The 69784-nt window shown below is 48.7% G+C and overlaps 15 protein-coding genes across 15 annotated transcripts, besides 1 other annotated feature; 5 read left to right on the forward strand and 10 right to left on the reverse strand.

Moving 5' to 3' along the window:
- Positions 1-9024: 9024 nt before the first annotated feature.
- Positions 9025-9111: a sequence feature (Short protein (CTRU02_215736, KAL0929283.1) was converted to a misc_feature.).
- Positions 9112-11575: 2464 nt separating this feature from the next.
- On the reverse strand, positions 11576-13409 carry CTRU02_215737 (ulp1 protease family protein; the record flags this gene model as incomplete). Its single annotated transcript, XM_036733433.2, has 3 exons — positions 11576-12355; positions 12642-13119; positions 13237-13409. The coding sequence occupies 3 exons, from the start codon at positions 13407-13409 to the stop codon at positions 11576-11578; spliced, it is 1431 nt and encodes a 476-aa protein (XP_036574836.2).
- A 3688-nt stretch (positions 13410-17097) lies between these two features.
- On the reverse strand, positions 17098-17508 carry CTRU02_215738 (uncharacterized protein; the record flags this gene model as incomplete). The annotated part of the gene is made up of 1 exon (XM_036733434.1): positions 17098-17508. The coding sequence occupies one exon, from the start codon at positions 17506-17508 to the stop codon at positions 17098-17100; it is 411 nt and encodes a 136-aa protein (XP_036574837.1).
- Positions 17509-18468: 960 nt separating this feature from the next.
- CTRU02_215739 (uncharacterized protein) lies at positions 18469-20072 on the forward strand (the record flags this gene model as incomplete). Its single annotated transcript, XM_070206548.1, has 3 exons — positions 18469-18537; positions 18985-19390; positions 19963-20072. The coding sequence occupies 3 exons, from the start codon at positions 18469-18471 to the stop codon at positions 20070-20072; spliced, it is 585 nt and encodes a 194-aa protein (XP_070059757.1).
- Positions 20073-23387: 3315 nt separating this feature from the next.
- Positions 23388-25988, forward strand: CTRU02_215740 (mule transposase domain protein; the record flags this gene model as incomplete). Its single annotated transcript, XM_070206549.1, has 1 exon — positions 23388-25988. One exon carries the CDS (start codon positions 23388-23390, stop codon positions 25986-25988), a length of 2601 nt encoding a protein of 866 aa, XP_070059758.1.
- Positions 25796-25972, reverse strand: CTRU02_215741 (uncharacterized protein; the record flags this gene model as incomplete). Its single annotated transcript, XM_070206550.1, has 1 exon — positions 25796-25972. One exon carries the CDS (start codon positions 25970-25972, stop codon positions 25796-25798), a length of 177 nt encoding a protein of 58 aa, XP_070059759.1.
- A 120-nt stretch (positions 25989-26108) lies between the features above and the next one.
- CTRU02_215742 (uncharacterized protein) lies at positions 26109-26432 on the reverse strand (the record flags this gene model as incomplete). Its single annotated transcript, XM_036733436.1, has 1 exon — positions 26109-26432. The coding sequence occupies one exon, from the start codon at positions 26430-26432 to the stop codon at positions 26109-26111; it is 324 nt and encodes a 107-aa protein (XP_036574839.1).
- A 63-nt stretch (positions 26433-26495) lies between these two features.
- CTRU02_215743 (uncharacterized protein) lies at positions 26496-26864 on the reverse strand (the record flags this gene model as incomplete). Its single annotated transcript, XM_036733437.1, has 1 exon — positions 26496-26864. The coding sequence occupies one exon, from the start codon at positions 26862-26864 to the stop codon at positions 26496-26498; it is 369 nt and encodes a 122-aa protein (XP_036574840.1).
- A 917-nt stretch (positions 26865-27781) lies between these two features.
- CTRU02_215744 (uncharacterized protein) lies at positions 27782-29979 on the forward strand (the record flags this gene model as incomplete). Its single annotated transcript, XM_036733438.2, has 4 exons — positions 27782-27909; positions 27998-28377; positions 28457-29196; positions 29266-29979. The coding sequence occupies 4 exons, from the start codon at positions 27782-27784 to the stop codon at positions 29977-29979; spliced, it is 1962 nt and encodes a 653-aa protein (XP_036574841.2).
- Positions 29980-38881: 8902 nt separating this feature from the next.
- CTRU02_215745 (uncharacterized protein) lies at positions 38882-39757 on the reverse strand (the record flags this gene model as incomplete). The annotated part of the gene is made up of 3 exons (XM_070206551.1): positions 38882-38970; positions 39062-39650; positions 39707-39757. The coding sequence occupies 3 exons, from the start codon at positions 39755-39757 to the stop codon at positions 38882-38884; spliced, it is 729 nt and encodes a 242-aa protein (XP_070059760.1).
- Positions 39758-40613: 856 nt separating this feature from the next.
- Positions 40614-41645, reverse strand: CTRU02_215746 (uncharacterized protein; the record flags this gene model as incomplete). The annotated part of the gene is made up of 1 exon (XM_036733440.1): positions 40614-41645. One exon carries the CDS (start codon positions 41643-41645, stop codon positions 40614-40616), a length of 1032 nt encoding a protein of 343 aa, XP_036574843.1.
- A 1780-nt stretch (positions 41646-43425) lies between these two features.
- On the reverse strand, positions 43426-45477 carry CTRU02_215747 (uncharacterized protein; the record flags this gene model as incomplete). The annotated part of the gene is made up of 1 exon (XM_036733441.1): positions 43426-45477. The coding sequence occupies one exon, from the start codon at positions 45475-45477 to the stop codon at positions 43426-43428; it is 2052 nt and encodes a 683-aa protein (XP_036574844.1).
- A 265-nt stretch (positions 45478-45742) lies between these two features.
- CTRU02_215748 (uncharacterized protein) lies at positions 45743-47428 on the reverse strand (the record flags this gene model as incomplete). The annotated part of the gene is made up of 1 exon (XM_036733442.1): positions 45743-47428. The coding sequence occupies one exon, from the start codon at positions 47426-47428 to the stop codon at positions 45743-45745; it is 1686 nt and encodes a 561-aa protein (XP_036574845.1).
- A 450-nt stretch (positions 47429-47878) lies between these two features.
- On the forward strand, positions 47879-48487 carry CTRU02_215749 (uncharacterized protein; the record flags this gene model as incomplete). The annotated part of the gene is made up of 1 exon (XM_036733443.2): positions 47879-48487. The coding sequence occupies one exon, from the start codon at positions 47879-47881 to the stop codon at positions 48485-48487; it is 609 nt and encodes a 202-aa protein (XP_036574846.2).
- Positions 48488-49114: 627 nt separating this feature from the next.
- On the forward strand, positions 49115-50867 carry CTRU02_215750 (uncharacterized protein; the record flags this gene model as incomplete). The annotated part of the gene is made up of 3 exons (XM_070206552.1): positions 49115-49432; positions 49489-49674; positions 50286-50867. 3 exons carry the CDS (start codon positions 49115-49117, stop codon positions 50865-50867), a joined length of 1086 nt encoding a protein of 361 aa, XP_070059761.1.
- On the reverse strand, positions 50481-50879 carry CTRU02_215751 (uncharacterized protein; the record flags this gene model as incomplete). Its single annotated transcript, XM_036733445.1, has 1 exon — positions 50481-50879. The coding sequence occupies one exon, from the start codon at positions 50877-50879 to the stop codon at positions 50481-50483; it is 399 nt and encodes a 132-aa protein (XP_036574848.1).
- Between the last annotated feature and the right edge of the window lie 18905 nt (positions 50880-69784).

Consider the following 69784-nt stretch of genomic DNA (forward strand, 5'->3'; position numbering starts at 1 on the left):
AAGACAGAACCGTCAACTCCAGGCGGCTATTTTCTTTCTGTACCTTCAAGATGAAGAAGTCTGCTGAAATTGTTATTATGATACAGTCCCAGAGTGATTGCTAGGGACTTGAGAGATGAAGGCTCTGAAAAACCAGGATATGTAGCAAATAGTGGCATCAATGCACCTAAAGTAGATGGTAGAGTTCCAAGCCGTAAAAGTTGGTGTTCTGGTGGAGGAGATGAGGCATCTTCTGGTGTTTATTAGTCAAACGTCAGGTGTTAGGAATTTGGCCTACCACACTTTGCACATCAGCCAGAAGCTATGTTACCCGCTATAATGCACCATCAGCAAAGCCGTGAGTTAATACGACCAGCGGCGCCGCAAGTGCGATAGGGTTTGTTGTTCCGTTGTTGTACCTCTGAAGGCAATTATTAAATCTTATGGCGGCGAGGCTCGCGAGTCGACCGAGATAGACTACTCGCTCACATTCTTGATCTTAAGGCATGAGAGGCAAAGAGTTGTCCACCGGCTGGGCGCTCGAGCCGGATACTTGGGGTCGTCCGCCCAGGCCTTTCGCGAAACAAATGTCAAGCTTCCCATTGAGGCCGAAGACTTATTGCTGCATCCAGCTGAAGAAAGAATGATCGTATCAGCCGGAAGACGATACATATTGTGGTGGTAAAGGGGCAGGGACTGTGTTCCGTTCGTGTGGCAGCTAGCGATTACGCCTTTCTAGCATTTAGTAGAGAAATAGATACAGTATTACACGGCGCACATATAATTTACCATCTAGCTTTTGGGAGAGGTTGTAAGCTAACGACACGAAAGGCCACGCCCTAAACTATGAGCCATTGGGTTTAGTCGACACGTTGATCCGCCAGATCCATAAGCTGAGACAAGTATTTATAATCTAGCACTTTCAAGTTGAGCCACTCAAGTTGTCTTCTGACTGGAGCCACCACAATTTCTCAACTAGAAGCAGCTTCCTCCGCAAACCTTGAAGCAATAGGAGCCCCAATTGCACTCCGCGTGATTCCGCAGTTACTGAGGCAATTTTCAAGCTTCAAAAGCAATCTGGTATGATGTCAACAGGTATAAGATCTGAGATGAAGGTTTCTGAATTGAAAACACCGCCTTCATGGGTCTATCGCTTTTTAACTGTACCGCACATCTTGAGAACTCGGAGTTCCATGAGTTCTTAATAGATGCCTCAAGTCGTGGCGGTGCTCTGAATTTAATGCCGAGAGATATCGTTCCAAATCACCAGGCATCATGTTAACAACTCATTGCATAACCACAGCAGCTTCACGAAACATCGAACTGCCTGTTGAAATGCATTACTTTCTACCACTCTTCTATTCCAGGCTGTCTACCATCAGTCTTTACGATAGTGATTCAACGGAGTGCAGTTAAGATAGCAGCCAGTTCCCGTATGCTATTCGCTCGTAATATTAATAATCCAACAATTTTGAGTACATCAAGTACTTAGACCATCAATGGAAAAGTCTGCATCGCATCTTTCAATTTCAGCCACTCGCAGGCATGACGAATGTGATGCTACCGTGAAGATACACCGGACATTCAGTGAAACTAAAAAGAATCTAACACCACACATACATTACAATTTTCCGCGGTGTTCATAGTTAATATCTACTCAGCTCCTGTATGGATACATATAGGGAGTAAGTGACCAGCCTAATTGCACTCTGTTTACGATCTTTTTTCGGGCTTAGAGGGTTCCGGTGTTAGTATTTGGAGAAATGTAGGCTGTGCTGGGTTGGGTTATACATGGTACCCTATGGCGGTCAATGGGATAGGTTACAATGACGCAAGGAAGCAGCCTTGGTGATTTCTGATTCTCAAAGTCCTAATGAGCAGTCCGAATAGATGTTGATAAGGCTCCGACCAAGCTGGCGCAGGTCGGCTACCTCGCGAGTCATTTGGCGACTCGGAAGACTCGCTATAGACCTGCTTGGGCGACTACTTAAAATACTATCATCACCTTTCATCACTCCATCTCGTAGATCATAATCAGTCTGGCGTCCCCTTCTCACCACATATCAATCGCAAACTCGCAATACGTTCGGGGAAGCATTGCTGATATGTGTAAAGAACATGAGCGCTATCTTTTCTGATAGAATTCGAATGCATGCAATTGTTGAGTCGGCTCTAGTTGTGATGTTCATGAAGTACGTTAGAGGAAGCAGAATTCGCATCGTTAGACGTAGTGAAGGTGTAAAACGTCCCTTCCGGTGTTTTTTCCGATATAATAGTAGATAGGAAACACATCCTTGAACGGTGGTCTCATCTACAAGATGAATGGGATGTTTGCAAGATTAGATGATCATTGGGATCAGAGCATGTTTGAAAAATTACGCTATGCCAACTCCCGAAGCGGCAGACGGGCGCTTGCTCAATGGCAGGCTATACCTTTTGACTCGAGACAAGTCATGATAAGCCTATCGTTCTCCAATGACAAAGCATCGCGCCATCCATTATGTCAAATGTATGAGTTTAGCCTATAGGAGGATTGTCCCCGGGATAGAAGAGCTGGTAAGTGTAGGGCACATTGAAAGATGCTAGCATGTTGATTGGGGCAGTCTTGTCAGTCATATGCAGCTTCACGTAAACAGAAGCAAGTATAATATAAGATACTTAGAACGTCAGGACAGGTAACCTATGGCCAACTCCGCACCGTATAAGTGTTGGTTGATTTCCAGCCCAATCAAAGAAGGCCCAACAAATCGCGGAACACAACAACACCAGAATCCATTTTGACATTTCTCTACCAACGCCATTCCCTTTCTTCAATGTTTTCTTCGAGATCACTCTACGGATAAAGAATGCTTCGTGATATTAACGAGCGCAGGGATTCCGATGTCACAACGGACGAAGACCCTGGCATCGGACACCACATCATTCTATCTAAAAAGCTAGTCCAGTTGAATCCTCGGTTTCGTCCTCCATCATTTGGCGAGTTACATCCTACAGCCAGTCAATTTCACCGACCTTCGGTAAGTAGCCTACTAGTCACATCCAGGGAACAGCCGCGCGAAACGCTCGGTTTAGGATAGAGAGGCGGCAGGCGGTGTAGTCTGCGATTATAGGCAAAGCATAGTACGGCCGGAATAGAGAAAATATGGTAAGCCTTTGGCCGTGGTTCTGAAGATGAGATCATCGCTGAGTGCAAGTAGGGCGCCCTCGACACTAAAGGCACCACAGCCAAACGCAGCAACGCAGCAAGTTTATAAGAAAACAGGCATATTAACAAATGTGTTTTACTAACTAGACACAGGGTATCGCGACTAAATGCGCTATAAGCTTCTTTGTAACGACCGACGCCGCGTCAGGACTCTCGGTCTCTATTGGAAGTTGAAAATTCCCATCCTCGACAGCCAGGCATATTAGGTGCCGCGACTTCGGAAGGAGCCTCGGCTTTGCAACGAGACTCGAGTCGCGCAAGAACCATCAGCTGACTCAGTCGTTCAGTCATCGCCTGTCTGAAGCGAAGCCCAGATAATAACGAGAGGTTTGCCATCGTCCCAAGACGCGGCGGTACGCAATCGTGTATACAAGGCAGCGGCTGGGAAGCCGTACTAATCTGAGGATGAAAGCGCACCAATGATTCTGATTGTGGCGAGAAGGTTTTGTTAATGTCGATTGATTAATTGCCAAATCAGCCTTCAGTCCTGGAGATTGTCTTCGCAAATTTCGGAAACCTGCATCAGAGCACGTTGGCCGTATATATCCAAAGGCTTTAGCGTTAACGAGCAGCCAAAGGTTATGAAAACATTACTTGAAGTAATCACCTGCTCTTTTCAAATAAGGCGGAGTCCAAAGGTTCCCGCTCGCATTCCAGCTCTTAGATTCTTCCAGCCTCCATGTAACAGTTGCTCCTTTTTTATCAAACATCCATTCGAAATGCCCACTAGAGAATGTAACATTTCACTAAGACGGAAGTCTTACTTGACGATAGACAATAAAATATAGCAATCCCATCATACCCTCTTATGAAAGGTTTGGAGCCGTCCATAAGTTTTCCTTATACTAAATTTCTCTTACAATCTCCCCGTAAGGTCTAGCTCCAAGGTTCCACGCAGATCAACAAAGACCCAGAAGTATGTTCTTTACCCTCGGAGTAATAATACTAATGTGGCTCTCTGCAAGTTGTAATATATTGCCTTTTCTTCTTTCCTGATGAACTGCTAACGGTTCCGCTTTCTTGAGCAGCTGCACATATAGATGTCCTAATTCCATGGTAGTCTTTGTGTCCAATTGCTCTGAAAACCCATGGTCGCGGGCTGTTTGGGCAATCACGGATAAGGCGGACTCCAAAGATACATTTTCCATGGTAAGAAAGTGACGAAGCCTCCAGATGGACGGACGGGGTGTCTCTGCGTCTAGGAACTTCTTCAAGCGAGGAATAATGCAGTCTTGTGGCAACGTGAAGAAGGACTTTTTCGGCGAGTCTGGCCAGCGTTTGTCGAACATGGTCATGATTTCTCCTATTTCCCAAGCCTTCCAGAACTCGTCGAAGCTGCAGGCTGGACTACTCTTGTTTATCCATTCCACCATTGTCGAGGAACCCAGACCCCGTTCGTAGTTCTCATGGGACATAGATCCGAAGAGCATAGCGTTATACCATGATCCAAGCTCTCTTTCCTCATATCCATTATGAGTGACAACGAAACCGAAATCGAACCAAAGGCAGTGTTCCCTGTTTGTAGGCGGCGGGTAGAGTAGCTCTAAGATCATAGAATAAAACATGAAGCTATGCATCTTGGAAAAAGGCGTCAAGTCCTCGACGTCTTTGCCTCGGTCTTCGGGGGCTAAATATTTACGGGCTTTAGCTAACATGCTTTGAACCTTCGCCGCAGGGCTTGATGTTCGGGAAACTGAAAGAGGACAAGATAGTTGTTCAAAGCGGGCGCGGTGTCTCAGAAACCAAGGAAAATATCCTCCTCTACTATTAATAGATAGCTCTTCGAACTTCTCAACTATCTTTACGACTAGGTATGGGTTCCCTTTCTAGTGTAATCGCCATTAATGAAGTTCCTCGCGTATAACTTGGTTAGGATGGTAGTAGACCAGCTGATGAAGACCCCAAGTAAGTACGACCCTTCGTTTTTGTTCTGGCATAGGTCGAACTAGTAATCCTTTCGCACCTGGGGGTCTGTTGGAAGTTCATCCTCGAGGACGTCCTGGTAAAGGTAGTCTGCCGATGTGACCTTTCGCATGCTGCATTTGAGAACGTGTGATAAAGCCATTGCCAGTCCACAGGTTTTGCTACAGAACAGAGCTCCTCCCGCAATCAGAGCATCGCCGAGTGGTTTCTACTTCGCCGCATTCAGTGCAGAGGTTCAAACTATCATTTGAGAGCGTCTCGTGTCGATTTTGAACTCCCGAAGGTTCTATGTTGCCGCTGAGTTCCGGCAAACTAATCGACGTCATCATGAGCACACAACGTTAATAAAAGCATTACCAAAAGATACGCACCTTTTCTTATTGAAATGCACGTTGGATATTTCCACCCGTTGTCGATGGATGTGCTCGACTGCAGCGTGCCTTTGCTGGCGATTCTCTTGGCTATTCCCCGGCATGACGATTGAACCGCCGCCAATTGTGGATTCCTTAACTTCCAACTTCCTCTGAGCTGATGATACTGTCGTGGTAGTAAGCTGCTTTCGCATCCATTGAATGACCCCCGTTACAGCCTTCAACAGCATATGCTGCTCGCCTATCTCCATGTTATCTCCAAGCGGCAAAGTCCAGCTACGGTTGTAAAGCTTTCCATGACAACCGCGAGTTTCCAGGCGGAAGTTGTGAAGAAATCGAAAGCACAACGCGCAGCTATACCTGCTACAGCCGATGTAGTCAACTCTCCTTCCGTTGACAACTTTTCCAGGGTGACTGAGAATGAATACCACGAACTGGATCTCAGCGTGCACTTCCCAGGTCGGGGACTTTAATCGGGAAAACTTACTGAGTAGTTTATTCCGCGTCCACCTGACCTTCGACCTTGACGGCTCCATAAGTTGGCCGACCAATGCATCGCTGAGATGAAGGTTGAGTGCTTGAAATGTCTTTCCCAGACTCCATTCCTGGGTAAGCGGTTTCCTCCGAGTCTTCAAACTAATGACAGGGATTAAAGACAGGTCATCGAACCCGGATATTTGCCTCGCAGCCGCGACAAGAACGCGAAATGAAGTTTCAAGGCGGCCCAGGAAGCCAATCGCTTGGTGTAGCTTGTTACCTGCGCGGCCATAAACCTGAAATGCTTGGCTGGGAACGTTCGGTAGATAGCATGGCTGAAACTTACAAGTTTATCGTGTCTTTCGAAATCTGATTTGCCATTACAAAAAAGCCACCCGGCCAATAGTTTCAGACAAGCCTCGAAATCGAGTAGAACTCCGTCTATATTTGGACAAATATCGTCGTTCGTTGGCTCTAGAGCGGAGTGCTGCGGAAGGAGGTGCTGGAAGTTTTACATGATTTGCCGCAGATTAACCATGAGAGCATTCAGTCTCGGGACCTGGTGGCAAAGCAACATATCCCAAAGAGCGTTCGTATGCTTCGCTATCTGATTGTCTGCCAAGGTAAATGTTAGTGGCAACAGATTGAAGAGCGTGTAAACCGTGCAAGCGAACCTGGAGCGGTAGCGACACCCTTCAGTATTATACACAAGTCTCTGAGGAACTCAGACAGTCCATCACCTTCGGCGAATCCGAGGTTTATTGCAACAAAAACCTTAATTTTATCAGGTCAGCAGAACATTTGGCTGGCAACCACATGTTGGCCTCCTTTCGCCACAGAAACCGTCTCAGACAGCCTGTCTAGAAATTCACAACGCAAGTTTCCAAATCGGCCACACAATAGCCAGGATTCGGTCCATTTCAGGGTCATCAAAGTGAGTATTCTTGCAAGAATCAATGTCACCACTGGACTCGTCTGGCGATACCTCGCATTTGAGCTCTGTACAGGTCTTGTCTTCAAATTGGCGACCACTTCGGAGAAAGAGTAGCTTGAAAACTTTTAAGCTAGAATCCTTTCTATAGTTAATAAGAATATAGAAGAGATATAACTAGAATCTATTTATAAAGTAATTTAATTATAATTCGGACTTATTTTAAGAAAAATTTTAATACCTTTTTTATAATTCTATAGTATTTTAGTCGATACTTATTAATCTATTTCAAGTTATTCTTAATAGTTAGCCTACCCCCCTCGATATAGTATAGTATCCTAGAGAAGTTTCTTAATATAGCCTAGCATAGTAGAGGGGGGTAAGCTGAGATGTTGCAGAGGGGGCTGTTGAGGTGTGAGCCGTTGTTATGACCTAAATAAACCTATTTATCTAACTCAAGTAGATCTCCCGCATCGGGTCCGAGGTGTTACGAGCAGGTCAGGGCAACCAACTGTGGCACAAAGCAAAAGCTTCGGTAATGATGACTCCGGCATCATTATCCCCTGTTCTGCACTATATAGCTACGCCGGCCAGGCACCAACTGGTTAGGCCGTAACACGAGGGCCTACTTAGGCGGGATAGATGTGGTTGGCTCTGAGAAAAAGCATCTTGGCTGTTGTTATGCCCGATGCTGATGTGTATTCTCGCAGTTACAAGGTTCCTAACAGCGATCTAATACTATAGTTATGCCTTCACGCTTACTGTTAGGCCAGACAAGCGTCAGATTTCCAGTCCAGCTTCCAAACCATTAGACCAAGTCGGGTAAGGGCCGCGCTCGACTCCATCCGAACGCCCCCATCACTAAATAGCCTGAATAGCCTTACTGTTTAAGCCAAGAAGGATCACGAACGAAGAATTCAGCGGCGGGACGAGATAATGCCTGTAAGCAGTGGGAGTCCGACAAACTCGGCTAAGACAACTAAACGTTAAAGCAACCGAATACGGGGAGGAGACTTGATTGGGATTCTACAACAAGCGAATAATCATTTCTAGATAGTTGTTTAATTACACTGCAATCGTGAATGAAGACCTGTTTACCGATGTTGCCTATTATCCAACCTATTTTCCTCGATTTATAAATACTCTTTTCGACTAGCTCGTGGTTTCTGCACCGTGCCGTATCGGTGCATGAATGGATCTGCAATCTGGGCAACGACAGCCAGCCATAAACATATCTTTACTGTCAAATGGAGGACATGCTGTGGCTCTATGCTTTTCAGGCCATTTGTTTTGCATCTGTAACAGAATGTTCTATGCTAATAGCACAAATTAAACATGCTTCCAAATCGCTAGGCTTCGCGGGCATTTCTAAATCAGCCGATCTCGATATGAATGAATTGTGACAAAACTTTAGAGTGTATTAAACTACATTATAACAGGATATGTTAGTGCTAGGTATACTAGGGACACTAAATAATTGATATTGAATTAGCTATTAAGTTCTAGCCCCTCCTATGTCCCTTTTGCAGCTTGCATAATGATATAATAATAGGCTTGAATGGTAAGAAGACATGCGAAATGCGAACCCTGGTTAGCCTTACGAGAATCGCAGAAATACTCTGTGAGCTATACTACGACTAATGGCTTCTTCCGACTACTTATAGTATATAAGCCTGAACGATAATCCGATGGTAGCCTTAGTATATCTTTGGAGTCTCTGGTAGTCTACGTTCGGTCCCTGATTCTATAACCTTGAAAACGAGATACGATAATACTACCTCTTGAGGGTAGAGAAGATGAATCCATAGTAGCGGGTATCGGTAATGTATCTAGGTCGATAATACTAAAGTTTGTAAAAGGTTAGGAAATAGTTACTGAAGATGATAACCTATGTATTGGCCTACTGACCCTAAGGGTGCGAAGGCGTCGGCTTGTTACCATATCCTATAAAGTGATGAGTTTATCCGATGCGATGGCTACTTGTTTATGGTTACCTGAAAATGCGATTAAATATACGTTAACGAAGGGATTCAGCTTCTGGCGGCATGCTGCTGTCGCTACGTCCTATACCTGATAACCGTCTACTGCGGTTGCATCTAAGGCCGCAAGATAGGGCAAGTAGCTTCGCGCTTTGTCTTCTAGCAATATAAGTAGCTATAGTAGGATTCGCCTAACACATACGACCATACCCACTGGAGAACTCGGGATCCCGTCCGCTCTCCCATAGATAAGCCAGTGAGGGCCGGATTAGTAGTTGGGTCGGTGACGACCAGCGAATACCTGGTGTTGTATGTTTTTGTTTTTGCGTATATTTTGGTGGGCGACAGTATACTTACTCTTAGGAGAAGCGAAAAGTTTCACACCTCAGCAGCCAGACTAAGCTTTGTTTAACCGATACCTTTACGCAAGGGTTAATAGTCGTCTAACTTGCTACTATACTTTTAATAACTTTAGAGATCTGATAGGTTTTTTATATGAAGGATAATCTATAGACTCTTTCTAGGCGTATTCTTAAGATCAAAGCAAACGCTAGAAACTTTGTCTCTCGCTAGCAACTCCGTGTGACGGCTTCTTATATACTACACGAGATATTAGCGAGCATTTTTAATTTGCATCTTAGCCGAGACTAGCAAGTCGCGGCCCACTATCGAGGTTTATAACTTACTGCCCCTGAACCAAGGTAGCAAATATATCGTTTAACTCAACGACGTCGACCGGCAACGCATGACTGATGGCGATCGGCTGGAATGAGAGCCTGGTAAACGGTAATCCATACCCTTAGATGAGGTCTTGGGGCATGGTTGGGCGGCTCTACACACGGACCAAGATAAATCTAGGAAGGTGAAGAAACGAATGAGCTATTTCGGGTTCGCCCGTGCTGAAACAGACTCCTAGCACCGGAGTGATTGGAACCAAGACGTCTGGAGGAGATTGAGAAAGGAAATGAAGTACTGCCTCTAGCCCTGGTTCCGGCTCTGGCTTGGGCCAGCTTGGCGTGCACAAAGCACGCATGGGTGTAGATAGACAGTGAGATACATCAATATCCTCTTGGCGTTTAATTCGTACATGAGCGTGGCTGATTGCTGTTCCTGGACAGGGGTTCTGTATCGATGGCCATGCCATGGAGACCTGAGAACGTTCCATGGGATGTCAATATTTTGTGTGCATTCGTATTTTAGCAAATGTTCTGTTACCCTTCTTCTGGTCGCAGATATTTTGGGCTTCTTCGTTGGTAAGGTCGATTGCCGAATTCTCTTCCATGCCTTGGCTCAATGTATGCCTGCCGTTGCTCACTGGTCACCTAAAACATAAAGATATTATTCAGGTAAATAATATTGATATTATTAATAAAGCCTATTAAAACCTTATTAATATATATCTAGAACATAGATAGTAAATTAATAAGGCTGAATAATAGGATTATATACTTAAAATATCTATATTGTATTTAAAATATTATCTTCTATATTCAGCAACGCTATCCTACATTTTAATCCGCGCAAGACTTCTTCTACAGACCTACTGCTCTCCAACCTTCTCATCACAGGACTTACCATAGTAACCATATTCATGGACTAAAACCTGCTTTTAGGATGCTTAGCAGGTGGATCACTGCCAGGTGTTAGTTCTGAAAAGCTAGCTTCACATGCATTGTCCGTGACCACAGATGCTCCGGAGAGAGGACTTTATATAGGCCTTCTACTACTTCCACGCCTATTAAATCTGAGTATAAAAGGTAAGGTCGATGGAGTATCCCCGCTAGACGCCACTAAACCAGTCTCTGCCTTACTTGCTAAACCATGCTTACCATTAGGCGGTGCAGGTAGAGGAGGGGCATAGACCCCGATACGGGAGGAAAGCGGTTTGCTAGTCCAGACGTATTATCTCTTTTCTTCCTGAAAAAGAAGATAACAGGAGCAGCGGGCACGGAAGTCGATGTTCCCGCTATCTTCCCTGCATGACTATCTATGGCTGCCTGGGAGGGCATTATTTCCTCAAGCGAATGCCCTAGCTTGGAGACATGACCTGAAGCTCCACCTGGCAACTAGTTAGCATTAGAAGCTACAGCACCTATGATAGCCAGCCTTGTAGCTCCTCTCTACGCAGTGGACTTAGCTCTACACAGTATGTCCTTGTATTCTCGGTCGTCTATCAAGCTCTTCATTTCTATTGCCTCAACTGCCCTAGCAAACCATTTAACGACCTCACCTAAAGGAGGAACTCCTTTCTGATATTATCAATTACATAGAGCGGCTATCGCGAAACACACCCTTAATAAATGGCAGGTACTCGAAGCGATCTCCTCCAGCGTCGTTCTCATCACGCAATATTAAGTAGGCCTACATCCACTGCCAGGCGACCTGGTGGCGTTGGAAAAATTCATTTACTGCCCAACTAACTTATTAACTCAGTCTTTGGAAGAAGCCATCACGACATTAATTACAGTTGAACAGCTTAAAACTTTTGACAAGTGCGTATCATTTTGCGTATAAGTAGGCTACCTGGATATTCAGCGGTTGTGTTAAATCTAGCTCGCCCATCCGCCTATTAGTAACCTCCGCAATGTTATGTTAAACAACCTTCTGCTTCTGAATCTCGGCCATGCTAAAATACTTCGAAGCACTCAAACCATACTTCTGCCTCGATGGTCTCCATGGCAGGCCGAACAAAGGTAATATCCGATCTACATCAAAACCCCCCCGGCTGAGCCTTTGCCAAAGCCCGAAATTTCTGTACGGCCTTGTGAAGCAGCACGATGTGCATGGCACAGGCCCCAAATGCGGTTTGCACGGCTGCTCTCTGTGCCAAGAACCCATCATCCTGCCTCTTTCCATCCCAGCACTCCTTCGCAACGGTGGCTGTGTTCTTCGTGGCGTCGATCAGTCGAGCGAACTGATTTTCGGAACCCCACGGATGCGGCCCCAAGGAGCCTTTGGCATTGGAGTACGCGTTGAGGAATATATCAATACCTTGTAACATCTGGCGTGTGAACTGTAATTTGTAGTCGATTCCTCGCCGCAGTTCATTAGCCATTTCGCAAGCATGTTGGAGCGTTGCCTTGTGTGTGGCATGATGTTCGTCGATAAAGTCTGAGAGCACTTGCAGCTGGTGCCAGCACGTCTCTTTGTGGACGAGCCGTTTTAGTTCTACTGCTGAACACTCGGTGGCATGACCTCGTTGCGGGCGAGACATCAGATGGCGATAGTGAGACATGCTGGTCATGAAGTCGAGCAGTCGGCCAGCACGATCGCCGGGGGTGCTAGTTGCTGACACATCATCAGACGTGCCACCCCATTCGTCAGGTCGTAAGACGGCGTTCCATGATGACAGGAGCGCCCGGCCGAGGGCGCATCTATCGGCGAGGCCGCCTCGGGGAAGACTCTGCGGCAGCGGGGCCCGTGTCCCAATGTGGTCGGCAAATTTGAGGGCGTACACTCCACAATCGTGGCTATTGGTTTGTTGAACGCACTAGGTATTGCGTCAGTCTAGCACGAACAAGGGTGCTTGCTTGCTTCCTTTATGGGTAGAATGAGACTGGAAGACATTTTACCTTGATATAATGACGTTGAATTGTCATGTCCCCAAAGTCATGAACCCATCTCAGAAAGTCTACGACGCGGTTGACCGGATCTCGCTTTGGCCGAAGACTCCGCAATGAATCAAACACCTCAAGTACCCCGTCTTGTTTGCACCACCGACAAACGAGCCAATGGCCTTCGTGGTGGACAGGAATGAGAACAACAGGTTTGCATACGGTCTCCTGAAGTCGGACACGGAGAGAATCCGTTCGCTGGCAGCAGATCTGAAAAGTGTTGAGGACGCCAACTTGAGCACTGGCGAGTCTCTGGATGAGGGTGTTGATGACCATGTCATTAAGCTTAACGCCGGGATTTAAGCTTTCAAATCCGTGAAGCAAGAGGTCAAGGTCGACGAGCGCCCGTCGTTGTTTTGGAGGGGCATCGCAAGGAAGTTTGTCAGGCAAATCAGAGACTCGGGTGTTGGTGGAGGCAATATCGACAAGTGTATGAGCATTTGAAGCGGTTGAGCTGCCGGTCACTGCCGCCGCATGGGGACGAGGGCTATGACTGGAGACCAAAGGAGATGGAGGAGACATGTTACTACTCAAAAGTGACGAATCGTCAAAGTCGGACAGCGGCCCCGACCTCAGACGTTTGGCTGACAGGCTGCCCATGTTAGTTGTTGCGGTGGGCAGCAGGTCGGAACAGGAACTCCTGCGTTTTCGTGTCCATCGGATAGAAACGTGCTCGCCTAGGTCGGCTGGTGGTGATCTGGCAAGTGAGAGGCTGCATTGGGAGGGTGACAATATTTTTTGGTCCTCCAGAACCAACCTGTCGCTGAGAGCTGTGTCTTGAGCTACAAGGCCTCTTGCTAACTCGGGGGAAGACGCACGTGAAGGAGCGGACCCTGATGTTGTGTTGGCATGCGGGCTGACCCGAGGACGTTCAAACTCCTCTTCGGCATTCTGTTTCAAAGAATTATCGTCCATATCGTCGGCATCCATAGCAACGAAGCCAACGCTACCGTCGTCGTCATATTCATCGGCGTCATCGGGTTCGGGTTCAGGTTCTGGAGAGGGTTTGTCGTAGACGTTGGCATGTGTTCCTTTCTTACTGCGCTTTCGAATGCTGGGGTCGACTGTTGCTCATAATAGGTATAAGTCAGTCAAATGGTCCCCGCCAATGGGAGTAGATGCAGATGGGAGAGGCTGCCAAGCAAGGATGACTACTTACAGTGGTCAACTGTCTTCTTGAGGATGGCGAGAATGGACTGGCCAGATGCAGTATTAACAGACGCAGCGAATTTCGCCATATTTTCGTTAAATAAAGACGACGGCGCTTGGGCAGAAAAGTAGTGGTAGAAGGTGATAATACTGAGAGAGGGGTTTGCCTTGGAAAGCGTGCGCAGTAAATCGAGACATGCGCGCGACCTGGCGACGTTTGGGGTGAAGAGGAAGCAGAAGGAGCTGGGGGAGATAGTGAGGCTGGTACAAAGCGTTCGCAAACGGCTGCGGCGATCTGGGAGAAAAGTGTCGAAAACGGAGGCGAAGTCAGCGTCGCAGGCAATATTGAAGATGTCGCGATTAACGTTGACGAGAGCCCAGTAACGAAAGTTGGTGGAGGACGACAACAATGTGTAAGCTTGAAACTCGTCGCGCAACTGGTTCCAGTGCATCTTTATGCTAGTGCCGGAGTCGAGGTTGTTGAGGGCGTTGAGGGCAGCCTCGAGTTGGACGGAGGCTGTCATGGTGATGCTTTGGATGGTGCCACATGAGAAGGAGACAACTAGGTGATGGCGAAGACAGGCCAGAAGACGGAGAGTACAAGGTTGAAAGTGAATTCAAAGAGGAGACGTGAGAGGCAAAAAGCCTCGGTAGGAGGGTGACAAAACACCATAGCTGTACGGTTGTAGCATTTGAGGCAGGAGGAAGTCGAATTGAAGTTGCCAAAACAGAACAAGAAAACAAGAAGTCTATAGAAGGACAGCAGGAAGCAAAGACAGGAAAGACCCGAGCGCTATCGTGTGGTTCTGGCTGATTCCCCTGAAATCCGGCCAGAAACCTGGCCGCTAAATGAGTTTTTCGGCCACAAGGTGAGTCCACGCAATTGGCTGTTCTTACCTAAGCTGCCTCGGTCGTTGTTATTAGAAGGTACATTTTACACTGGATCCACAATTTAAACAATGAAAGAAGAACCTTATTGTCGTTTGGCTTTTTGTACCTTACCTAACTGAGGTACTATTCCCACTCCGGTGGCACACTCCCACCTCTCAAATCACCTCGTCCATTGTCACGCAGCCCAAGGCCCACCGCTTATGGAGTGTAACGTGTGTTTTAATTAAGAAAATACTGTCTACATGTCTGCTGGGCATTTACATAACCACCGATTCGGACTTCCCATGGGTAAAGTGCCGACCCCGTTGGTTTTATATGGGAAATAATAACCGAGCGCATGGGTTGAATGCAAGTCCCGATGTATGCGATGGTCAGTGTGACATTCATCTTAAAATACAGAGACCTAAACTCAATGCGTCAACAAGTGAAAGTAATAAACAGTGATTCTGTAGTCTCTGTTGTTTTCTTCTCAACCGAGCCCTCGCTCGCAGGGGCGTCGCGTCCATGGTTAGCTACAGTAGAAACGTATCCTCCGGGTCTCGAGCCTTTGTGTCTCTATTTACAAATTGTTCCTCCCTGACTTGATCAACTATTGTGATGGCTTCGTGTCTAGCCAAGCTGCCACAAGCGTCGAGTGACGTCCTTGCCCTGGGCTTAAGTTACATAAGCGAGCTCGATCCCTGATTACACTCTCAAGCGAGTCACACACTCCTACTTAAAGAATATAAGCTACTTTCTTCCACCGAAAGGTAACGAAACTGCTGCCTTCGCTACTTTAATGACAATGTTATCATCTTTATATCTTTCCCGGCCACCTTTGATCCTTCTGGAAGATTCTCACCCGCGATCGGTCATCCACCGTTGTTTGCCCTCCGCAAATCCGTCCTTGATCAAAGAACGGATCAATACGGATTCCAGCGGGAGTATTGGCAAACGTGGACATTGCACAGGCTCGCTCGACATATCTGATCTGGTTGTAGCTAACGTACGGGCCGGAATATTAGCCGTTGAAGAGTGCGACAGACCTCCATTTCAAATTATAGTTTGATTTTGTGACCTATGAACAGCAACATCCAGTGGTAGCCGCAGAGCGATGTAGCAATGCAGCATAAGGGCGGGCTCCAACCAGACCTACCGTAGGAGGATTCCTCCGAATGACTGACGTGTGGGCCTTATGGACGAACATGTCACGGTGGGCTGACCCATCCGAACGGACTCACAAGTTCTAAACAAGGGTAAATAAGTATGAGTAGCACCAAAACTCACCCAGACCCCAAACTCTGGACCCGGGCTTAGAAGGTAGCTTTTGAAACTAATAACTAGATCAAGGCAACCTATCTGTATTAAGCCTTCCCCCTAAATCACGAGCAGCACCGCCAATCATACTGTAGTACAGACATCCCTCCTGTATGCTTCAGTCATCAGCTCGGGCCTGCATGGATCTATGGATTGCCAAGGCTTGCTATGAAAGTCGCCCCATCTAACGTATTCTACCTCGACTCTTTCCCGAGGTAGATTGCAACCATTCTCTTCTATGCACCGCTCTTCGTCCACTCTAGCTAAGCATGTCGCCTCATCCCGTAGCGGTATTCCCACGGTTCGATCACTGAGCTGCGTAAAGAAGAACTGCTATCTTGGACGAAAATAGTAGCGTATCGTATCTTGACTATATGGATTAAACTTGCCTTGACTAGTTGAGTCGCAGATAGTATTTGCGGTTTGAAAGAGGCCTAGAGTATGACCGTATAGAGTGTGACTCCCTCATGAAGCTTGATCTGTCATGTCCTGATGCTTCGTTCGCTTTGATCGGGCACCTTTGCGGATCCTGGGCTTGCGCTTCTTGCTACTCTTTCTGCTCTTGAGGACGAGTTTTGCATCTCTGTCGACGATGGCTAATTGTACAGCTGCCTGGAGCTGGGTAATAACGTCTGTGAAGGCGATACGGATCACGGCGTGAGAGTCGTCATATTTGGCTGGCCCAGGCCTGCGAAAGGCATTTGATGAGTCTCATAATTCTGCAGATTACGATGCCATCCACGAGCAGGAGGGAGATCAAGAATGGGAAGAGAAGACTATTAGCGAAGGGGAAGTGAACTTACTTATTTTGAGCCTGACGCTTTTTATGCGAGGGCCTCTTTTGCGTAGCCGTCTGGTCACCAAAATCAGATGGGTAGAGGTCGAGGTAGGCCTCTGGTTCGTTCAGAGGGGTCCATTCCATTTCGCGCACGAGCTTTTTGCCTCGCCTCACCTAGAGGCTGATATTACATTCGCCGAGATGCTGGGGAATAGCTTCGTACGCGGTTGGTGCGTTTTTATTGTAGAAAATCTTGAGGCCGATAGCAGCACACACAAACTTCCCGGATCTGACGTAGCGGTAGCACTTTCTCAAGACGTCTTCGACACTCCGAGATACTGCGACCTCGAGCACGAGACGGGGCCAAGGATCATCGGTACTTGTAGACCAGCGCTCGTCGGGAAAGAGTTCTCCCGCGCTGCCATTGCTGCCTTGCAGAAGAGAGGCCGCGCCGGATAGTTCTTCAAGAAAGCAAAGCTTACCCTAGGTTACGCTACGGACGAGCTAGTTGAACTTGCGGTGGAGTGTGGTATGCACTACAGACTCGGGCATCTTAAATCGAACATAGCCTTCATCGGGGTAGTATTCGACTTTGAGCCTCGAGGATTCGACGCTATTAGACCGCAGGGTACCGTGAATAAGTTCAAGAGCTTCTGGATAATGAAGAGAGATCACACGGCTGTGTGCGTTGGCAATCTGGGAGGGTGAAGTAAAATTGTTGCTAAAAGTAGAGGGGGTGAGAGTATAGATGGTTTCGAGGATCTCCTTTAGACTTGAGGGCATTTCGGTCCTATTTGTGCTATTGTGAGGGAAATCACTGGTCTCGTAAGCGCGATCGTAGGCTTGAACATGATCGCGCTTGTTATCGGGGGCCTCTCGGTCGTCTGTACCAACCGCCAAAAGGGAAGCCTGCATCGCGAGTATGTTGGGGTGGAAGGGAGCGTTTCTTTGTGTAGGGTTCGCGGTTAGAATTAGAGTAAGTGAACTGGGGTCAGTCAAGAAAACACTTACCATGCTGATAATGTTTGTCTTCGCTAAGCGGAACGCGTGAGTACATTGTTTTCTTCACGATCAAAGATTCACGGCGTAGAAACCTGTAATGAAGAGAGGCGAAAGTGAATGCTTTTGCTTACCTAAGGAGGCCTTAGGTTCATATTTAGGACGGGAGGCACCAAGGAAGGTCTTTATTAGTTACCAAAAGATAAGCGATAGGTATCAGATTAGCAAGGAAAAGCCAACACTAGTACGTAGTATCTCCGGCTCCACCAAATAAAGACGTTTCTCCACAACGGATGAACCTTGCAATGCTCTACAGCCTCAGCACGCGGTTGCGCAGAGCGCTGTCTAGAAAGTAAGACAAGATGACGTACCAAGCTTATCGGTGGAGGATAAGACAAGCAGGGTAGAGGTGGGTAGGCTAGTTCCCCCTCCTCTCGTACTCGAATAGGGAAGGGTTACACAACAATACCCCATCCCCATCAACACATCCCCGTCAACACATCTTCAGCTGCATCTCGTTCACTGTGTCTCATCGACTTCATGTTCTCGATTGCATCTTTCGACTTCGTTTCCTCGATATCCTCTCTCTAACGTCCGCTACTCATCGCATCGATTTCGCGCTGCCAATAACATCTCTTGTCATCTTCTATCTCCGCTGTGTGGGGCTTTTTGTCTGGGGCGCCACTTTCAGCCACAATCCTGACCTCAGCCACAGCACCAGCCACAAGCTCAGGCCAGCTCCTTCCGCATCCCGCATCGCGCGTCGCGCTCCTGCTCCAGGAGCAGCGCTCCGGATCACCTACCTGGAGTAGCTAGTCTGTTGATGCTTATACTGAGGGGGTGTCAAAATTTGACCCTCCCTTCAACAGATGCATAATGTCAGACCTTGGAAGCGGCTGCTTCCACACAACTCTTGCTAAGAAGCAACTCTCTCGGAGCTTCATCGTTAATCGTGGCGTTACCCTCCTCTCTCTCGTCGTCTTCGCTCCGCTGCTGTGTGGCCAGAAGACAAAAGACTTGAAGAAAAGATAATGAAAGTCAGGTTTGCACGGGTTGACTTATTTACCAAGGAAAGCCCAATGCAATAGAGGGATAGGGATCTTCAGTTCACGGACACAAACTGCAGCCCACCATCTTCAGACTGATTGCGCTTCCGCTTGTGTTGAGATATCGAGGAAAGCTCTCCAGCTTAATCTTCTTGGCGGCCTAATTTTGGTGGGCCTCTACCCTTGCGCTTACGCTTCAGAGCGAGAGCGACCGCGATCTTCTTCTTCTTCTTCTTCTTCTTCTTCTTCTTCACAAGCGAAACAGCCCTGTCGCGTCCGAGCTGCTCCAATCTCTCTGTTCGAAGACATCATCAACCTTTCGCAACGCTACGTCGAGACTCTCTAGCCCTTCTTTGTCGGCGTCCAAGACCTCATCGACCGCAACTCCTTCAAAGACGACAACGTTCCTCGCCGGGGCGCCAACATCACGACACGCTTCTTCCTCAGCCACGTCTACACCGTAAGCACCCAGCTTTGCGACGCCGCCCCAGACGGGCTATCCCTGTCTCTAGCAGAGCTCCCGGAGGACATCGCGCTCCTTTGCCACGGGCTCTACGATGCAGTGGCCAATCTTTTCTCTCTCTGGGCAGCGGCTTCGGCGACGCTGGCCATCTCGTGGCTGTCGAGCTTCGAACTCACAATCTGTTACCTCCGTGAGGCGATTCGGACGTCACCACCACCACTCGACATTGATGCCGATGCTTTCCCCAATGAAGACCATGTGTTTCTAGAACCAGACCTCATACTCTTTTGTTCGTCAAGTCCACGCACACCTCCTCCCTGCCAGGATTCAAAAACAGTCTCCTATCAACATCTTTATATGACGCCGCTGGGCAGGTGGCAGAGTTTTCCGACACTCTGCTAGCCGCCATGTCCAGAGGGAATTCTCTGCTGCGGATCCTTAGCGAAGGTGATATCTTTGTTCGGTCTCGCCGACACCAAAAGGCGACGGGAATGGGAGACTATGCTCGTCCCTGGCTCGCCAGCTGGTCACCACCACCACCACCATCAAGCAGCAGATCCTCTGTCGAAAAAGCCACCGCCAGCATCGCCCCGGCGTGTGACGAAGCGGCCCCATTGTGCGCACTGCGATTTCAGTGACGTGGGTCATCAGCGTGACGCAAGTGAGGCTGCACGGCTTGACCGACGCATTCGAGGGAGGAGCTGGGGAACCGCACCGGGGCTCTCTGCAGCGGTCCCATCCCTATGGCATGCCATATAGAAGACGGCGGCGGCGAGTGGCGGCGTGGGCTGCCTTGAGTTACCGAGACGACGAGTGATGACGGCCTCCTGCTGACACGGACATTCTGGTATCTCTCCCAAGTCCAAAACTGGGATCGTGCTGCCAAGGCCATTTCATGGTGGGGACGAGCCCAGCTGCGCCGGACGCAGATGGAACGGAACCTGGCAAACTCGGAGATTGAGAAGTACTAGCATCAGAAGCCGTGAGGCGAATCATTTGGGACACTAGACTCGCAAAGGGGCGCATTTAGATGCACCGGGGACACCTTATAGGCTACAGCTGGTGATGAAGCTAATTCTTGCCATCTCAGAAAGAGTGTCGGCCTCCTGGCCATAGACCGAGAGACAGAGAAAAGAGAAAAGCTGCACTTAAACACGCCCAAGGAAGGATGTAACGTTTGCCTACCTAGATGCAAAAGCACGACACACTCATGCTCTGGTTAACTGAGAACCAGCAATCTGTTTTTCATCGGCTTGCTGTTTACAATCAGCTCCATCTAAGACTTCCACCATCCACACCATGGTATAAATAGTTTGCTTTGAGGGAACTGCTTGCCCAGATAAGAAACATGCATATATTTTTTTTTCAAAATCCCGAAACAGGTGCGTAGCTGAACAAATAACCCCGTCGAACCGAAAGTCTTATAGTCATGCTCCGCTATGATACCCATTATCTCATCCTGGATAAGCATATCAGCCCAAACAATACACTATCTCCCTGATACTTAAGTCCAAGCTACCCCCACACAAAGACGACTAAGCTAAAACCCTAATCACCGGACGAACAGACTCAGGCACTACCTATTCCACACAGACACTTGATGTTCATGGAACGTGAAGAAGCTATGACTGGACCGCAACGAGGAGTTTTGAATGAGGCTAAACACCAGAACACTTGGCAATCCTACATCTCTATCTGTGCTTTCTTACTTGTACTGCTCTATGTCAGCCGGCGGCAACAAGATCGATTTCAACAGGACTTGGCCGGGGCCACTAAGGCCTAACTTCGTCTTCATAAAAAATGCGAAGCGCGGCTGAATTGGACTTTGAAAAAGCCATTGAGACTTAACGCTCTGTTAGATTTATGATAATGTTGACTAAATCCATAGTTGATATATATGGTTCGTTCTCTAATAAAGAGTAGAGAGGGCAGACTAAGCAAGAGGTTTGGCTTAAGTTTTAATACGCAAGGCAACTCTCATCCTAGCTTATCAAGTTGGTCAGCTTATGTCAATAGAGAAGAGGGATATACAACAAGCAGAGATTTCAGGAGAAGCGTGCCTAGCGCGCTCAGCCAACCTTGGGAACCCTAATGGCGTCAATTCACTTCTTGCGATTTGCCATTGACGGAATGGAAATGGTTTCGGAGATGAGGGGATCAACTTTTTGGGGTGACGAACTGGGTTACGCGTTAGACAAGACAGCCACAACTGCCGTGTAACCAAGGGGGTGTTGAAAATGACAGAGAGGGCTAGCATTAACGGTGTCAACTTCCAGTACTTTGTTATTGCAGCCAGTACCGCCGCCGGCAGCAGACTATTTACTTATCCAAGTGCAAGACGGCTGAAAACCCTAAAGTTTAGCAGACGTTGCGATTATTGATGTGTTGTTCGACCAAAAATGAGACGGATGGCATGGATTTGCACGGAATAGAAGATGGTAAAGGCTAAATATACCTGTGCGAGTCGACTTGCATCCTTCAAAGCCCATTAGATTCGCGTTTTGGGTTTTCAGTGTGACGCTTGAGGCATATTGGAGATGACATACTCAGCTCGGTCTAGCATCACTCCCCTGGCCTCTCGCAAATCAACCTCTTCTATGATCTGCGCTTCCGATGCCCGGCGCCAACCCTTAACAATAACATAGCCTAATCTCGGCACTTATACAAGCTCATGGCAAGGGAGATCAGCTTTATCCTCACTTCCAGCAGATCTTGAAGCATCATTCGGACATAACTCGCTTGAACTTTGAAACTACTACTCTGTATATGTTCATTACTAACAAAGTTTTTCGTGTCCTACTCGATAATATTCCAAACCAGAAATTCACCGTCGAAAAATATTGCTACATGACCATATTGGAAGAGACGTGCAATTACTTAGAGGCCTCTCCAAAACTGATGCACTTCCCCAGACCGCTACTAACAAGTCAACACTCCTTCTCTCATCTTTCTCGAAAACAACCCGCACATATAATAGTCCGTAATCAACCATCAGCAAGAAAGAATCCCAGTTCCACCAGAAGCGCAACACACAGGTTGATCAGGCCTAACATACCACACCTATGAGAGACTGACGGCAGCTAGGCTCATCTTCTCAGTCCATACTGTCACTAAAACTTGCTGCCCTGGATATTTCACCTCTGAAGCCCCTTTTCTCCCGCTTCTTACCCCTTGAGGTTAAAAAATACTAGAGATGAGATTGTCCAGGCATGAGAGGTTACTAACGCACTCTGGGCTGGAGTAGACCACGTTCAGATGACGCGAAAACTCTCGATAGACATAAGTAGCCAAATGATAGAGATTCAAGCTGGAGGCTTAATCATGTAATATACATGTGTGAGAAACTTCTGCAACGGCCTGTTAGTGCTCCTGTGGGTTAGATTAGTGCTGTTGGGGTTGTCGGCCAACGGCAACCAACTTTGCCACCACTTACATTAAGGGATCAGAGTTCTCTTACGTCCTATAGATTGTGTTAAAAGCACTAGTGTAATAGCCAGACTGGGGTGATATGTTTTTACTGATCCCCTGCCATTCGCCTTTGTGAAGCCCTTCGGAAACCCCCAGACTGCCGTCGCACCCAACTGTTGCTTGAGTTCTACTTTTTAAACCCAGCCAGTCGAGGAGGGAGTCCCCATATCAACTCTTGGGGCGTCAATATTTAGCGAAACTGGGGGACATGAATGCAATTCTATGCGTCTTTTACAGACAAGTTTAAGAGGGGTATTTATCCGAAGGTTGCTCGTGATATCAAACATGCCGGACGTGGCACAGGTGCTGACTTGAGCAGCGGAGAAAACATATCAGATTTAACGGCGAGAGGCTAGCGATGCTTGTGTAGTAAGGAAAAGTATTGGCTACCTCGTTTGTTTTTAATGACTAGCATCCCAGACCGCCTAACCTCTACGTGTCGGCCACTACCATCTCTTCCTCTAGGATGGCTCCGAAATTGCCCAAAGGTGAGGACAGCTTGTCAGGCCCGTTGAAGATGTGCTCGCTCTCCCTATTCACGGCCTTGGGGCTCCGAAGCTGGAAACCCGTTTGAGACGAAATGACATGTGCGTGTTGGTGTTCTTCAGTTTGGCTGAGGTACTCCGCGTGTTGCTACCACTCGCCCTCCTCCATGCCTCTCCCGCATTCCTTTTTCCCGATGTTAACGAATGCCTCCAGGTAAACGAAGGAGACAATGGACTTGACCTGGTGCATGGCTCCCAATAGGTTCACGGGTACCCGTGCGTGTAAAATTTCACGGGTACCCGTGGAAATGACTAAGCAACCTGCCCACGTCAATGAACGCGTCTTGTGTCATACACCTTTCACGCGTTATTTGCATCCAGCACTTCAGTCATATATTCTTAAAAATGGAAATAGCTCTCAAAGACTCAATACTCACATTCCCAGACGACAGTCTCCCCCCTGAAAGCGATCATAAATCTCGCGATGAGCTTTTTATGTCAATCAACAACTGGGCGGCGACAAAGGGATACGCATTCACTACCGGGAGATCAACAAAGGAGAAAAGCGGACGACGGACGATTACATATTCATGCGATAGGTCGTGTCATCCGCCAAGCACATCAATAGCGCGGCAAAGGCAAACTACTAGTAGGGGGACTGGTTGTCAATTTTCCGTCCTTGCTAAGGAATCTTTGGATAAGAGCACATGGAGCTTGAGACACCGGCCCGATAAGCGTTTTTCTTCTCATAATCATCCCCCAAGCCAACATCCGTCTGCTCACCCAACGCATCGCAAGCTATCTGAGGAGGATCAAGCCAAGGTGGCCGGTCTTTTAAACGCTGGCGTCGCACCCAGGGACATCAGAACATACATACGACAAACGACAGACTCTATAGCGACCCAGCAGGATATCTACAATCATATTGCAGCCGCTAAACGAGATGTTCGTGAAGGGCAGACCTCGATCCATGCACTTGCCAATCAACTTGATGAGGAAGGCTTCTGGAGTCGCATGCAGTTTGCACCAGATGGCCGAGTTACGGCTGTCTTGTTCGCTCATCCAGATTCCTTAGCCCTTCTCCAAGCCTACCCAGACATCATGTTACTAGACTGTACCTATAAGACTAATAAGTATGGTATGCCACTTCTTGATATAGTTGGCGTCGATGCTTGCCAACGGTCGTTCTGTATTGCGTTTGCATTTCTTAGCGGCGAGGCAGAAGATGACTATACCTGGGCTTTGGAGCGGGTCAAATCCTTGTATAGTCAGTGCAACGCTAGCCTACCTGCGGTTATCCTCACAGATCGCTGCTTAGCATGCATTAACGCTGTTGCAACCATCTTCCCCTCTTCTGCATCTTTGCTTTGCCTCTGGCATGCGAACAAGGCCGTTCTTCAACATTGTAATCCAGCTTTTGACTCTACTAAGCCAAAGACAGTCAACAATCCTGCAGCGCTCAAACCTTCAACTCAGAGCTGGGAAGAATTTTATAACTCCTGGCATTCGATCATCAGCTCGCCATCTGAGGTGGTTTTTGAGGAGCGCGTTTCCCAGTTTGAGGAACGCTATCTTCTAGACCATCTCGAAGAAGTCGGCTATGTTACGTCCGTTTGGTTGAAACCATACAAGGAGAAGCTAGTGAAAGCCTGGGTCGATCAGCATACCCATTTTGGCAATGTGGCTACTTCGCGAGTTGAGGGTATTCATGCACTACTTAAATCGCACTTGAAACGATCCACATTAGACCTTTTTGAAGCTTGGCAAGCAATGAAGCATGCTTTACTAAATCAGCTATCGGATCTAAAGTCAAATCAAGTTAAACAGCAAATACGGATACCAGTTGAGCTTTCAGGGTCAATGTACGGCGCAGTGCTTGGCTGGGTATCGCATGAAGCCTTGCGCAAAGTAGAAGAGCAACGGAAGCTGCTCACGAAGAAAGACACAAATCCTTCCACAGCCTGTACGGGGACGTTTTCTCGAGTATATGGTCTCCCATGCTTACACAAATTGAAGACTTTACAAGAACAGAATCTTGTTCTTCTACGTGAGCACTTCCATGCACATTGGCATTTGAGGCGTGATGGAGCGCCGCAGCTATTGCTGGAGCCTCGCCAGCGCATAGAGCCCAGGTTGCAATTAGAAAATCCCAGTATTCCCAAATCAAGCACTAGACGAGAGCCTAGCAGGTTCGAAGTTGTTGAAGTTGCTTCACGGGCCCCAAGCAAATGCAGTAGGTGTCATACAGTTGGCCATACTATGACTTCAAAGGCGTGCCCTCTGCGATACACGCATTTATTGCCTGAACCGACACCTACTCCAGATCCAGCTACAGTATCAACTGCGATATTTACCGGGACGACGACAGATACACAAGAACCTCCTTCAAACGCCGTGCAGGACGTACCAGAGTTGGTTCAACCGACTATTGCTATAGTAGTAGAGACCAGTATATCACCACCTCGGGTATTATCACCATTTGCGCATTCGCATTCACCTTCGCTGCCAGGATACGATTCACCTCAGGCGATATACGGACGGTACTATGCAGCAAGAAGCGCCTGGTACGGTGCTCAACCTCATGGGAGTGTCAAAACAAACCAGGAGTATCGAAGGGCAATGGGACTTCCGCTACGTTATGACAAAAAGTGTTATGAGTGGTGTCTTGACTATAAGCAGATGAAAGGACGCTGCACTACCTCACACGGGTCAAGGGATTGGACGAAGGAGGAGATGATGGCTTATCTGGACTGGGATAGGGCTGAACACAAACGGGTCGATGAGCTGATTATTGCGGAAGATGGACAAAACCCCTTTAAAAACAGTGAGAGAGGTATGAGCGAAGTCTGGAAACGAGTCGAGCAAGATAAGGCAGAGCAGGAGGCGTTATACGCTGGTAGTAAGCCCGAAGAGTGCATCGTAGTAAAGTCGTAAACTTTCCGGATAAGTTTGATGCAGGCCGTGCCTCTCATTGGCTCATGAGCCCTATATCAGAGTTGCTTAGTCATTTCCACGGGTACCCGTGAAATTTTACACGCACGGGTACCCGTGAACCTATTGGGAGCCCTGGTGCATCTGTGTCTTATGTAAGCCACTTAGAGACAGCACGTGACAGCGTGACACGCTCTGTTCCTGACGCGTCTGCGCGACTCTCCTTCCCCAGAAAAACATCAACAACAGCGAGAACGAAATTTTTGAAAACAGCATCAAATTGATCAAACCACGCCCGCTCGCGCTCTCAGAGGTCACTTTGGGCATAATGTCATCCTCGGCATTGATTCTGCTCCCAAAGAGCCTGCTCGTGGCCGCGGGCGGGCTCTGACCACGAAAAATTCGAGAGCAAGCCACAAAGTATGACACGTCAATAGACAACACCATCGACACCACCGCGGTTGAGTCACGGGCTATCACGTGAGCACAACGACCAAGCCCAAACAAACATCAACACCACAGCCACCGATAGGTTATGGGTCGCCTATCACCCCCGACAAAGTTTGCAACGTCCCGCGACAACAACGACGACAAGCCCGACAGAACGGTATCACCTCCTGCATAGAGAAAGCACCAGACACCAGGCATGCTACGATCGATGCCACAAAATACTACAGTTTGCAGACAGATTGGTCCCCTGTCGCCCCCTCCGCGAAGAAGGATTGTCGCCCCTTCAACGTATGACAATGTCTGCGGAATCTGTGTACGAGCTCTCATACTTAGTAATCGGACGAATCGAAGCGGTTGGAGCATTGTGTTTTGCGGATTGAGTCCGACTCCAGGCGGTGGATGGAGGTGGTGGTCGAAAGATGGAAACATAGAGCCACATAGGAACCCAGCATGAGGCAACAAAAAGATTTACAGATTCAACTGAGATATAGCACATGCGAGTCTGAGAGGATGCGGACAAGATAAAGAGACGAAGCTGAGGGCTGGGGGGAGACTATAGGTATACAGAACCAGACATGGTGCCTAGCACCAACAGAACCGAAGTAGGAGGACGCGAAAGAAGGATTCTAGAAGGCAACACCAAGCGAGAGAGCAGGCAGGAGGACAACAATCTTCAACAGAGGGCATAAACACACAAGAATAGATAGCATAGTGGGAGCTTGGGGACAGCTGGTCCTGATCCAACAACAGGGCGAAGTGGGGCGTCGCGGTTTATCGTCGATGCTTCGGCTGTCTGCCAAACCCCGCTTTCCGGGCATAGCTGCTAGCATAAGAGCGGCTTCATAACCGTGTAGGAATCAATCAATCAATCAATCAATCTCCTTCCCCAGAAACAGATTGACGTCACACTGGCCCATCCTCTCTCTTCGTTTGTCAAGTCGCCTCGTCTTGGTGCATTTAATTCATTATTCAACAAATTTGATACTAGTTGTGACCTAACCTTCCTGATTTTGTCACCTTAATAAGATGGAAGAGGTCGCAGTAGTAGAATCATCAGCAAGCAGCTCCCCCTCCCTCTCTACAACCCTGCTTAACATAACACAGCTAACAAACCATTATCACAGGTCGAGCATGTCTTCAAGGAGATTATTAGCCTCCAACCGAAGAGATCTACCCAAAAGAACCAGTCCGATATCCATTACAACAGCAAAAGGACAAGCTTGACGGCTTAATGAGTCAACACAATCTCTCCCCAAATTCCGCTAGCTAATGTACCCAAAGACTACTAATCCTTGAAGGGCACGTCTTCCCTACCACCGGCGCTCGTCGAGAACATCAAGAAAGCTATGGGCACTGCGATGGATGGCATGGCCGACACTGATCGCGTCGATTTTGCGCACGGCCTGGACGAAGCTGTGCCCCGACTTCGGATGGCCGCCAACGTCGCGAATGGCCCTATCAAACGCAGCAAGAAGTTAGAGAGAACCCGTGCTGTTTTTGTCCAGAAAATGAGGCTCTCTCGAAGCCGCTTTCCCTCCTCAGTTTCGGCCCTCTCGGCTCAGTAACGATGACAACTTTGGCTTCAACTTCACCCTCAAGCTCTCCAACTTAACGACATACGCCCTCACCTCAAGCACAACCATGATCTGCCCTCGCTCTGGCGTCGCTGCGTCTTCAGACGGCCCGCCTAAGCTCACCAAGAGTGCCCTCGATAGCGTTTGCCGCGATCTCGGCCTCGGCAGGGGCCTCTCTACCGATACCGAGCCTGTTTCCTCCCTCACCCCCGAAGCACCCAGACGTGCCCAGGTTGCCCAACTCTCGCCAATATCCGAGGAAAGCCTTTTGATGAACCGCACACCATTCAAAATGGGTACCACAAGCACAGCTACCCCCAAGGTAGTGCCCCCAGACATTTCCTTTCAGGATTTGACATATTACGATGGTGAGGGCTGACCTCCTTCTAGGCTGGTCGGATGATACAATTATCCCTGGGCTGTCAGATGCTGACGTTCTCCCTTCAGGCCCCGACTTCCAAGGAGATGTCACCATTACCGTGAACGAGGATGAAGAGACTCACAATGTTGCCGAGAATGTCGAGGACCACGAAGATTACGAGGGTTTCGGGGATTTCGATGATGATTCAGATTACGAGGATTTTGAGGATGGCAAGGATGATGACGGTGACGAAGACGTCTCAATCACCGTGAATCTCCCAGCCATCGCACAACATCGTCGCACTTTCACGAAATTAACCTCGCCAGGACCAGAAACACCAGCATCCCACTCGTCTGGGACATCCTCCGCTTTCAATGATTTCACCATTTTGCGTGCACCAACTGACGAAGAGCTCTGCACAGCCCGACAGCAGCTCACGTCCGGCCAGTGCCTGACGGGTGACGCCGTCAACAGCGTCATTCATGCCATCGCCGCCTCCACCTCGGCGGTCTCCCGCGACATCTTTGTTGCCCACAGCTTCTGGCTTCGCAACGAAAATGAGGTACCTGCTTGGCTCGCATTACATGCGCCGCATCTTTTGCGGTTCAGCGTCTGGTACATCCCGGTGTACCACCTCCACCCAGAGCATTGGACCCTCGCTGTTGTGGATCGCAAGAAATCTTCCACGCCATTCATCCGTCACTACGATTCCTTGCCGAATGCTATGGCAACAAGAAGCGTGGCCAACCGCCTTCGCCGCTACCTTACCAAGATATACGGTGGGGTTCTCGGATCCAACTTCATGGAGACCGGGTCTGTCCAAACGGTATGATTGACAGCCGCACTCCCTCACACCATGATTCATCTCCACGAAAGTCTCCTAACTTTTACTTAGCCGTCTTGTCCCGTTCAAGCCGACGCAGTGAGCTGCGGTGTCCACATGCTATGGAACATACAGGAGCTACTTTCCAATCAAGAGCTTTCACATAGAAACTTCTCCATCGACGCCGCTAGGCAGCAACTTCTACGCCTTCTTGAGGGACGGACAAGAAGCTTTCCTCCAGCTATCCAAATCACGCGCCGGAAGCGGGCAGCTTCGGTCCCCACGGAGGATACGACTAATAGAATGCGGTATCTTACCGAATCCATCTTGCCGACTTCAAGATTAAAACCTGCAGCCGAAGCCTTCAATCAGGTTCTTAAGTCTTGGCATGATTTTATGGATGTTGCTGTCGAGTCACTTCCTGGCTCCACGGCAGCGCAACTGGAGCAGGCACAGCGCGAGCTCGTCCAAATGCGGTCGCAGCACGCCATAGCCACTGAGAAGCTTGCTGAGCTGCGCCGGCAAGAGAAGAGCCGCATGTTGGCGGACATAATCCGCAGGAATGCAGAGCTGACAGACTCAGAATCTGGGGACGATACTAAAGAATCGACACAGCAATGGTACAAGCTAATTCATAAAGCTAGTCAGATGAAGGAGAACCTTGGCAACGGTGGCTCGGTTGATGAGCGCCTGTCTGCTACATCCGCTAAGGAACAGCGCAAGGACGCCAAGGCTAATATTGCCAGTCTCGCCAGCTCTATGAGCAGCCTAGAGAAGCGCGTGTAGGACCTCACAGTCGAGGTTCATCGGCAAGTGACGATCTCCAGGATTTCTAGCGACATGCGTAGGTTGGATGCTACTGGTGGAGACATCGATTGACCATTTCGTTCTGTCTTTGAGGCGGCGCTACAGTAGCGCATAATTGTTCATGCAGCTCAACTTTTTGCTTATAGTAGACTTTGCTCTCTATTACTCGCGGCCCCCAGGATCATCCAACACGAGCTAACGAAGACATGAGACATGATGTTTGGACGAGTGAGACGGGGAGACAAAAGGGATGGGACCTGATGAGGGGCCTACTATATCATGCGGTGGATATCTGCTATGAGCAGAACAACATGCCAAATTTGGGCACATTGCTCCCTACTAAACAGTTAGATTTTGAGAAGAACCTGTCAAGTAGACTTCTTCATTCTTCATTTAAGAATGAAGAAGTCTACTTGCTCACAACGCCTGATTGTCAGGCGGTTATTTTCTACGCGTCGTCGTGGGTGCGGTCGCTTCGGTCGGGCTTACGGTCGTGCAGTGTCGTGACCGGGCTGGCTCGCAGTTGGGCTCCCATTTAGTGAGTGGTGTGTGCTCCCTACAGGCATCCAGCCTACTACGGGGGACGCTGTCGCAGATTTCTCTCTATGCTCATCTCAGCGGCATCTTTTCGTTTAGGTACGTAAAATTTGAACAGGCAGAACAGGAGGGGGTTCGTGAGACAATACAGAGTCATCCACAACCTGTTTACCAAGCAAGCATTTGCTATGATAAAGGCTATTTCTTGTTCGTGAGGAGATTTTCATTCTACTGTCTTGCTGTGTAAACCTTGAGGCAAGTTTCATCAGCTGTCGTAAGGCGACAGTGAACAGACCAATTCTTTGCAAAGCCCATGTTTCTCTCTATACAAGTTATTTACCGCATGGCTCTCACCATTCGACAAAAGTCGCATTTTTTTAGAGTAAGACTATGGTTAGCTAGATCCTACGTACTTTTAATATCGATTGCATTTTGACAGTCGATGGAATGAGGAAGGATCAGGTATTGGATTTCAATTTCACATCTCATCGGTCGTCACATGGCGCGTCTTCCGGTGCCGCAGCAGCGTGTCCTGCCTCTGGTAGATTAGAAAAGAGGTAAAAAAAAAAAAAAAAAAAAAAAAAAAAAAGCACTTGGAAACTTGGGACTTATATACAACCGTCAAAAACAAAATAACAAATTTGTCATGTTCGCTAAATCTGAAGAAAAGAGCTAGAAGATGAATACAGCCATGGTGTTGCCGACATGGGCGGTCATCCCCCCAATTCGTCTCTCGTCTATGTAGCTTGACAGGCAGGCAAGGAGAATAAGAAGCGGGATTAGATGGGGGAATACAGTTGTTCTTGGAAAACATCACGCACGAATGCGAGTAAAGCCCCCGCCAACATCCACAGCACATTGCTTCAGCAGTTCACGAATCAGGGCTGGGCAGTGGAATCGTCTAATTCTCATGAGATATATGGCTCGTAACTGGAACAAACCCGGGCCGAGATGAGTCAATCTCAGTCGGAGGATCAATCTTGCACATTCCTAATACTCTCCAAACACCAGATTCCACTCCATACCATAAAACCACCAAGACAACTTTGCAGCAGGGCTTTCAAATTATGTCCCGCAGCGACAGGGAGATGCACAAAGACACCATTGTCCCGGCCCGTTACTACTCTGGCGGGACTTATGCTCTCTATTTCTGAACAGGACCGGCACAAGTCAATTCACGCAACATACCACAATCCCTTCTGGACCTCGCTGATTGACGCCGGTGCGAGCGGGCGGCTGCTGGAATTGGGCTTGTCAGCTGTCAGCCTATTCAAGCTCCTAGTCAGGGCACGTCAACGAGGATAAACATTGTTGTTGTATTACCAGAATTCTTCCGCAGCATGCCTTTGATATTGTTTTGTGGCTATAGGTACGACTTCTCAAAGAGCTCAGAGGAGATGGAGAGAAAACAGGATGTATTCACCCTCCTCAGAGCATCATTGCGGCTTGTCTGCAAGGCGATGTGCCCGTCGATGTAGTCATCAGGAACTGGAGGGCGAGGATTCTGATGGTCTTCATGGGTGGAATGCGAGCGAATCTCATGGATCTGTTCTTGGTGATGTATTATGGATAACCGTCCTCGATATACCTGAAGCTAATGGCACAGCAACCTTCAGATAAACGACGAGAAGGCAACACGAGATATCAGAAACACCATGTAAGGCGACATGAACATCCACAGTGCTTATTATGAAGGCAACAAGTGTCAGCTCGCATGTCAGCTCAACATAGCCGCTCACGTACCAAATACAAATCACTATATTGCCGTTACGGACAATAACAATAAAACAAATTTCCGCTGTCGCTTATGGTGCACGGCAAGGTGAAGGTGTTGGACGATGACGTCAGGGGTTTACCTCCGCTTGATCATGGGTGTGTGTGTGAGGGAGGGATTATGTACGCAGAGGTATGCGATTCGCGGCAAGGCATGCAGCTGATGTTGGGCGAAGTTGCTAAAAGGAATGATAGTGTTGAGCGGTTTGTCCACCACGACCCCTGCTGTGAGGGGTATACGCCTCAATTCGCGCTGCCAGATTTCCGTCGTCTCCTCGGAGCAGTACCCTCGTCGCAAGTACGGTATTGGCAGTCACTGTGGTCGTTAATCTGTGGATTATTCGTATTGAGTACAGGCACGGGTCTTGGTCTACAGTCTCGACCTGTTTTTTTTGGTTAGTCTGGAGTTCAAAGTGGTCTGGCCACAACAGGTCTTCGGAAGGGTGCATCCGGGCAGCTTACTGGTGAAGGTAGGATCAGCTCCGTAGAGTATAATTAGGTTGGCCACCTGCACACAACGTCTCGGTCCGCCTCGAGTCAAACTTATACTCAACTATAGCGACTATGCACCAAAGGTACCTGGACTTTCCATTCAGATCAGTCAAGACGTGTGCAGTTAAACAAGTGAGACGAGAAACAGCAGAGGTTGTGCACCAGCGGTCACAAGCTGGAGAGTGTTTCGCTAATGATAACATTCGGTGGTCCTCAGCCAAGCGACGGCGTAGGTAACGGACGGGTGACGGCGAAGTTGCCCATAACAACAGGTGCACCCTTCTTAAAATTGACAGTCTTTCAAATCTTGGCGAGAATGGCCTCGCGGTGTTGGTAGGAGGACATGAGCAGCCGATAGCGTAGCGCACAGGCACACGAAGCTGATAATGGGAACGCAGTCCGCTGATAGGTGACAGCAGAGGATGGATCGGCACCGATGTTGCACTGGCTCCTCCAGGTGAATTGTTGCTAAACGCTTGGAGAGAAGGGATTAACAAAGACTGAAGTCAATTGGTCGGAGGTAGTTTCCTAACTGTTGATGTGGTTGTTGGCGTTGTGCTGAAAACGGCCGGGCCATAGACGTCAACTCAAAGTGGTCCTGAATGGGCGGTCAAACACACAGTCATTATCTTGACTGCGAGTCTTTTAATATTCGAACACAATAGGAAACTATGCATCAAGCCTGAGGAGTAAGGCGATAGCCGACTGGCAGATAATATTTGCCAAGGAGTGGGAAGTAGGCTGGGGCTGGCGGGACGGCAGCAGGAAGACCACCGTATAGCACCAAAGTTGGCTCTGCGGCAGTAATGCAGAGAGACAGCTATAGCTCGGAATGATACGGAGGCGTTTCCGGTCGGAGAGAAGGGTGATGTCACTGGTAGTGCTGGTTATGGCTGAGTTGGGCTACCTGACCTCGTGTCGTGACAGAGAGAGCGTCGAGTGTGTTCATCCAAAGGTTGGAGGGCAACAAGCTTGAGGACTGGAGCCGGAGGAATTGAATTAGCGTATGGCCTATCACGAGGCTCTAGAAGGTCATTTAGCCCGGCCGGACAAGAGTTGAAGGAGAAAGGCTTTAACATTGGTTGCAGGCCATCTGATTACGTTCCTAGTGTTGAGAAAGACGTTAGCAGTTGCTCGTCTGCGCTTCAGACGCATAATTCCTAGCACCCACAGCATATCTGAGATTCGGGATATATCTAGTCAAAATTCGTGCTTGTCGTATGCTGTTGGCTTTGATGGGAAAAGATGATGGCAGGCTGGAGGATGTTGTAGGGGCCTAACTGACGTCAGGCGATGGTGAATGGTCTTGTAAGCGAAAGGAGTGGGCTACGACTTTGAGGCGTTTAGTAGGGTGAGTACCTGGTCGGGCGGCTCTGGACTGCAGACTTTCACGCTTGACTAAAGAATAGAGGATGGCGCGCACTTGTATAGTTATAGCTGACGGTATAACTAAATTGCAAGGCAGCACCAAGAGTTGCAGTTTCCAAGAGGATATGGCAAAGTGGTCACGGCACGTGACACTGGGGCGTCCTCGAAGTTTGTCGGCCAACAACAGTCGGCTGGTTTGGGAGGTTCACAATTTACAAACTATACACTAACAGCACGTATTTAAGTTGCACGAATAGGGCACCTATTATAATTTGTTTTCGTCTACCACCTAGGTCTCATCGTGGAATAGCGCTTTCCCGCGCGATCACCTTGCCTAATAAGGAAGACCCATGCTAGGTTTTTTGCACGGCCCGGGGAGGAGGGAGTGTTAGTAGGCTACTATCCCATTACCCCTACCCAAACATGCCATAGAAGGTTCCTTGCCGAACTTCTTCCTTCGCTTGCCCTGTCACCCAGATTGCCTGAACGCTAGACGACTATGAGTGATATTATAATTTGGACAGGTTAGCTAAAGACGTAGAATTTCTTGCTTGATATCAGAAACAGCCAAAAAAAAAAAAAAAAAAAAAAAACACTCGCTGCAATGCAAAATGGATCAGGTGCGTGTACAACGAACTTCCTGGAGGGCACACTGCGTCTACAAGAAATGTTGGGCGTAGTGCGATTGATTTACTGGTAACCAACTTTGATGGCAATCTTGAAGGTACCTTTGGGTAAGATACACCTAGTTTTCAACATGTAGTAAAGAGAATTATATAAAAGTAGAGGTGCAGCCCGGATCCACCGTCTGACATTCAACATACAAAAATCAGTTTTGATTATGTGAGCAAAAATGGTGGACTCTTTGGATCTGGTCATAACTTGTGCTGGTGTTGCCTGCCTATTAGACGCTTACTCACCTACCATCCCATCGGGGACTGACTGACCTCATTTTTGCTGAGGCCTCACATTCCCATTTTAGTTCAAGTTTTACTCCGCATAACTCTGAATACATGAAGCGCTTGCCATCTTCCGCTTAAGTCTTAGTATCTCGGGAAGTGGCGAGCACTTTGAGTGCAGACATTATTGTTATTGATGATATGAGCGCCGTTGTTTATTAAGCTCTTATATTATCTTGGAGTTGGCGTAGGTTTAGGGGAGCCCAGCTAACTAAACGCTCTGTATTTGGCTGGTCAAGCTGCGACCGCTCCACCTTTACCCTTGCCCACCCCTACTTTAATTCCACCTTAGTGGGTGAGGCAAATGCGCAGTCCAATTAAAGTGGGCACCAGTCGTGTATTTCCACTTTTGTTAACCATGTCCATAGTTTGGACGTCTCTCCCTGATTCATCATTTCTACTCTAATCAAACGACAAACAATACCCTTCGCCTTGGCCGGCATCGCAAAGAAAAGAAAAAGAAAACAAAAAAAGACGATAGCTCCACTGATTCTGGGATTGTGATTTATCACCCCACTGCGACGGGACTCCCGACAATGGCCCCAGAACCGATATTAGCCCCCCAACAACGCCGCCGCCAACGGCGAGAGCCTCGCAGCCTCCTTAGCATCGCTTCCAACCGCTAATACTGCTCCCATCAGTAAAATCCTCGACTTCTGGTCAATCAACAGCCTGCACGAAGATATCGGTCCAGATCTGTCTACCCCAAACTACGGTGATTACCTCCGGAAGGGCTTATGGTCGCTATGCCGCAGAAGAGTTAGCTGACCGACGCTCGCGACTTACTGACAACCGAGATTCGATCCCGCTTTGCTGATAGTACGCGATACCGAGGCAGCCAGTAAGAATACCTAAGGACTTCGATGTGAAGCAGGTTTTGAAGAGAAAGGTATGCGCCCTATCCTATCCGAGATTACCTACTTGTATCCATCCAGCAGGCGACGTCAACCGTCTCGAGACTCTCTACTCTTGTTTTTATCTCCGTACTACTGATCGAGATAAAAAACATCAGCCTGACCATACTACTTTTCTTTAGTTCTCCGAATTCTCTTCCTCGCCGAAGCCCACAGCTATCCTTTTTTACAAGCTGTCTACTATCTCGCTAAGACCATGGTCGACTGGCAACACGCCCTGGATCTTTTCGGCGAGACTCCATATCGCCGTGGCCATCTGGCCCTCAGCAGCAGTAGAGGTAACGACCCTGGCGCTCCCGCATCATTTTGCCCGGCGGCACCAGCCACAGGGTAGAGGTGAGAGACGAGTGCTCAGGATGCTGCAGAAGACGTGTCCGACAGATTGCCCGACAAGAGCCCGAAGCACCCTGAGCACCTCCACCTGAATCAAAATGCAACCCCTAAACCCGAACTGACGTAAAGAATCACAACATTTACCCATCCGCCGACAGTAGCTCCTCAGACGCTCCAAGGTCATGAAAACCATCCGCAAAATAGTTTTCGCCGACACTGCCGCCCCTGCTGCTGCTGCCGGTAGTCTTCAACCAAGCCAGGACCAAATCGGACCCGGAGGGAAATCACAGCAATCCTTGTGATGCCTCCCCTTCTGCCCATCTCTCCATCGCCATATCTTGGCCGTCACTGCCATCAACTGTAGCGTTGGGAACCATCTTCCCAACACCGTCCACTACGCCCTGTTCTGAAGCCACTCCGACGACTCTGCCTTGGACGACAAGAAACTCACCAAACCTGCTCTCGACGCCCTGGGCATTTTCTCTTCCCATTGCATACTCGACTGCAGCCTACTCGGTAGTTCCTCACTGAGGTACTGCGTCCATGATTTAAGAGGCGTCGGGCGCAGGTGGTTAGGGGTTAGGGTATCACAAGCGCCTGACTATGTACGTCACATTACAGCCAGCAGCCATCTCAACCAAATCTTGTATATCACCAAAGGCCGTTTAGCCTACTTGCGTCTCTTGACTGCAATCAGTCGCCTTACCTCGGCCGATACATCTGTAATCATCTGTTGTATCTGCTGGAGGGGTGCCATATAGCTGCTGGACCTGCTCAAATGGTTCGCATGACGCGGCGGCCGCACAATTATGACGTTTTTTTTTTTATATCCGCCACGGCTAATGGCTATCTCGACGGTAGGAGCATCGTCATACCAGAACCCTACTCGGCCGCAGACCTGGACTAGGGCACCCAGTGATGATTACAACCCCAGATACGTGCACGGATACATCTTGTCCAGGGGATTGCTTCGGTTCAGCTCAGTTCACTTATTCCTTCCCAGGTCGCATTCTGCGGCTCTCTGAAGCTGCGACGGAGGTACCGATATCGCCGGGGACATGGAGGTTCTGACTAACTCTGACGCCTTCGCAGACTTCAGCGACAGTCATTTCACCACTACCACACCGAATGCTCGCAAGATATGGGGCACCGGCGTGGACGGATACCGTTGAGCCGACGGGGTCTCGCACAATGGGTCGACATCACGTCCTCGGCCACAGCCTAGGGAGATGGGTTCTTGCCGCCATGGCGCAAGAAGCGGACTCCTTTGGTGCTCTGCCTCAAAAATGAAGCGCAGATCAGATACCCTCGAGATGGATTCAGTGCCCTCTGATTCAACGTTGACCTCTCTTGACCTGCTTCCTCGACCACCTCTCCTTCAGAAACTGGCCCCACAGCAGTCGACGCCAACATTGGCGACAGTTTTATTCACATTCTATGACCCACCACATCGAGCTCTGCTTCTTAGACTCCTTCCAAGCATCCTGACCGCCATGACAACATCCTCCTCGACTACTCTAGTCCTATGTGCACGACCCTTACCCTCTTACATACATACTTGGATGCGACCTAAGAAACTCTGGGCAAGACGCGTCAGGTGATCATATCGAAAGGATTGGACCGAACCAACTATTTATCAGCGTGAATCAACTTCACGAAACACATTGTAGTAAGGTGTGGCCTTCTGCCACGGTGTGTATGATGGGGAATGGAAATCGAGATAACTGTATAGATTCGTTGATGTCGTCTCACTTCTACACTGAGTAAAGTTCTCCACGAGAGGCTAATGCATCTAGTATTATTATCCAGTATTTACATCCTATCTAGTTCCTACCCTCTCAGCTTAGTGCTAAGGTCAGGTCCGATTTTCTCCAGGTGGCCTGGTTTACTTCTCAGAATATGAGCCTTATCCATTAGTTCGAAGAGAGGCTGCTCACTGGATCGCACAAGACGAGGAGGAGATGGACCGCCTTCTTGTTTTCATGGTGCCAGAGCCATGGAGAATGGGCGTCTGGTGCTACTTCCTATTGCCTTTCAAAGGGCCAGATGACGACCGGCTCATGTAAGAAGGCCACTTTTACTACACTAATAACATTACTCAAACACACGGATATCCCCTGCCAGATACATACCACGGCCAGGACAGACTAGCAATATCAGCAAAATATCCTTCCTCCGCCCACGCTTTCATGACCCCGGAAGCCTTGTCCATAGCACGATCCGTCCGCCGTCCGACGACTTCCAACTCTCTGCCGAGGCTCTGTACGCTCGCAAGTAGCTGTTCGACAGCCCCTCGGCCCGCTACACCGGGCGCGTCCGAGAGGAAGTCAAGCATCGCGTCCGACGTATCCGAAACCACACCCGCCGGCAACAACCCCCGAAGCATAATCGCGTATAATGGGAGCCGCGCTTCTGGATCGTTCAGGGAGAGGCTCGCAGTGACGAGATTGCTGCATTTGTTGATGTAGGCCATAGAAGTGGCGGCGAGCGCTCTTTGGTGATTTGTCATCTCTTCAAAGATGGGTTGTAAAGGCGGTAGTGTCGGAGCGGCGGCAGAAGAGTGCGGAACTTCAACTCGCGGTTTTGATATGCATCTTTGGAGGGAGGACTGTCCTAAAAGAGGCGACCTCGGTGGCTGCTGGGAATGTATGCTGTTGCGGAAGTGTCGGGCAGAAACGGACGTACCTTCGGGCACTGAGGCTAGAGATACCGGCCGAGTGACCGCCAGGGTGACGGATGGTCTCGGGTTGGGGTCCATCTCGACTTCGGGCCCCGGCGGGGATTCTGGGCCAGTCTCGTCTCCCCCTCCCTCCATCCCATGCTTGTCTTCTCGAACATGGATATGTAAAGCACAACGGCCGCCGGCATCCCCATCGCGCTGACATCCCTGGCAGATGCTCCTCAAAAGCGTATCGCGAAGCTGCTCCGGCCAGACATACACTTTCCTCCTCTTTTCCTTGTCGTACCTGAACCTGAACTCTGAGCTGTGCTCGTTCATGATGCGCTTGAGATGGTAGTCAAGTGAGCTCCTCATCCTGGTCTCGATGGCGAGCCACTCGGCGACATCGAGCGATTCAACGTTCACGTCGAGCAGCTGCGCCAGTCCGCGCATGGAGAAGGACTTGGGCATGTGCGGTTCGAAGCTGTGCTTGGCAAGGAAATATTGCATGATGAGCTTGTCCCGGGGGCGCCACACGAGTTGAACGCGGTCGCCGCTCGATTTGTAGATGAGCTGGCCCATCGACACGCCGCGGAAGATGTAGCTAAGTCGATCCTGCGGCAACCCTCAAGTCAGTCATCCAGCAACATAATAATGACGGACCTACTCACGGCAGGGTCGCCATTTTCGAGACACCGCGGTTCCTGGAGGTGTTGGTTCATGATGGTCACGAAGCAAGGCACTGCCGTGTTGCGAGTTGAAAAGACGAAGATGGGCGTCCCTCATACTCACAACCAACTTGTCCCTCTTTTGGACGGCGACGACAAGACAAGCACAATGCTATACAAACGTGGTGTCCGTACGTACGTATTTACACCATGATGAGGGAGACGGCGGTGAAGAATTGCATGTCCGAGACTTGCAGGATGGGCTGAGACATGCTAGTGGAATTGGTGAGGTGGGATGAAAAGGGCTGCCGTCCGGGAAAGGCGGCGACGAAACGAGCAACCGCTGATGAAGAATATGTATGCTCCAGAGGATCGGGGATATGTAGAGTTGAGCTTCGAGCCTTGCTAGGCCACTACAACAGCAAAAGAAGAAGGTCAGCAAGGTCATCAGATCAGTTACCTGGAGCATTCAAGAAGCATGGTTAGTTGGTAATATTGCTTTCCAAGGTAAGGATACAACTTGATCTAGCAGTTGACGAGATAAAAGAGACGGTTCAGAGCGATTCTCTGACTCTCGGCAGCTTATTCACACCGGTGGGACCAACACAAACCCTCACAGCGAACCTATTTCTCGTCCGTCCCGCTGCATAGAAACGGGGGTGGTGTTGATGTTCGGGTTCCTACCTCGACCCCTCTTCCGATGTCTTTGCCCCCCAGGCGGTCCATTCGTCTCCTTTGGCTCCGTTTGCATCGTCGGCGGATGTGAACCAGGCAGAAGGGTCGGCGATGCGGTGAGAAATTCTCTGGCGAAATGCTGTCGCCTTAAGTGGTCAGGAGGTGTCGTGAATGAGGATGTCGAGCCTACACCCCGTTTGTCAGTTGGAAAGATGACGTCTCATGAAGCAGAGCCTCAGAGACAGAGGGGCCGGGGGGCGCTTGACGAACTGGAACCCATGGACGGGGGATATCCTCCGACGGCGTTAGGTGTCGGCGGGGTCGGTTGCCACGACTGGAGGACCTCATCATTGTCGTCTTTGTCGTCGTCGTCGTCGTCATCGTCGACTACGACGCCCCGTTCAGGATTCTTGGTCTTGTTCTCGAGCATGGTCTTCAGCTTGGCCAATTGCACGTTCTGCTCGAGAAGCCTGGCCACAGTCAAGGAGATCTGATGCTGGGATTCCGAGGCCTGCCGGGCGTGGTCCGCGTACGTCTTTTCGTGCTTCTTGAAGAGCCGTGTCTGTTCTTCGATCGCGTCTCTGGCCTCGTCTATTTGCCTCTTGATATAATTGACGGGGCTGAGGGCGACGATAGGAGTAGCTAGAGGAGCAGCCGGAGAATTCGCGCGTCTGCCGAGGTCCGCCATGTATCGTGGCATCGGGGTGGTCGAAGCGGGCATCGTGGGAGGAACTGCTCCGTTTGAGATCAGCACTTGGGGTTGTTGCTCGACATGCGAGATGAAGGGAGCCCTACTCTGCTGGCCATCAAGAGACGCACTCTGCACACTGCCGGGCCTCTGATTCAACAGAGACATAACCTCTTGCTGCTGCTCCTGATGCTGCCCAGAATAGACATCCTCCCACAACGACGGAGCGGCCGCCGTTGTCGGCTTATGAGAGGCCGGCGATGGCTGGAGAGATGCCAAGTACTGGCCATACTGCTTGCTATACTTGCCCATCTTGTCCTCGACGAGGTCCAGCGGAATATCGCTTAGGCTCGCGGGCAGCTGAGAGTCGGCCACGCTTGAGAGGTCGTCGGCGTTCAAGACCGGGTGGTCGGCGAGAAGACGGAGCCATTCTGCGTACATCCGGGAGAGCGAGGGGTCGCAGGTCTGGTCGTCCGGCCGTATCTTAGCATCGGCCAGGGCACGGAAGTAGGCCTCATCGTTGGGGAACTGACTGCGCCAGATGAGTGCGGCGTTGGCCGTGTCGGTATAGGGGGCCATGGTTGGCGATGGGCTCGCGTGTGTTGGCGAGGTATCTGATGGATTGAGTAGGCGGCTGCAAAGAGAATCTGTCTTGTCGAGATGAAAGTATGTATGGGTGTTTATTATGCGGTGTGTGCATATGTATGTATGTGTGTGTATGTGTGTGTATGTGTGTGTATGTGTGTGTGTTTGCTTTTCCCCGTTTGTCATGTTCCCACCCGTGATAGTTCGTTCCATTCTTTCAATGCCCACCATCAACCACGGCGAACTCCTCTTGAGACCCTGCCATCATGTCAAGGAGGGCCGGTTAAGAACTTTGCAGGGCAGGTTTACGACTCTAGAGATTCCAACCAATGCACACCCCTGCTCGTCATGCGTCTGTAGCCCAGAAGAACTCACCAGGAGCGGCATCAACCCGAACGGAGCGAAGGAAGCAAAAGCGTCAATTTGGTACCCTTGCTGTATATACGGGTAAAAGGGGATGATTGTATGGATATATCTACGAGGTGTCGCCCGCCCACATGTGGTTCTCTTGGTTTCTTCCTCTTTGCATCATTTCGCTCCTTGGCTGCGAACTACTGCGACGCGCCGGTGCTGTTTACCAATGGATGGTGTACAACTCATTGTGCGTTCGTCCTTGTGGCGTTCGCCCTCGTGATGGTTTCTCTTGAGCGTAAGTCCATCTGGTTTCTAGATAGGGGTCTCGACTGACATTTCTTTGCAGCCATGAGCAAATCCCAAATCCGTCATAAAACGGTTCCTCCGGTAACCATGGCTACAACCGACGGGAAGGCGACGGGATTTGAGAGAGGGAGGCCGATCACAACAAGCAATCAGACAGACTTGGCCACCCACACCCTTCATCTTGAACCCCATCCGCCATGGATGATACTCTCTCTCTCTCTCTCTCCGTCTGTCTGTCTGTCTCCAACCCACGAACCAGGTACCGCGTACTGCAAACTCCGACCCTCGCTCGCTCGCCCGCGTCACCGCAACCGACCGCGACCGCCACTACGACAGCGTCCCTTGTCCAGCGTAACACCAAGATCCGGCCACGAGCATACAAACCCTCTCTAGGTTTCTCTCCTGATTCCTGCGGGCGCGCGGTAGGAATCGGATGAAGCTTGGTGAGGGTTTTGATGCAAGGGCCAGCTGGGACGAGCAGAGACCGTCGTGGCGTGTGTCTTGTGTCCTGGGTTGCGTCGCTGATCCCGCGGGCGCATCGCTGAGTGAGTCGTCGTCGAGCATCTGCTGTGTGGCCTGTACAGGTGTGAATTGGAACTTCAACTTGAAATCGGACTTTGTTGTCTGGTCGTGATCGGGTGTCGTTTATTTGGTTATCTGTATGCTTTCATATGTCGCCGTAGATGAGAAGCGGCTGTTTGAGTGTGAGGCAGTTCAGGATGGGCCTGGCCAGCCCTTCTTGATGCTTGCCGATCCCAAGTCGGACTCGTTGTGATCTACGATGTGACGTGCGATGGAGGATTCGAGGTCCCGGGTTCAGAGTAATATCCACTGGCACCCCCTCCCCCTCTCTCCTTTTCCGGCGGCAGTAGAAGGAGGGGAGAAATAGAACACACACACACACACACACACACACACACACAAAAAAAAAAAGGAGGGGGGAGAGGGGGAAGGGGTGACATGCCCTGGACAATATCAGGGGTATAAGATAGTCGGTTGTCTTGCTCCCCCTTTTCGGGTACCTGCATGGTATATATGATTGTATAACATTACAAAACATGACACTCCTTACTCATAACAAGAAATTCATTACACTGTTTATGCGTCCATGTGCTCAGGCTCCCGCGTCGTTAGTTGCCGTCGGCACCAAAAGCGTTCCCTCTTGAGTCTCCATCGTCTTATTCTCGCCCCTAGCCATTGCCGATGCCGCATAGGAAAAGTCCATCAGGTCCATTAGCCACGGGTGTTGACGCATCTGCTGCTCGAGGTCCACGTCCCCATCCCCATCTCCCTCAAAGATGACCGGCGTGCGTGTTGGTCGAGGCGGAAACGCGGAATGGAGATCGGCTATGCCGGCGGCCAGTTTCGCAGCCTCTTCGACGGCGTCTGCCGTATACTTGGTGTACGACACCTGGAGCGTGATGGTGTACGGTTTTCCCGGCGCCAAGGGGAAAGCTACGTCCTCGACATTCACGTCCCACGACACAGGCTCCAGGCCCTTGCTCAAGGAGCGAAGATACTTCCACAACTCGCTCCCAAGCTCGCAAGCCTTCACAAGCCCAAGTGCGGCCCGCGCGAGGGCATGCTCGAATCCTTCCAGGCCTCGGAATATCTCGAACAACATTACGGCGTTCCTCTCGACGACATCGGTCATGTGAGCATCCCTGGCGCCATGTGGCTCACCCAAATGCTCAATGCCGGCCCGGATCATATTGCCAACCCTTTGCAAGATGGGCTGATGCTGATCCGTAGGACTTGGCCGCAGGGGGTTCTGAGACGTGGTCGGTATTGCGGTGAAGTAGGCAGACGAGGTCCATCCGTCCGGGTAGAACCGTTTCAGTCCCGGAGCGAGTCCGTGTTTCCGAAGCACGACGGCGAGCCGTCTGAGATCCGCCCTCATCTCGAACATGTGCCGCGCAACGGAGACGACGTCGTCCTCGACTCCAAGCGTGTGGTTCGTAATCTCGGCACAAGACTCGATGGGATGCCGGTCAAGGCGACCTCTGAGGTGCCACTGGGGGTCCCGCATCGTTTCGGCGCGCCGGCGGGATTGTCGGTCGGCCCATTCGTCGAGATAGGCCCTTGTCCTGTCGACGACGTCCTCTGACACATCTGTGACGTGGCTGGGCAGCAGGGCGCGGAAGCCGTCTTCGCAAGCAAAGTGCCAGCTGCGCACCCCATACTGATCCCAATCGCAGAGCTTGCACGACCTGACCCAGTCAGAGTCTTCGAGAAGCCGGTATATATGAGCCACCCAGCGGGTTTCCAAGCCTGCGTCGATCCCTTCGAAAGTACGCCTTAACGCCCGGAGTGTCTTGGTAGGCCAGTCCTGCAGCATCTCCCGGCTTACGGAGCGCCAGTGGGCCTTCATCGTCGAGGCGTGCCAGAACAAGGACGCGCATACCATCTCGACCTCCTCGTCCCGGTGGAGTTGCGGGCGTCGTGTGATGCGGATCGTGTTGTGGCAGAGGGATTCGACAATGTCAAAGGCTTCGTCAAAGTCGGGATTTCTGTCAACCGCTGCGTAGGCGAGGAGGTCTTGAACCGAAGAGATGCGGAGGCGATCGATTCGGAGGACTTGATGGAATAGCGCGAGGGTGTTGTTCGTCGTTGAGACGTTGTGGCGGAAGATGAACATCTGGGCAGGGGAAGCGAAAGCCCATAGGATCAGAGCGGCGACCAGTCCGAGGAAGCTCAGCACCATTAAAAAGATACGGATAGAATCGCTAAAGGAACCTAGACGTTCAAATAGTGATGGCCTCGCCGCTTCCATCACCGACGAACCTGGGTCAGAGACCGAGACCGCCGCGTCATCATCCTCCTCCATCGGCGTCGTTAGGTCCATGATGGCGCGCAGCTCGTGGACATAGCACGGCGGCGTCGGCGTGGGATACACTAACGACGACTTGAAGCAGGTGATGACTGTCGATTGAAAGTGGAGAGAGACCGGCAGGGAGTCTTCTGGCGTGAAGTCGTCGTGGAAGCATAGCTCTAGCGACTGCAGGCTGGCGCCGTCGTCTTCGCTGTCTTCAGCGTCTTCGTCTTGGTCCGCGCGTCGGCGATCTGACCGAGATGGGAGTTTGAGAGAGATGCGGACCATGGAGAAGCCGTCTGACGGGTGTTCACATGGCTCGGCGTGTGATCTTAAAGGACAGTGTGAGGCCATTCTGGCGATGTTGGGCGAGGTGTGCTCTCGTGGCTAAACGCCTTCACATGCGTAGGATGATAGGGAGCAGAGCTTCTATGTAAAGAGAACAGACGACAAGGTGACTCCTAGAGCTGGACGGCGGAATACATTATGTTCATGGCCAAAATAGAACTATACATGAAAACAAAAGAGAAGGAAATGATGTTTGTTTGCTGCCCAGCAATGCCCCCTTCTTCCGCCCAAACACAACACGGCCTTGACAAACGACACCACACCGCATTGATCATCCACGGACCAAGTCAATAAACTCGCCAATAAGGGCCCTCAGCTCGAACTCGGTTAACCCGACCCCCTGGGCGCCCATCTCCACGTCGTCCCCAAGGCTACTCACGACTGTGACGTACTGAGATAGCCTCCGCAGTTGGTCCTCTAACAGACCGGCGCGCTTCGCCATGTCTCCCATGACAAGAAAGGCTCTCTCACACCCGAGGGAGCTGGCGCGGTGCCATGTGCGAAGGAGACGTGTCGTCTGTCCCGGCGGCATGGCCGCAGCTGGGTCCGTCTCTGCCTGGCCGCCGCCGCCGCCGTCGTAGTTATCGGGGATCCCGCGCTCCATCTTGTTGTCGCCAGCGCCCACCATGGCGAGTTGAACTTCGGACCATCGGTTCCCCCTCCCAGCCGCCTGCAAAAAGTACGTCTTCATCTCGCATATGTGCTCTTTGACCCCCTTCATCGACGTGTCCGGCATGGTGCGCACAGCATCATACATGGATTGCCTCGACTTCCGAGCTCTCTCCACCATCTTGCTGAAATCGTTAAGCCGCGCGTGAACAAGCAGCTTCCTCGCCTCCTCGGCGCCATCGGCACCGAAAAGCGCGAGAATCCGGCCCCGAACCCCGGACGTCCCCCCGACTTCCTCCTCAGCTGGTCTCTGGCGCATGTCCTTGAGCATCCGTTCTGCTTGTGCTGATTCCGTGTCGTGCTGTTCCGTCTCTACTGCTTCCAAGAGGGCGTTCTGACCCTTGATAAAATCGAAATCGGGATCTATTGCGTCCCAGAGGCGATTCCAGGCTATCGATCCCGTAAGGAGGCTTTTTTCATTTCTGGATCCGTTGATGAAATCTTTGGCTCTCCCTTCCAACAACACGTCCCAGACGATGCTTACACTCTTTTGAACCTCTGCTGGCTGTCCCTCTCCGACGGGGATCTTGCTGAGGTAGGCCACGCAATTCTCCAAGTCTCTGAACTCGCGTGCGAGGCCCTTGGGGGTGAAGATAGTCGCCTGGGTCGGGGTGAAAGATGGTGCTGCCACGAGGGATGCCGTCGTTGTCATGGGGGCCGAGTTGCTGGCGAGCGATCCGGTGTGGAATAGGTTTGTCATCCTTGGGAGTACGACTGTGTTGAATGTGCTCCCCAGAGTGAGCACGAACGACAGAGCTGTGGCTAGGTGTGATGCCTGCCATATGAACTCCACGGTCGCCAGCAAAGCGGTCACCACGACGGTGATGACGACAGTGAAGATGAGAAGTATTCGAAGAGGTGGCCAAAGGGCAAAGAGAATGGCCGCGATGAGTCGAGAGGGTCCCCTCACAAGCGTCCAGGTCACCATGACAACTTTGCAGATGTCGGACCAAACCGTGCTTCCAAACTCGACCGATCGCGTCCAGAATTGGCCATAACGGTTGGCAGTTGCACCCTTTTTATTGTTCTTGCTGGGCTTCTGTGTCTCTAGCCTTGTCGTGTGCGCGATCTCAAGCTGTGGAGGGATCTTGGGGGTTGAAGCTAACGCCGGCGAGACTATTTGTTGCTCTCGCGATAGAGAAGCGGACTCATCTCTACCGGCCTCTGTGGCGGTGTTGGTAGTTGTTTTTAGTGCATTGCCTAGTCGAGGCGTTCGCAGACCCCTTGCGGTCAATTTTTGCTGCGTTCGGAACGCCTTGTTGAAAATCTCGTCGTCTGTACGGTCCATGTTAAAAGTGAAGGTCTAACTGATATGAAGTTTTTGGCTCTAGGGATCGTGAATTGCGAACCTTCCTTTATTAAATAATGAAGGGTGAATGGAGCATCAAAAAGTGTCTAATATCAAATATGCCAAAGCAACACAATGCGTATCAAACTATGGCAGTGCCATATGTCTAAACGAAACCAGCTAGGCCAAGGCTGAAACTACGAACAAAGTCGAAACTTGGCCGAAGATGGAGCCTTTGGCCTTTCATTGTCCCATGAAATTGTCCAGAACGATCTTTTTGCTTCTACAACATAGATATATGTGTATTTTCATATATATTTGTCTATATATATATATATATGTGTGTGTGTGTGTGTGTGTGTGTGTGTGTGTGTGTCATTAACCACCAGAAGACTCCTGGTTGACTAGATTTTGAATACCACGCAAACCTTGCACAACCAGCTCACCAATATGACCCAAACGCATCACCGTAGACCCGAGATGATCAAAGCCACCAGTGCCCGTCGCAAAGGGCACCTCATCTTCGTATTATTGCTTATCCTTCTTCTTCTTCTCTTCTTCTCCTCCTCCTCCTTCTACCCCTCTTCCTCCTCTGCCTCCTCCTCTCCCTCTTCGTTCCAAGAAATTGACCAAGAGATGGACAACATCTGCTCGGCCCTCGACGCCCTCCGCAACCTCTCCCCTCGCCGCCCGGTATCCTTCCAAGACCCTTTCTCCTTTCTCGGCCTCAACCCGCACGCGAAGCCCTTCAGCCCGCCCGAATCCTCAGCGCACCCCGGCGCCGTGAACCATGAAGCGGCCCGTGAGACGGTGATCCGCGCCGTCTCGCGGATGAGGAGATCTGTCTGGCCGCTGCATTCAGGCGGGGACGCTGGCGCGACCGAGGTCATGGAGGTGACTTTCCACATCGGCCACGCGCTTGAGGATGATGCCACGCGAACGAGATATCTGGTTGATCTGCAGCCCATGTTCGACAAGATGGCGAAGCTTCCCGACGGGAAGTGGCGTGCCGCGAGCGAGTTCTGCGGGAATTTCTGGCAGCAGATGGGGTGGTGGTGATTCGGTGAGCCTATGTCGTTGACGTCCAAACAAGTTAGGGTGGTAGACGACCAACAAGGGCGGCATGTTGGAGACATGGAAACAGAGATGCAGGGTTCCAGCGTCGGTTTTGGACAATGAATGAACAGAGACATACCGTCAGCCAGTGTCTTGATCATCTGACAATCAAGGAACCCAAAAAAGCTGTTCTATCCTTAGGAGCGGTCCGGTGTTTACGAGACAAACGCAATCGTCTCATGGATACCCTGGCTCATCTTTGTCATCATTTCTTCCATAGTGCCCATCATCAGATTATATAGGCCATCCAAACACCACGACGAATGCCGACTCCGCACTCCCACTCCCTCTGCGGACATCTTCGCTGCTAGGTCTGCCGGTCGACCACTGTGAGATTTTTGGTTCTTCTCAACGACGCACAGGCGTAAATGTCATGCGACAGACGCTGGAAAGGCAAGCCCCCTACCGGCAAACAAACACTCGGCTGCCCCTCCGTACCGTGTCCGAGAAATTCAGTAGGCAAAAAATTTGGTCCATATTCGGTAGTGGTGAAAGAACAACTGACTAACTATACGCACCCCCGACTGGATAGGCAGCATCGAGAAGCTCACGTCCGAACACAGACGCCAGATGGCCTCCAAGACGATCACCGACAGGTCCGCGGCTGCCCGACAGGTCTACCGATTCCGGGCCCATCTCCTCGAGAACGATGCACAAAGCAAGAAGCTCGCCGTCATCGACGACGTTGACCCGGGTCATGAGTATCTCAAGGCTCTCGGCTGGGACGAGGTGCCGGACGGCAAGGTGGAGGAGGGCTGGCGGAAAACTTGGGACGACCATAAGGACGGCGTGGGGAACTTTGGCACGTGGATGAACGTTCACTTCAAGAGATGGAGGGAACAATGGGTGAAGCTGGACGAGGAGGCGGCTCGGCGTACAGAAGCCCAGGTATCGAAACATCTACCGAGAGACGAGAGAATGACGGAGTGGCTAACGGATTCTAGAGCGCTTCTGACGCCGAGGTTCCACAGCTCGATGCAGACCCTGTCCTCGGCCAGGAGTTTCCCACTTTGGCCGCCGCCGCAGTTGATATAGAGCAGCAAACGAGCCCGCCTGCAGCTGAAGTAGCGGCCGAACAGATAGTCGCGCAGGGACTGTCGCATGGGCAGGACGGGGCGGAGACACGGTCGGTCAGAACATGGTCGGAGGATGACATGAAGAGACTGAGAGCGTTCTATTATTGGTATCGGCATGTTTTGCGACCGAGCCGTAAAGCTATCAGGGATACAGAACAGGCTGGACGACAGGCTGGAGGTTGATCCTTGGTTCCTTATTCGAATGGAAGTCGTCGTAGAGCGAATCCGCATCTTGTCTGTGGGATGATAATGAGCCTGTTCACCACATCTGTTAGCTGAACTTGAAAGTCTTAACAGGCCTTAGCTGTGAGCGGTCTTGAACAGACTCACAATATATGGGAAACCTGGCTGAACATGCAAAGAGAAGCCTTGGGCACGACGACAACAGTGACTCATGGTCAGCCAGGCCTTCATGAGCCAGCACCACAGACCGTCGACGACCTCTCGGCGGATGCCAGAGAACGAGGCATACGATGCTCGGATTGATGTCGCAGTGTTGTGAGAGTAACAGCTGGCAGTGACGTGTACGCTGCGCGTCCAGAGCAGCTGAGGCGGTGTTGCGGCGGTTAAAGCTATTGCGATAGCAGTTGGGTTGGTGTTTGTTGGCATCTATCTGCTTACTGCTGAAATGATATTAGTTGCTCATCTCTGATGCTAATAGGTAGGTTGATCGCCTCGGACAGGCTTTTCTCACGCGCCGCATTCGCTCTTTGGAGTTTGCCTTCCATGTTCTAGATGTCTTGTTCGAGTGTCGTCAACTCGGCACGAATGTTGGTCTGTGTCTTCGGGTCTCCCTCCAGCTTGACTGGCATGCCTCGCAGCCGTTTTGCATCTCGACGCTGCGATTCGAGTGCGGGCTGCTAATCCCTCATCGTCTTCTGCATGGCACGGAGCTGGCGCAAAATGCCGTCCATGTCAGACACCGTCTGCAACGCCCGATACAGTCGTATCTGCCGTTCTGCGGGTTTCGCGGCCTTGTTGGCTCGGAGAGTCTGTATAAGTCCCCTAAGACTTGCGCACACTTTGTCCGCATCTGCCACTTTGAGCGAGACGGGCATTGCGGAACCGCCGACACGAGTCAAGCCTTCGATGCCCTCAAAAGTCCAAGCGATTGGCGCGTCTATATCGAATGTGTCTTCTCCCTCGTCACCAAGATGCAGACAGTTGAGGTGGGCACGGTGAACGACTTGCAAAACAACCGCCAGAGTCTTTGCCTCGTTCGGTTCGGGAGAGTTGGGTGCTTCTAGGGCAGTCGACATGAATCCGGTAATCACGCGACGCCAAATCAGCCAGTTCGTCGTTCGCGGTGGAGAAGTGCCTGTCAACATGTAAAGTAGGTGGATTATGATTCCATCTCGCATTCATTGGAGTTTTCTTGCCGCACGCTGAGGTGGACAGACGACACCCAGGAGGAAGCGGGTACGATGTCAGGCAACACCTCTTGGTGGCGAGACTGCACAGCTTCAAAAGCCTTTGCCAAACGTCCATGGTCTTCGTAGCCGAGTCGCTGTTACGCGGCCGTAGCCATGTATGTAGAGGGATGTAACTGTGCTGATGGACATCCTGTTATCGTCGGTGGCGACGGCCACAGCCAGGCTCCAATGGAATTAGTTATTGACCGGCAGAATGATGTAGACCATGTCGGGCGCGGGGGAGGCAAACACGTCCTCGAAGCAAGTTATGACGCGACGATGGATGTTGATGAGCGTTGAGCCCACTTCCAGCGATGTTGTTCTATCTGGCAAGGGGTTGCGGACGTCGTGGAGGAAGCTAGAGATGGCCGCCGCTGACAGCCAGGTTCATGGCGCGAGGCTTTGTAGCAGATCGTCATCTGCAGTGTATAGTAATGGGCGCCTCTTCATTTCGGGACTGGCCGGTGCGGCGGCAAAACACCTGCGTTTTCTTCGGTCTATGTTGCCATATTCACTGGCGGAAGATAGCCCGACTTGGGGGGTATGAGCGGGATTAGGTGGCATCTTGCGGGAATGGTGTGGCGAATCGGAAAACACGGAGTTGGTTACGCTCCTCGTGCCGGTGAAAGGAGGTGGTTTGCTTTCCGACATGGTATCAAGGAATGGCGGTAAATCATTGGCAGGCTCGTTGTCGTGTCTGGTGTTGGAGGTCTAAATATTGTCTGTAAACACCATTTACTGCGAGTAGCCGTCGTTGTTGTGTTATTGTCGCCGTCGAGGCTGTTTTCCTCAATCTCCAAGGGATTATCAAAGGTCAATAGTAGTGGAGAGGCGTCTATGGGAAGGTGGTGGCATCACCATTTGATGTGGGTTGGTCCTCAAACACACAATGTCCCCAGGCTTTGAAGCTTGAGGGTCGACGGATGTATCGCAATGGTCGGGGGATCCGTAAGGTTCTTGCTGCATTGAAGGTGGTGATTGGCCTGCACGACCATCATGTGTCGTCGAAGCGACTCAGCGACCAGCCAGCCACTGGACCGGAAAGGACAAGTCAAAGCATACCTCAGAAGTACGCCCTGGGGAGCGTCCCTGTTCGGTCTCTTCTTCTAGGTCGTCCTCATGCATCTGGAAAAGCCGACGTCCTAGCCTGCAGCTCTGGATGGTCGCCTTGAGAAGGTGCTTTGGCCGAATGTAGCTCGATGGGAATTTCCCGAGTGTTATCAGGGTCGGTAGAGTCGGTCTCTTTGAAATGCGTAGTAAGCGGGTTCTTGGTTGATGGCTTGCTATTGCTTGTGATGTGTGGTTACGAACACCCTATGGCCTTACTGTAGGTCAGAGGCGACTTGCCTGCATTTAGCCACGAACGTTACAAGGTTATGACTAAGCATCGTCCTTTTCTATTGTACTCAAAGGGAGTAATCGTGCTTGCTATTCGAGAGGAAAGCTCCTAGATATAAGTCACAGCATGCTCTTGGAACAACCACCAATTGGCCTGTCAACTACACCTTAGCTTGTAGGGAAAGTAGCTAAGATCGTATTACGATAATTAACTGTTAAGAAAAATGCCTAGAAAGGGTGTCTTAAAGATTGATAACTACAGAGCTTTGATATTGCCATACCCTGTGCTATGCTACCGCAGACTCTCGAGAATAACAAAAATGGGGCAGGCTAATTTCAAGTTATTGATTGGTCAGAATTTTAGTGGCATCATAACGTCTCTCGTCTATTTACCTAGATTAAGTAAAATGTGGCCCAGCCGGCTTGGCGCCCCATTTTTGTTATTCTCGAGAGTCTGCGGTATGTCCCCACGCTTCAGAATACCTAAATATTGCTCGTCCTAATGTTGAAATATAGGCGCTAGAGCCATGGCCACCTCCGAACGAGTCTACAGACAACCTCAGAGTGACCACTCTCTGTCCACCTGACTGTGGGTGGGTCGCTTGGTTTGTGCTGACTTTTCTGAAATGGTTCTGCTGTGATTGGCCAACAAAAATTCAGGACCCAATGTTATGTCAGCGCAGCCCCACTATCAGCTCAACTTCCGTTGGACCCACTATCAGGTTGTCGCATCACTCACTCCCTACTAGTAGAGTCGGAACAACACCACGTCCTTCACAGGGAGGTGGGAAGGTGTGGTCAAGGCGACCATTGGGGGGATAGCCTGTCCAATCTTCTGGTTGGCTGCGTAATACTGGAGTGGGCCTACTAGACCATGAATTTTTTGATTGGTCAGATGCACAGACCAGCTACTGATTATGTAACGCTGTATCTGACTAGCTAACCATAGTCAGCTGATCTCAGTGAAGCCCCATAAATTCCAGAAAAGTGGGTGGTTGGTCAGGCTATCCCCCCCAGGTCGGTATACAGCTGACCTGACCTACCCCCCCCCTTGCTGACCTGACGTACATGGGGGCGCCCCGCTTTATTTGAAATTAAATTCGTGAAGGAGGGTAGGTCAGGTCAGCTCGAAAAGAATGGGTCACGCTTGTCTTCGAGAGTAGGGGAGGTACGAAGAATGATCCTAGATTGATCCCCAAAAAGTAGAAAGAGTACTTAGAATATGCCTAGATCGATCTGGGATCGATCCTAGATCGATCCTGTTTTATCTTTTTAGTTTTTAAATACTCTATAACCTTTGATTATATAGTAACGGATCAATCCTAGCCTATTTCTAGCCTGCTCTTCTTTACTTCTTTACTATATAGTAATAGATTAATCCTAGCTTATTCCTAGCCTGCTCTTCTTTACTTCTTTACTTATTCCTCTTCTATAATAACTACTAATACCTCTTCTATAATAACTACTACCTTTACTTAATTCCTTACTAGGGGATTAATCTAGGCCTAATCTAAGATTAATCTAGGATTAATCTAAAGTTATTAAATACTATAGGTATACTAACTAGTGAATTTTAGGTACTTTGTAGATAGTAAGTTAGGGAAAAATCATTCGAAGTACTTTATATGACTAAGCTGCTGTAAAATGTGGGGCGTGACCTATTCTTTTTGAGCTGACCTGACCTACCCTCCTTTACAAATTTAATTTCAAATAAAGCGGGGCGCCCCCATGTACGTCAGGTCAGCAAGGGGGGGGGTAGGTCAGGTCAGCTGCAACCTGCCCCCCGGTCGCCTTGACCACACCCTCCTCACAGGTTGTGACCTGACCTGCCTTCTTTTTTTATGCGAATTTCTCAGGAGTAGTAGGTCAGCTGCATGCTGCATCCTTCACATCAGTGGGCGAATCCCTCTCTTCTCCTCCGAATCCTTTCTCAATAATGGTATCTATTAATAATTTACTACTAACAGACGTTATTTCATAATGAAGCTGACAGCGACTGTTTGCATTATTTATGCTTTAGAATATCTCCTCGCTGCCTTTCTTTTCAGAGTTTCCAATTGAGTACAGCTACATAGTAGACTCCTGTTCGCTTAGAGAGCCAATCAGTGCTCCAATATCCACTATTCTCATTCTATTAGAACCCGTCGACTGCTGAGTGAACAGCTACAAGTACGATGCCGTGAGGGGGTTTCCGGCAGTCCGCAGCTAAGTCAAAATCTTTTTTCGTTTACTACATTCACTCTATCTGCTTTTTTCGTTTTTTTTTAAAACTTTGATTTGCTGGCTTAGAAATACCCTACAAACTATATAGATTACTTAAGAAAACTACTTCCATACTCAAAAGAATAACTCTTTAGCTATCAGGAGCAGGCTTCTTTGGCTGTTGCGATGGGCGGGTTGTGAAGCCCTGGAAATAAGCCCGGCTGCGGTTGTTTTTTTAACAAGAGACAGGGGCTTGCTTTTTATGAACCTTCTCAACTTCCGTTGGACCCACTGTCAGGTGGACAGGGGTCGTCACTGTCAGGTTATCGCATCACTTCTTCTCTACCTTACTTATCCTGTGTAGAGCCAATGAGAGCTCTCATGTAAATGGGCTTATACTGCTTTTATGTATAATTCTTACGCAATTCTTAAGCCCACCGTCTTTATACATAATTTCTTCCCTTCTGAAAAGGTAACTACTGAATTTTGACCCAGTGGTGGCTGCGGACGGCCGTAGGGGGTGTCTACTTTTTCCAGCCAATGGAATAACATGTTCTCTTCCCTTTTTTATTATTACCAAGAGCTAGTAGTCACAACAGAACTCACCGATTGACCCAGGCCAAACCATGCTCATGATTACCATGTAGTCCTGAGGTCCTGTAGCAGTCACAATAGGCAGGTCATGTCTCCTCGCACTGGCTCTGCGGTGCTAACAACCCACGGGTTGACGGCAAAGCATCAAAAGACACCTCAAGCCCCCAACACTCCGTTTCTAGCTCAAAATCCCCGTGAAGAGTTACCCGTCTGTGTTACATTCCGCCGTGCAGAATATCTGCTGCTGTGCTCCTTTCCTTAACAGCTCTTTGGCAGAAACTGCGGCCTCGGGTTGAGATTTCTGCACGCATTTGTGTGGGGGGTTTGACTATTGATTGGAAGGCAGCGTTGTTTCCGTCGACAGCGTCGACATTGCTTTCATCACATGGAAGACTAAAATGTGTCGTCGATTCCGGCCTCGCGAAACTTCTCCAGTAAGATCTACAGAGTTAGAATAATGAGAACTAGCTGCTGAGGCAGCCGGAGGAGCAACAGCATAACAAACTCACAATGAGTAAGACGAAGGCAATATATAGATATAGTGACTTGTGCACTAGGTCGATTGCACAGCGTGGCATAAGACCAAATCAACCTTCGATCCCTGTCTGGCGTGGCGATCACATACTAGGATAAAAAGGAGTCTGAAGTTCAATTAGTCAAAGTGAATCAGCAACTCGCTAGCGGTAGGCAGCTGCTTCAGATCGAGACGGCGATTATGATTGAAGGATTGACGGTCGACAAAAGCTGCCACATTATCAGTTTTGCCTAAAGTAGGGTAGCAATAGAGGCGTTAATGCCGTGGCCCCTGAGGAGGCCATAGTGAAGACAGATTCAGGGCGGCGGAGTAAGATGATGAGAGCGCTCAGGATATCGCTGAGTTATCTCGGACCTCACATCGCCTGTCGTAGGCACAACAAGCAGTGCGAAAGTGACAGCCAGATGCCATCTAGGTCGTTGGCCTAATTTGGTCTCTTCGTTGGCTGAACAGGCGTGGGTAGACTCTTCTAGCAAAAACGTAGTTGCAGAAAGCTTGTTGGACGGGTGGCTGCCTGTTTGATTGTGGATGAGCTGGAACAGTGACGGTGTCGTAAATATCACTACTGGGCGTGTTTAGCTGCTGTAGGTGCTGTGGCGTAGGCCTTGTGCAGGTGAATTGCTGGTAATCAGTATAGTAGCAAAATCAGATACCTCTTTGCCGCGTGAAAATAGCAGACTACGCAATACGAAACATGTTTAATTTCTTACATTTTCGCCAATTTTTCCTAATCAAGTCTGCTAAATAACTTCTATTTGACATCTAGAGCCAGGAAGTAATGCCGGGCCGCAAGGAGTTATTTGTTAGGTATCAAGAGACAGTGTGGGGGGCTTTTGGCTTAGCTACAGCACCTTAAATAGTTGGTTGGTTAGTTAGACCTTACCTAAACATCTCACTGTTCTGAGCAGTCCTTTGCTAGTTTTTTTTTCTATTTTTCGAAAGAAGCGCAGTTTATCCATTGTCATCATTTTTCCCTTTATCACTAACGTTCTATTGGTTAGTAGGTTCTTGCGAATCGAAATTGGCTTTCTCCTCTCTTGCTGACGCGTCTGTCGCGATACCTGTTTAACGCACTCGCATTACTGAAAGGCGACCGAATTATCACGACGCAACCACCAAATACCATCAGTCTGTCCCTCATTGTTACGGCACCTGCTTTTCTATGGCGTGCGAGGATTATAAGACGACATCAATCAGTCTCCCTAGACTGAAAAGAGAATCGAACTGGGAGACATAGGAGACCATCATCGCTGCCTCCCTCCGTGAGTAAGACCTCAAGAGACATATCGACGATGACTTCCCTAACACTCCTAGCCCTGAGGCAGCAGATTGATGTAGCATGAGTCGTGTTATCACATGAAGCCTTCTAATTACTACCTGCGAAGCAGCTACCGACACTCTTGAACGCCGGCTGCCGATGGGAGCCCGTTTCCCAGAGTCTCTCAAGACGCATCCGCTGCCATCGTTGACTAACTCGGCAAGACCACTACCAACTATCACGGGACTCTCTACGACACTCCGAACAGCTGTCACTGCCTCAGAAGCGAACCGACACTCTCTGCGGTCATCTACATGACTTTTATGTCACCATTCTGTACCGAACATCTTTGAGCATCCGCTCACTGATGTATACAAGCACTTTATATCATACGGCTTAATACGGATGGCTTCGGTTTTTCCCTTCTAATATTTACAAAAACCTCGCCAAGAGGCTCTTGCTACTTCACATATAGGGATCAGGCGGATTGTGATTTGACCAACCAGTGCATTATGCTAATTCCTACTATGATAGCACTAAGTGAGGTTTTTGACTTTTGCTCTTCTTTGTCTTCTTGACATACGGAGCTGATGAGGTGTTGGCGCAGTGCCCCGGGCTTCAGCGCCTTCTCCGAGACCCAGAGATGGGCTCCAGTCTTCACGGGCCAGCCACCTAACGACAAGAAGGGAGAGATAGGTACTGGTTGTCCTGGACCTGCAAAGAGCTCGCCGAGAATTTCTTCGCCAGGGTGCAGCAACGACAGGGGGTCTGAATCTCCTGTCTAACGGAAATTAACGGTAAGAATACGGGCTGACATTAGGCGCCCAATAGCTCAGAAGAGGGTTAAGTCCGTTCATTGCCTACAACAGCCTACTGACTTGATTTTACCCTAGGCTTTATAACCTCGCGACAGACATTCTTCATCGCTATTTTCCTGCACTCTACACGTCGGATCTGGTCTGCATTTCTGTTTGCCCTATCAACTCAGCCCTCTACAATACATGTTCATCTACAGCCACCACCACACAAGCCTCCCTTGCAGCAATCAGGATTAAAGACAGGATTCATCTACACCTGCACACGCATACGCAGATCTTCACCATCATGCGGCCCCTTTGACTTCCATGGGTTCTGATCCCAACTTCATTCCCCCTCGTTGCTCGTGGTCGTCAATAATCCCACGTTGGAGCCTCTGCTTATCAGTCTACCGCCGGATCCCGCTTGAAGTTCTTATGTTGCAAAGGTTCTCTGGAGAAGTCTTTGAAAAGACATGGAAGCTATTCAGCCTTCGCAGACGACCCAGGAAGCTTTCGACTACGTTGTCATCTCATCTATTCATTGAGCGGTGATCCAGACTCACTAATGACCCTGTAGGTACAGAGTTTCCCTTAAAGAGAATATCTCCTGCTCTAGATCGTTCCGACAAGTCATCCAGCCGAAGGCCCCCGAACTTGGAATTTCAAGTACGCTCAAAAATTTGTGCTGTACTGCAATTCCGTGAAGACCAAGACGCTCTTACCTCCTGGATATTTTTGAAACCTCTGTCCGTTTCTCGGCGTCTAGGATGGATTGCGCTCACCATTGGCAAGACGGCTACTCGATCCCATACGGTAGAAGGAGGCGAATATGATAACGATACAAATATCCAAAGTCTCTACTCTCTTTACGCCTACCACGGAGTCCTAACGCTTGCTTAACTAAACTTTGTCTAAGGAGACCTTAGAACTTACCGATGCTGAAGTCTACGGCACGAGATACTGTCTTTGGGCGAATCCTAATCGCCACGATATCTCGCCAAGTGTCCTTCTCTACTTCTGTGACCCCTCCAATTGGTATTACATCGCCTTGATCATTTGTATTGACCGGGTGTTTATTGTTGTATGCCCCCTGCTGCTGCTTGCTGCTGACTAGCTTTGTTGAGTATTCTTTTTGTCATGCTGATAAAATCGAGGACTCGAGAGATCTAGGGCTGCGTTATTCTTGTCCTTAGACGTAGGTGTGAAGTTTGGCTTGAGTAAGGGTTGTTTGATGGGTCTCGGGGCCCAATTTGCCAGCTCAGAGAGCAGATTTGGAAGAATAAAGAGAGACTTTGGAACTTGATATGTGCTTATGACGGTGCGACATCATTGTTAACGGCCTGGTATCCGCACGATCAGCCTCTTAGTAGGTTCCAATCTCGGCAACAGCACTCCAACTAAACATCGATATCATCAGTTAATAGATCCAGGCGGTAACTAAGGCAACCTGGCTTCAATCCCGTTGACCGCCTTGCGGGTCAATACACACAAGGTTCAAGACCCTTCCCCTTACAATTCATTTGCAAAACCGCACTCGCGCTATCAAGCTCCTCCAGAGTTTCTCTCACGAAGCGTATCCGTCTCCGGATCGTGTTCAACTGCGCTGAATAAAGCAAGTCTTTCGACTTCGTCGACCACCTCATTCAGCCCCAAAACGGCCAACCAATCTGCATCCTCAACCTTTGACGTGGTGTCTCAGCCTGACAAAATTAGCGAGAAAATGGCGTCAGTTAGTTGTCGACATCGGTACACTTCACCGTCGCAGGATCAGCCTACATAATGTCGAGATCAAGATACGCTACCGGCACCTGACGTTAACGTAACGGGTGATCGAGTTTCTGGCATGGCGGCTGTATCTGCTATACATCTCAGCTGCGGACCAGGTTTGAAGAGTCTACTAGGCTCGGAATCACAATTGAAATGCTAGTGCCAATGAAAGGACCCCTGGTGTAGATTTCATACCAGTACGGGGCATCTGAGAGGCGCGAGAGGCCCGTGGGCATGGCGTGCGGGTTGGTGGATCAACCGACGCGGCGGCTCACCACGGCATCTTCTGCTTCGGCCGTTCTTCTTCGCCTGGACCCTTCTTGCCGGGTTTCTGCACGATGGCTTGCTTAAAGTTACGTAACGTTGGTGCAGGTCACGCGGCTGGTTTTGTGAGGTTGCTTGATGTTGGCTCTGTCCGCAGAAACTCTCAGCTTTCCACTCCGATATCCTTACCAATGTTTGCGCCCCTGGCGGCCGCACAGCGCCGCCCTGCCGTCTCGTTCTGCCTCTTTATTCTAAGCCAGCTTCTAATAACCATTGTCAACCGACACAGCATAGGTCGGTCACAATTGAACGAGCATGTGACCTTGCTAACGCCCTCTCCGCCCTGCGCTGCTGGATCCCGCCCGACCTATTCACGTCCAAGAACCATGCTTAGCTTTAACTAAGTTGACTTGTTTCACCTTGACTCAATCCCGCCATACTTGAGCTGACTTGACCCAGCTTGACTCTGACCCCGGCCTAACATCCTGAACTATGTATGGGATTATATCTCTAGGCGCATGCTCCAACTATGAAGAAGATTGGACCGTACCCCAATGCTTGGACCCTTGATTGGAAATCTTACTACTTTTAAGTTGCTGACTCTGGAACACCACTGAGCTCTGCTCCAGGCAATACTCAGTCGGGTTCTGTGAGAAGCTGTGTTGATTTGAAGCTTGTAGTACTATCGACATACCAGGCTTACCTTACTCTGCTGTGATGCACTCTGGAACCTCCTGTCGGCCGAAATCACTAGGGACCAGGCATTGGTGTTCGTCCCAGCAACGTGTATCCGGGGTATCCCCTTGTTCGCTTTGTTGAAAAGCTCATTCACCACGTCTTGGACAAAGCCCTCGCCGCCGCTGAGGACACTATGCCAAAGAGGATGACACCGACAGAGCAAGTCTACCTCGAGCCAGCTCTCCTCCTTCGACGAGACCACCGAGGCCGACTCCTTTGCGTCCGACTCCCTAGCCTCTTTGGAAGGTATGATATTTAAGCTTAGACGCATGCCGCCCGTTTACCAGCCATTTGAAGACGATAATAGTGTGCTGCCAAACTACTACAGTGGCTGTTGTGGAAGTCAGGTGTTGATGTTCCAACTAATTTCCCTTGTCCGGAAATTGAAAGCATATTGGTCTTTTCACACCGTTGGATGCTATAAATCGAAGTCTAGGGTGTTCAAGTATAGTACTCAGGGAGAAGTTTATTCTACATGAGTGAGTTAGCATTCCTCAACATTACCCCATTCTCACTTCATCTAAGAGATATAGCATCTCGGTTTAGCTACGAACATAAACCAACGCTAATAAAGATGATATCACGTCTCTTCGCCCTTTGATAAATGACGTTAATAAGACATATGCTCCTATTCATTGAACATGTGCTCACGCGCACTTGCATTGTCCTCAACTCACATCTACAGCCGTGTCACGATCCCCCAGCACGATCAAAAAGCCTCGGCAACTAAATTAAAATGCTATTGGTACATATCTACCACCTCACCCTTAGGCAGTCTAGAGCTCTCGCCTCGGTTTCAAACCAGACATTCAGAAACCGCCAAAAAGCACCGATCTTCAACCAGCGGATAGAAGCTGTCCAGCGTATTCAGCTTCTCATTAGAAATCGCCCTATGCTGTCTCTCAGGGCAACTAGTTCCCCTTCGACTCACAGCAGTTCAAGCAAGCAGATGTTTGCAGCTAGGAAGAAGGGCTCCGCGGGCCGCCTTGGCCCTGGCTGGTCGCAAACCTACCGTGCAAACCTCAAGAGATGGCACGTCCGGCTCGAGAAACAGCCATAGGTCCGCCATTTCGGCCTGTAGCCGGGTTGTACGAACGGCCCTGCACTGCTTGCATATCCGGGAGACGGCGTCGTGTGCCTCGAGCTACTACTCCTATGGCGAAACCATAGAGAGGTCTAGGCAGATTGACTTCGCAGGGGGCAAGTTTGAACGCGAGACTCCATCAAGCGAGGCACCTACATGTCCTCGGAATGTCGCTAGAGGGTAAAGTAGACGCTACTACTGTAGATACGGTGCGCAAAAGAGCATTAGTAACACAGGTTACACAAAGGTAACTATAGCAGGCTCACAGAGACATACTTCCTTGATACGAGTTTAACGAGGAGGATTGGTGGCAGGGGACGGATCAGCACGCACCGAGAAGGAACGTGTCCAGTGTACACGCCGCTGCTTGGACAATGACTTCATATCCATTAGCAAGAAGCGTACTAATAAGCCTACTTCATCCGAGACACCCTCACGGACTACAGAAACCATGACGAAGCCCGTCAATAACTTGAATGATTCGATAGGCATGGCTTTGCCAACTAAGACACAAACAGCATTTCTAACCTAGTTGAGTTGACTCAAGATGTCTTACCCTAGAACAACAGTAACCTCCAGTATGGGGAAGTACTCTTCTGCCGGTATCTCACGCCGGTTGAGGTTCTCGTAGTTGGGGCGCTCAAGACCCAGATTGCTACGGCAAACGTCGTAGATGGCCTCGTTATCGAACATAAAGAGCAGTCAGAATGCTCAAGGGTGGTGTGGGTGGTGAAGATAGAGTAGCAAAGCCCCCACGACACACGGCCCAGATAAAGGCCATGCCGAATCTCTCAAGTACCACCGAGCGGCGGCGAAAGCCAGGCTAGGCAGCAGCAAAAGGAGAGATGTGGCGTTCTCATCCTTAACTGCTCTAGCCCTGCCAAACGTAGCCAACGGTCCCGTACTCATTGCCGATGTCGTTACCTGGTCGAGCTGGCCTTCGAGCCTCTTCCAATTTTCTGAACCTCGTCAACATTACCTCCGATGTCGTCTTGACTTGCTTTCACGTTATAGTTGATCCCAGGCCGTACTGAACTCAGTCAGGAACCGCCAGAAACAGTATACGACACCCGCTCCGGGATACTTAACTTAAGATAGATCAGCGAAGCCTACGCCTCCTCGTTCAGCCTTTTCAAAAGCCTGAAAACCCCTTGAGAGCAAAAGTATTAAAGCGCAACAAATTTTATAGTTCTATGGGCTTAGACAAGAGACAGTTGGACAACGTAGTTGATATAAGTCTGGGTCGTTGGCGATCGGGTGTTGGGTAGGTTGGAATGAGGGCTTCGACTAGGCACCATGTGCTTGATAGACACCTAAGAAACACTCTTTTAGTATTAATAATGTCGGCAAGGGAATCTTTTTGGAATGACGCAAGCCTCCAGTGTAAAATAAGACTCAGCAGCAGATGGCGAGCAGCCAATTTGGAGTTAACGACGGAGCATCTCAACAGTGGCAGAGCTCCCTTCCCACTCCCGCGATCAAGCCGCTGTAAATGATGACCGGTCTTTTCGGGCCAGCAAGCCATTGTCGGAAGCTCGCGCTGGCAGCGTTGGCCAAAAGATCGTTGCTGGTCTGGTTCCTCGAAGGTTGAGAAGTCTTTAGCGCGCACTTGGTCGACACCAGCTCCCTCGGCTCTCGCGTCCTAGGTCTTCCATTAGGCAGGGTTATTGGGACGCGGGTGCCTTTGCAAGGCGCGCGTTTCGAAGGTTTTAAAACGGTAGGTTATGCAGAGGGCGGCAGCGTCAGTTGAGGTGGAATATTGACAGCAAGGCCGAGTCAATCTTGGCGCAACGGAGAGAGAGATGCGTCAGGCTGGTGAGAGTAGGAGGTACAGGCTGTGATTATATTGATAGCGGCGGTGATACTAATATGTACTAACCCCATCAACTCAAATAGAAGGTCGTTTATTCCACCTTCCTGTATGCTAAACCAGAGCCAGTATTCAACAAACATTCCCGTCACGGTATACGTTCTTCTTCTCTATTAGCATTATCGGGATACTTTTGGTCTCTCACAATTCGTCGCTAATACATACAAAGTTACAGACAGTAGAAGGGCTGGACCCGTTCGCTGCCCGCTCTTAGACTCCGAACGGCCAATCTTCCTCGCCATTACAGACCAAGATATGCACTGCCACCTCTAAAAAGTCGAAGCCAAATCCGTTATAAATCACCACGACGTCTGGGCTCAACATCCTGATATGTCGTACGTTTTGCGGGAGGTAGCCGCCAATGTCCTGCGATCCATGGTCTCTCGGTTCCTCACTTCGATGAAGGTGTCTCTTGCTTACAATTCACTAAGGGCGACTCTTTAATGTTCGCAAGCGTCGACAAGTTCTCCGATGTATTCTTCTATGTGCTTGTCTGCCATGGGGCTAGACTCCCCGGCGACCGATTGTCTCATCCCGGCGCGCTCTGCGGGAAAATGCGATATACGGTGGTATTTTTGAACCAAGCCCGATATGCAAACGAATCCCCTCGGCAAAGAAACCAGGAGTTCCTCGTAGGTAGCGCGTAATCTATTCCTGCCAAGTAATACCAGGGATCACCAGCAACGTCTCGAGAGGGTGCATGGTGAGACCACTCGGAAGGGTTGGCGGAGATCAGGAGGATCCACGGAACCAATGAGTCCAAGCTAGCGATCCTGTCGAGAGCCTGACTTGCGCAGAATCACTTCGCATAGGTGCTTTTTTGTCGTTGACTGGCTGGCGTACTCTCTGTCGAGTATAAGTCACCGAGCATCGTCTCGTAGATAATGGAGCGTTTATCCATACAGAGATCACCTGGGGAGACACACCTGTCCAAGAAGTAGCTCTCCGAGTCCACCTCCAAGTTTGAGAACGACGGGTCCCAGCCATGTTCTCCTGGGTCACGATAGAGTTCAAGTTGCATCTAGAATTCTGAAAAGCAAGCCCTCCTCGTTTCAGATGAATGGAACATTAAGATCATCACGGTTGAGCACGACGCGAAGAGCTCGTTATGTAAGAACACAAAACCCAGGGCGGACGGCAGAGGTTCAACTTTAATAGCCTTGATATCAATACCAACAATGCCGAAGGCCGAGTGATTCGAACCGGGCATATTCAGTCCTGAAAGCCCCCGTCACCCACGACCGGCTTGCCCAAGAGCACTTTTTCGATGCGACTATCAGAACAGCTGGTTCATAATCTGGTGATCTTGATACAGGTCTGCTTTGCCTTCTTCAGGTATATCCGACAGACTCAGTTGTTTTGACCTGGCGTCGTGGTGGTCTGGGTGAGAACGTGCTTCCAACTTCCGAGTGGGGGGCCAAGCGGCCGATGCTACCTCCCAAGGCACCTAAAGCCTCGGACAAGGACAGGCGCCTAGAACCGATTCGTGCAGACCTAAGCGCAGCCGCAGTCTAACTCATGGCCGGAGTCGCAACCTCAGGGTCAGCCAAGCCTCAGCTTGGTAGTCTTGCCAGGGGGTGAGTAGGTCTATCGGTACTATGTAGGCTAAGCTTTGTCTGGCTGTATCGATTTCAGACGTTCATCGAGTGATAATATCCGTCTGTTTCAGTTTGGGATTGCCTATAATGCGCAGGATCTTGTCATCCACTGCCTTCGAGTTGATGCGGTCAAGCTAAGTGACGGTTTCATTAGCATCCAGTGGAAGATCATGGCAAGTGTTTTTTTGAAACTTCTCAGGCTGAGGCGTGCGGTTCTGAGCTTTGCCGATGTGGATATGGGTAATAATGGTTGATGTATTACGTTTCGAGTGACTGTGATGGGATGGGTAAGACGATATCAAGTAGCTGCGTGCTGTCTATTCCCTGTCATGAGATATAGAGGGACAAGAGCTACTGGGACAGGAAGAGCAGACAGGGCCTCACTTGTGATTAGTTTAACCTGTGAGCTCGGGATTATTATCAATGACAATCTAATAGTCTAGAGTTATTCCTCAACGGTCTTAAGCGGTCCGCGTCGACCCAGGCTACCCTTCCAATGGAATATGCATTGCATAGCACGTTCGTTATTGTCTCTATACCTACCATGTCGTTGACTGCTTTGATTTGCAGGTGGATAAAGGGAGGCTTAGGGAGACAATAGCACACGAGCCCAAGGTGATCTCAATAAGCGCGTCTTCCTGGCCAGTTAACTCATTAGCTCAACTTGGAGCTTGAGGTTTCTTGCCACTTCACATGATCTTATCGCTGCCACGTTTCGTGTCTATGACGATCCTACTACTCCAATATCCCTTATCAATACCGAAGTTTGTCATCCTCCACGCTGTATGTCAACCTTTTGCAAACACGAGTACGTCGAAACAAGTTACTCGTAGATCTGTCTCCTCTATTAGTTCTCATTCAACAAATATCTGCCGAGTCTGCCGAGCCTAGGCTTCTAAAGGTCATTGATACCTGCTTCTTCCCTAGCTTGGGGTTTAGCTCCTCCTTCAATATCCTCTACGTAGATAGCTTAGTAGAGGGGCTTTGAACAACAGTGTTTCTATCTTCTTTCTCAATCTTAACGGCTTCCAGCTAGCACGGCTTTTAGATTTATATCCCCTCCTGTTGATTAATCCAAATTTTCGATGTTCGTCCTATTATCTCCGCCACAAAATCATACTTCCCAGAAACCATCGTATAAGCCAGCAAAACCAAGAAACTTGTCAGACGGTGGATCCGGACATTAACCATTGCATACATCGAGGCATGCATTCAACCCATGCCCTCGGTAATTGTTTCCCATGTTAAAATAACGAGTTCGGCATTTTGTAGATGAATCCACGATGAGACAACTGGATAAAAGCCCATTTACTCATCTAGAGAGTCTTTGTCCAATACATCACATTATTGGCCCGGCTGGCTGAGGTACTGCTGTGTGACAAAACTCAATTAAACTTTAGGACCAGAGTTAACCATTCTGTTGCTTATTTCATTGTGAAAATCTATACTGCCTTGTCTCGTAATAGCCTTCACATAGTGTGACGAGGAAGAGGCAGGACATGGGAATGGAAACAGCACCACTCATCCAAGAACCAAGTCCTTCCCCAGCTCTCAGAGCCATCACACTGGCCACTATCCTCCATGGCTTGCTACTAATGAAAAAACATCGTCCGCAAACGCTTTCCTCTTTCTCTTAAAACATGCTTTCAAGACTTTATATTGCTGCTCTGATGGAAGTCACACCGGCACGAGACTTCTTGATGTGAACGCCATCATTCCCACTACAATAAATAGTTCGGCGTCCACAGGCCGCTATGCAACTCATCATTACCACAGCCGCTGATGCAGCGGTAGTCACCTCGACAAGCTCTACAAGATCACAATCATTACCTGAACTCTGTACAATCAATCCTTTTCATAATTGATGGTCTAATGGTTACCACGACAGAAGACGGACATAGTCGCTTTGCTAATTATGATCCTAAGAGACGTGGCATTTTTTCGTGTAGGAGAACTAGAGCCTACGATTGTCAAGAGAAGTCAGGCTCGGAAGCCAATCAGGAAGGTTATGTTCACCGATGACGTCGATGAACACGCCCCTGAGTACAGCATACGTGCTGCAAGACAATCTGCGCGCATAACCGCTATGCCGAGCAAGCCCATTCATAGCAAGAGTACTCAGTAGTATTTAGTGTCTGCTACTTACTCGCTACCAGACTTGCCAGGGAAATGGAGCAAGACCTGCCTAAGCCCATACATCAGGGAGCCGGGTGAGGAAGTCCTTCTAGCTGAAAGACTGCAGGTGTTTGTACGCTTAAAGGACACCTCGGGTTGAATGTCAGTAAGCTGAAGAACTGAGGAGCGCTGGCAGGTTTTTTTGCGTTGGTTTAAGAGCTTGGTCTAAACTACCACAGTTGAGATCCCTCGATAGGATCATGAGGATTTTCCCTACCCGCTGGGACCGCTTTTGTCTTCTTTTCAAGACTTGTCCATGGGAATTGGGACCAGAGAAAGACATGCCTGCCCCGCGACCTCTATTTATACTATCAATTAGTTTTATAAAGTTTTTACCTTCTTCTAATAGCTTTAAAGAATATGTATTATTAAAATTAAAAATAGAGATAATTTTGAAATAGTAAAAAAAAGCTTATATAATAGCTTTTTCTTTTTTAGTTTATATTATTATTATTTAGTATTAATTACCTATTGTTTTCTTCTTTTTTTTATTTACCTTTCTTTTCAAAAATATATATATAAAGACTTCTACTATTAAAGTAAAAAAATAATATTAATTTCTTTTTTCTAATCTTTAATTGTATTTTTAAAAGCTTATTATTAATTTAGTTATAAGAAAACTATTTAGTTTTAACTTACTATTATAAAGAAAATAATAATTAGTAATTAGCTAGATTTAAGATAAGGTTTATTAGAATAATCTAAATATAATCTCTTAAAGGTTTAAAATATTAATTTTATATTTAGCTATATAATTCCTTAGATAATAAGTTACATATTAAAGATTAACTATAATAGAACTAGAAATTCTAAATGTTTAAGTTAGTTAAAAATATTTTGGTGGTCTATAACTAAAGTCTTAATATTATTTTTAAAACATAGTTATTTTTTATTTATAAATTAGATTATATAGTAATATAAAGTATTATAAAACTTAAACCTAAGTTACTATTTATAAAATTTTAAAATAAATTAAAAATAAGCTTCTATATATTAATAACTTTCTATTATTATTACGGCACTGGCAGCCCTGACTGCTATAGAGATAAGTACGGGATGTGTAGAGGGGTGGCTTAGCCTCAGTGGCTGGCGACGCAGAGCAGCCACACGGTCACGTGCCCCAGCCCAGCCCCTGGTGGTTCAATTGGGCACTTCGCTGACCGGCGCCCATAGAATAAATAGTTCTTTTCCTCTTCATAGCAAAATCTACTCAATTCGCCGTGTAGCAGTGCGTCAACCTATTAACTACTAACGATCCGTAATACTATAAACTAATCTTAATCTATTGTTAATAGAATATAAGACAAAGTATTATGATTTATTATCTTTTAAACTTATAATTAAAAAGACTAACATTAAATTAATAAATTTCAGATTTATTTATATAATTTATCGAAGAATATACCTTTTATTATTATATATACTTTCTATTATAATAAATAAATGATAAAGTATATTAAAATAATATAAAAACAAGTATTAAATTCTTAATAATATTAAAATTTTAATACTAATTGAAATAATAAAGTATAGAAAAGATTTTAAGTAATAAATGTGCTTTTAAAAAGTATTATAAAATAAGTTGTTAATAATTAAATTCTTTAAAAAGTTTATTTATATCTTAATAAGTATATTAATATTTAATAGATATGATTATATACTATAAAATAAAATATTAAATATAATATAATATTATAGCTTTTATTATTAAAGGAATACTTATTTCTCTTTTGTAAAGTTAATAATTAATTATAAAGCTAAGTCTTTCTTAATATACTTCTATTATACTTGTTCGTAAAATACTTTTTAAGATAACTAATTTTAAAATTATAGTAAAACTTTAGTAAAAATAAATTTTAACTTAATATAAGACTTAAAAAAGTATAAGCATTCTTACTTAGGAAATTAATAAGAATACATAACTAAACTAATAAATACTTAAAATTAAGTTAATAAAGTTGTATATTTAGCTTTTATAGGTATATAATAACTAGTCTTTATAATAAGCTTAGGAAGAATTATATTAATAGTCTTAAGGGTATCTTTTTACAAATATAACCAATTAAATTAAAAGATACTTAATTACCGATATTTAAGTAAGATACTTTGAAAATTACTAAGTCTTTATATTCTTATTATTATAATTAAATATAGATTTAAGTCTTAGAGGTATTTAAATAACATAAATTAATTATATATACTAACTATTAAATAAGACTATAATTATATTATACTAAGATTTTTAATATTAAATTATTAGCCCTATAATATTATTTACTATTATAGAGTTAATAATTTAAAAAGAATTAATAAACTAATTTTTAAGATTATAAAAAATATAATAAAAAGTAGATTATAAGAGAAATTATTATTATATTAAATAAAGAGAATAAATTCTTTACTCTATATAATAAAACCAAATATTTAATATATATATTTTTTCAAAGTTTATATTACTTATAAATAACTTTTAATTATTATTATACTAGTTAATTAAATATTTAATTTAATAGTTAGTTATAAATAAAAAAT

Source organism: Colletotrichum truncatum (genome assembly GCF_014235925.2).
Source record: "Colletotrichum truncatum strain CMES1059 chromosome Unknown Contig_0019, whole genome shotgun sequence".
In the NCBI taxonomy this organism is placed as follows: domain Eukaryota; kingdom Fungi; phylum Ascomycota; class Sordariomycetes; order Glomerellales; family Glomerellaceae; genus Colletotrichum; species Colletotrichum truncatum.